The 72089-nt window shown below is 34.9% G+C and overlaps 3 protein-coding genes and 1 pseudogene across 4 annotated transcripts; 2 read left to right on the top strand and 2 right to left on the bottom strand.

Moving 5' to 3' along the window:
- The first annotated feature begins 14175 nt into the window (after positions 1–14175).
- On the top strand, positions 14176–22021 carry LOC109004342 (prohibitin-1, mitochondrial-like). Its single transcript, XM_035686153.1, has 6 exons — positions 14176–14420; positions 14523–14639; positions 19561–19731; positions 20032–20244; positions 20922–21125; positions 21704–22021. The coding sequence occupies exons 1-5, from the start codon at positions 14244–14246 to the stop codon at positions 21114–21116; spliced, it is 873 nt and encodes a 290-aa protein (XP_035542046.1). The 5' UTR covers positions 14176–14243; the 3' UTR covers positions 21117–21125; positions 21704–22021.
- An 11409-nt stretch (positions 22022–33430) lies between these two features.
- On the top strand, positions 33431–35763 carry LOC109004546. Its single transcript, XM_018983126.2, has 4 exons — positions 33431–33635; positions 33748–33957; positions 34214–34429; positions 35128–35763. Exons 1-4 carry the CDS (start codon positions 33633–33635, stop codon positions 35365–35367), a joined length of 669 nt encoding a protein of 222 aa, XP_018838671.1. The 5' UTR covers positions 33431–33632; the 3' UTR covers positions 35368–35763.
- Positions 35764–62266: 26503 nt separating this feature from the next.
- On the bottom strand, positions 62267–64476 carry LOC109004355 (annotated as a pseudogene).
- A 542-nt stretch (positions 64477–65018) lies between these two features.
- LOC109004557 (GDSL esterase/lipase At3g27950-like) lies at positions 65019–69861 on the bottom strand. Of its 2 annotated transcripts, none has more exons than XM_018983133.2 (7): positions 69729–69861; positions 69479–69649; positions 68813–69096; positions 68309–68518; positions 68001–68173; positions 66269–66539; positions 65019–65924 (listed from the first exon to the last, which is right to left on the bottom strand). In XM_018983133.2, the coding sequence occupies exons 3-7, from the start codon at positions 69075–69077 to the stop codon at positions 65674–65676; spliced, it is 1170 nt and encodes a 389-aa protein (XP_018838678.2). In that variant the 5' UTR covers positions 69078–69096; positions 69479–69649; positions 69729–69861; the 3' UTR covers positions 65019–65673. The 2 variants fall into 2 exon arrangements, with proteins under 2 accessions (XP_018838678.2, XP_035542729.1); XM_035686836.1 differs by having other exon boundaries at positions 69479–69645.
- Between the last annotated feature and the right edge of the window lie 2228 nt (positions 69862–72089).

Below are 72089 nucleotides of genomic sequence, written 5' to 3'. Positions count from 1 at the left end.
GAGGGAGACGGCTCAATACTAAAGAACGATGAGACAAAATTAATTTGCATGGTTGCCATTTGCTTTATTTTTCTCTTGAGATTTTTGTTGTCTATTATATTTATGGGTAAGTAAATTCTCAAGTAAGATTAGGGATGAACTTGCACATTAGATGATATTTTTAATTTATGTATTTGATTTTTAATTTTTAAAACTCTTTTGTTTTATCATTCTCAATTCATTGTTCTTTTTTTTCTCCGAATAATCATAGAATTTATTCTGTTTATGGATTCAGTCATGCTTTTTCTATTGAATGAATTAGTTCTTTGATTATGTTTGGATCAATTATTTATCTATATGGATTTAATTATTTGCTACAATATCGCTCCCTGAGTATATTGTCGTCGTTGAATTTTTTCAAAAGGGATAATAATTTACATATATTTAAAGTGGTGAGTGATTTTTTAAATGGTTACATTTGGTTTAATTTTGGTTTATAAATCTAAACATTATGATTGAGAATTTTGAAAATTGAGTTCCCAATTGTGTTATTCAATGAATTAAGAATAATTAAAATATCGGATTTGTGCAAGGGATTCCCGATGCTTTACTGTTCGTCAAATTAGAATACTTTTGCCGTTAGTCACTTTGCTTTATTTAAATTTGAATTTAAAATTAATTTTTATTCTCCATTAATCATTTAATATTTTTCTTTAGTTTTTTTTGTTCCTTCTGCTATTCTTTTAATTTATCTCTGTGGAATCGACACTCCAAAGATGTGCTACAACTACTATTTTATTCTTTGAGCATAATCAACCACAAATGTAGACTACATGTAAAATTTGAAGAAGCAAAGATGCACAACAATTATGTGACTCTTTGATGGTAATTCTAAATATTTTTTTAGTATTTTATATTTTTAAATAATATAAACTCTATCACTCGGCATATTACACTACATTTATGCTTGGTTTAGATAGTAAAGTCCTTCTAAGTCATCCCATAATCTCATCTCAATATTTAAACACAAAAATCATAAATATTTTTCAATTTCAAATCTTTAACTTTTTCATATAATCGTTACATAATTATTACAACTTTTCCAAATTTTCAAATAAAATACAAAAACCAATTCAAAATTTTCAAATCTTAAAAAAATAATCTTAAAAAATAATATTCTAATAATATTTTTACTTATAATATTTTTATTTAATTTTTTTTCTCTCATTTATGTTAATCCCATAAAATATATTAACTCATATATTTTACTACTATATATAAATTATTTTATTAGATCATATAATCTTATCTCATTATTCAAACAAAGCTTTGAAAAGCTAAAGGACAAAATTTAAAAAGTCATGCAATATTAAAAGAGTGGTAAAAGAATAAAGCAACTTTAAGAGATTAAGTTTCGTTCTTTATCTGTGCTTTTGAATTTTCCTAAAATATTTTCTAACAAATAATGCATAGTTAATTTTTTTCGTTCTTGTTATTGATTTTGTTTAGTCGGGTAGAACAAAGAGAGAGAGAGTTGAATATGGTCAAGGAAAGTGAGGTTTTGAGGCCAATCTTTCCTCTTCACATATCCCTTGACCCTGTTACTCTCTCAACACCCCAAACAATATCAATAACCCCGCCACTATTACTGATGGTGGTGGCATTATTAAAGGTGTTAAAGATCCAACTACTGATCCAAAGTTTTAAAACTGTTAGATATTAATTTGTTTAAACGTTTAATCTTGAGGATCATATCATTCTATCACGCTTTCGAATTCGACATCCATGGTGGCCTACTCTATCGATACTGATCCGGTGGTAGCTAGCTATCTTCCTTTTGGCGACTTCACTTATCTATTCAATAACTTAACACTATGTCCATACATGGTATCAAAACATTTTAATCCAATCTATAAGTCGCCCCCTCTATGACTTGAACCCGTGATGTGGTCCTTGCTCTGATATCAATTCTTAAAAACTTAATCATTGATCCAAAAATTTTAAAACTGTTGAATATTAATTTGGTTAAACTTTTAACCTTCAGAATTATAACAAAGGGCTAACCCTTTACATGATTGAGAGTCTCTCATAGTTGCCACATGCCTCCAATAAATAGTTGTCACTAAAAAAGAAAATTCAATATTTCGCGTGCCTATATATGTAAACAGTTGAACACTTAAATAATTCTTATAATTCATCTTTTTTTTTTAGAGATATTCATTGTTATGTTAGTTTTTGTTAATAATCCGTTAAAATAATGCTTGAGCGCCAATCACTATGTGCCATGTGTTAATTCAAAACTTAAAAAAAAGTTTAAAATATTTTAAAATATTAAAAAAGAAACAAACATAGACTACTGGGCTCAATCAAACCGCCCTAGGTCGTGCACCCAAATGGTGCTTGGGTGCGACCCAGGTGGTGGTTGAGTGCTAACCCAAGCATCGGCCTGCAACAACCTCCCAGTTGATGCAAGTGATAGGGTGTCGACCTAGACCCAACCTTGGTGCGATCTAGTAACACTTGTGTCTTCACCTAGGCACTATCTAGGAGATTAGGCACACCTCGATCGGCACACAAGCATTGCTTGGCCCCTCTCGAGTCATTGCATGAGTGACCCAAGAGGGGCTTGGGTCATTCTAGGCTATGTCAGGGTCATCGTAGTCTATCTCTAAGTTTCTAAATTCACACTTTTCAAATAATCTTTTATATTTGATTTTTTTATAAATGATACGTGGTAGTGAAAGCTTGGAGCTGATGTAACAACATATTAGATTATTAACGAAATATCAAAGGAATAAATGCTTTGATCAAAGTAAAAAAATACAACAAAATTAAATTTTAGGTACTAATCGCTTTAAGAGAAAAGTCACAGAAATTATTTTAAATACTAAACCATATAAAAGAGTAGAGTTTATTATGAAAAAAATAGTTTTATTTTTCTGTGAATCTTGTATTTATTCATTTTTAAAAAAAAAAATTGCGTGGTGCTTGTACACTCCTGCCACTCCACGACTGCAAATATCATTTCTAAAAAAAAAACTTCAAGCCTAATACGTGTTAAGTGGAGATTTACACCCTTCGATCAATGATATTATAACACGTATACTTTCTATCAAGAGAAAAATAGAATCGATTGCAGGTAATCACCGTTTCTCTCTTTCTCCTCTCTCCTCAAGCAAACTGAAGAAATTATCCCTCTTTCTCTCTCCTCAAGCCGCATGATTCTTGTCCCTCTATCTCTCTCTCTCTCTCTCTCTCTCTCCTTAGGTTGTCACGTTCTCTCACCCCTTAGGTTGTTGTGATTATCGATATCGTGTTATGAATCTGATGTAGTGATTGTGTTGTCGTGAATATGATGTTATTATTCTCATTTGCTATATCTCACGGTAACCAAATTGATTTTTTTTTTAAAAACATGATTTTGAAAATTTTGGATACTAAACTACCAATGATTCAAATACTAATTGGTCCAGAAGATAATTTTAAGGGAGTCATTGCTCTTGTGAAGATGAAAACTACAATTTGGTCAGGTGAAGAGTTGGGTGCTAAGTTTGTGTAGGAGGATATACCTGCAAATGTTTAGGAACTGGCACAAGAGTATCAGTCACATATGATAGAAACCATAGTTGAGTTAGATGATCAAGCTATGGAGAGCTACCTAGAAGCAGTTGAACCTGAAGAGGAAACTATTAAGAAATTAATTAGGAAAGGAACCATCTCAAGAAGTTTTGTCCCAGTATTATGTAGCTCAGCTTTTAAAAATAAGGGAGTTCAACCACTGCTTGATGTTGTTGTGGATTATTTGCCTTGTCCAATTAATGGACTGACCCAGAAAGAAGGCATATTTACGAAGGAATAGATTTTTCTGAGTGCTTGCAGGGGTGAGAGAAGGTGAGAGCTTGAGGGGGAGAGAGGGTGGGGCGAAAATCAAAACTTTCACATTTGGAAGAAGAGAGTGAGGTGGATGAAGAGAGAGAGAGAGGAGAAATGAAGAGAGAGAATGGGGGAGAAAGAGAGCACTAGGGAGGAGGTTACGAGATTTGATAATCTACACTCACTTCTATTTTTCACTAGTTAAAAATTATACCTATCACAAATTTATTGGAGGGTATAAATTCCCTTTTAGTGTGCCCGTTCTCTCTTCTAAAAAATGATAGTAGCATAGTACACTATTGGGCAACCGATTTTACTTTCTCATAGAGTCTCAAGTCTCTTAGGGTTTATACCTAAAACAACTATCATGCCTGTCCAAAACTGAGAATGACACTTTCGCTCTCTCGGGTCCATTGATTTTCTATCTTTGATTATTTATTTCATCCTTTGCATGTAGTTGTGCTTTCTTTATGGGTATATGTTTGGGTATATGTCAAAGGTAAGAAATGTTACCTGGGAGTTGGGTATTGTTTGAGAATTTTCTCCTCTATATTTTAGTGGCTTAAAATCTTGAACCACTATAACTGTTGAAGATTTATTTATTTTTCTTTAGTTTGAATCTTAAGATGAAGATGAATAGATGAAAAGGGGAGATATTGGTTGGTACGTCATGAGCTATTTTTCTTCCCCAATTTTTTTTTTCATAATCTACCCACCAATGAACAAATTGTGAAAAAGTAAAATACTATTTATATATTGTATAATTTATTTTCTCAGGTGTAATAGAAGCATAGTGGCCTTACATTCAGTTTGTGTTACTATATTCACTACTTGCATTTTGTTATTATTATTATTATTATTATGCTCTTCTATTCTCAAAATAATCACTTAATATGTTACAATATATTTTCTTGGGGAAGGCAAAGGGACTGTGAATCTTTTTTAGTAATGATATAAACTATACTCTCATCCCATTGTACAAGTTGATGGACAATGTCACCTCATCATAGTGGGATGAGAGTGTAGTATGTAGAATTTTTTTTTTCTTTTTTATGGGGTAAAAGGGAGAGAGAGTTGGATGGAAAAATAGGGGGATGCGAGCTTCTTGCTTGATCCTTCCCTCTTTCACATTCCAAAATATTGGAGGAAAACGAGAAAGAAAACTAGGGCATATGAAAATTGCAAAATCCTTTATGCATGAAAAATTTGTTAGTAGCTTTTATGGATGGTGTTTAACTTAATATTCAAAACCAAAGGCCAAAGCCCACCATCCACGAAAGGAATAAAAGAAAAAAAAGTTGTGGGCCTTTTTGTCAAAAGCCCAAAAAGCTATTATGAAAATGCTACACTTGGCCAAATATATTTCCATTTATCTCCTGAACTCTCTCTCACTCTCTCTCTCTCACTCTCTTGTCGAGATATTTTGCCTTTTCCATCACACCCTTTATTTTCTCAATGGAATATTTAGCTTTTGTCATCTGTTCTATTTGTTATTTGTTACTAGTTTTGTTTCCTAGAAATTTTGGGAAGATTGAACGAGTTTGGGTCTTGCATAAGAATACAATATGGTTTACTCGCATTGTATATATTCAAAATCAAAAGGACAACTGAGTTGATGATCAGAAAGAAATTTTTTGTTTTTATTGTGTTCAAGTAGAATTTCCATCCCAACAGTTCAAGTTGCATATCAGGCACCTGTGTCCCATTTTTGACTGCCTTGTTCTAATTCTTCTGTTTCGGTATGGGTTGTAGCGGCAAATTCTACTTCATGTGTATAATAGGCGGTTTGATGCTGTTGTGGATTATTTGCCTTCTCTAATTGACTTGCGGACAATGAAAGAGACTGACCCAGAAAGAAGGCATATTTGCGAAATAAGAGATTTTTCTTAGTGTTTATAGGGGTGAGAGAAGGTGAGAGCTTGAGGGGAGAGAGAAGGTGGGGGCGAAATCAGAACTTTCACCTTTGGTTGAAGAGAAAGAGGCGGATGAAGAGAGAGAAAGAGGGGAGAGAAGGAGAGAGAAGGGGGGAGAAAGAGAGCGCTGGGGAAGAGGTTATCAGATTTGATAATCTGCACTCACTTTTATTTTTTACTTGTTAAAAATCATACTTGTCACAATTCTTTTGGAGGTTGTAAATTCCGTTTTAACACCCCTTCCCTCTTCTAAAAAATTGACAGTAGCGTAGTAAACTATTGGGTCAACAATTTTACTTTCTCATATAGTCTCTTAGGGTTTATACCTCAAACAACTATCCCACATGCCTGAAACTGAGACAGACACTTTCGCTCTCACAAGTCCTTCGATTTTCTACCTTTAATTATTTATTTCATCCTTTGCATGTAGTTGTGCTTTCTTTAATGAGTTACTCAAGTGTTCTTCACTCAAGGGTTCTTCACCAGAACCATCAAAGTCAAATTTCCTAAAAACCATCATGTGCACTTTTATATGTCGAGAGAAAGAAATGTTAACTAGGAGTTGGGTGTAGTTCGAGAATTTTCTGCTTTACATTTTAGTGGCTTAAAATCTTGAACCACAATTACCGTTGAGGAGTTATTTATTTTTCTTTATTTTGAATCTTAATATGAAGATGAATAGATAAAAATATGAGATATTGGTTGGTACGTCAATAACTATTTTATTGGGGAAGACAAAGGGACTGTGGATCTTTTTTAATAATGCTATAAACTACACTCTCATCCCACTCTCATCCCAGTGTATAAAATGTGCATTCTTATGACTCTCAGATCATCCTTTATTTTTTAAAGAAAAAATTTACAAGTTGGTGGGAAATGTCACCTCATCATAGTGGGATGATGATGTAGTATGTAGATTTTTTTTTTTTCGTTTGTATATGGTAAAAGAGAGTGGGAGTTGGATGGAAAATGGGGGGACGTGAGCTTGAGTCTGCCTTCTTTCACATTCCAAAATATTAGAGAAAAACGAGATAGAAAACTAGGGCAAATGAAAATTGCAAAATCCTTTATCCATGAAAATTTTGATAGTAGCTTTTATGGATGGTGTTTAACTTAATGTTCAAAAGCCAAAGGCCAAAGCCCACCATCCAATAAAGGTGTAAAAGAAAACAAGTTGTTGGCCTTTCTATCAAAAACCCATAAAGCTATTCAAAAAAAGCTGCGCTCGGCCAAATATATTACACTCTTGATCTATTGAACTCTCTCTCTCTCTCTCTCTCTCTCTCTCACTTTCTTGCCATGCACTGTAAATGCTAAACCCTTCCCTATTGAGGACAATCTGGTATCGAGATACACTTCCGCCTTTTCCATCACACCCTTTATTTTCTCATTGCAATATTTAGCTTTTGTCATCTGTTCTATTTGTTATTTGGTACTAGTTTTGTTTCCTAGAAATTTGGGAAAGATTCAAAGGGTTTGGATCTTGCATAAGAATACGATATCGTTTACTTGCATTGTATATCTTCAAAATCCAAAGAACAGCTGAGTTGATGATTAGATAGAAATTTTTTGTTTTTATTGTGTTCAAGTAGATTTCCATCCCAGCAATTCAAGTTGCATATCAGGCATCGGCATCCCCATTTTTTACTGCCCTCTTTTGATCTTCTGTTTCGGTATGGTTTGTAAAGGCAAATTATGCTTCTTGTGTGTAATAGGCAGTTTGATGCTGTTGTGGATTATTTGCCTTCTTCAATTGACTTGCCATCAATGAAAGGAATGGCCCATAAAGAAGACATATTTGCGAAAGAAGAGATTTTTCTGAGCGCTTATAGGGGTGAGAGAAGGCGAGAGCTTGAGGGGAGAGAGATGGTGGGGCAAACTCAGACCTTTCACCTTTGGTTGAAGAGAGAGAGGTGGATCAAGAGAGAGAGAGGGGAGAGAAAGAGAGAGAAGGGGGGAGAAAGAGAGCACCGGAGGAGGTTACGAGATTTGATAATCTACACTCACTTCTATTTTTCACTTGCTAAAAATCATACCTGTCACAAATTTTTTGGAGTGAGTAAAATTCCATTTTAGCACCCATTCTCTCTTCTAAAAAAATGATAGTAGCATAGTACACTATTGGGCCAACAATTTTACTTTCTCAAAGAGTCTCTTAGAGTTTATACCTCAAACAACTATCTCGCCTGCCTGAAATTGAGACCAGACACTTTCGCTCTTACAGGTCTATTGATTTTCTTTTCTACCTTTGATTATTTATTTCATACTTTGCATGTAGTTGTCCTTTCTTTTTGGGTTAGTCAAGTTTTCTTCACTCAAAGGTTCTTCACCAGAACCATCAAAATCAAATTTCCTAAAACCATCATGTGCACTTTTATATGTCAAATGAAAGAAATGTTACCTAGGAGTTGGGTATTGTATGAGAATTTTCTGCTCTACATTTTAGTGGCTTAAAATCTTGAACCACTATTACGGTTAAGGATTTCTTTATTTTTCTTTATTTTGAATCTTAAGATGAAGATGAATAGATGAAAAGGGGACATATTGGTCGGTACGTCAAGATCTATTTTTCTTCCTCAATTTTTTTTTTTCTTCATAATCTACCCACCAATGACCAAATAAGTAAAATAAAATTTATATATTGTATACTTTCTTTTCTCAGGTGTAATAGAAGCACAATGGCCAAACATTCAAGTCGTGTTACTATATGCACTACTTGCATTTTGTTATTATTATTATTATTATTATTTTGTATTATGCTTTTCACTTCTCAAAATAATCACTTAATATATATGTTGCAATGTATTTTCTTGGGGAAGACAAAGGGACTGTGGATCTTTTTTATTAATGCTATAAACTACACTCATCCTACTCTCATCCCATTGTATAAAATGTGCATTCTTATGATCCTCAGATCATCCTTTATTTTTTAAATAAAAAATTTACAAGTTGATGGACAATGTCACCTCATCATAATGGGATGAGGGTGTAGTATGTATAATTTCATTTTTTTTCATTTTTATAGGGTAAAAGAGAGAGGGAGTTGGATGGAAAGAGGAGGGGGGGGGGGTGGACGTGAGCTTCTTGCTTGAGTCCGCCTTCTTTCACATTCCAAAATATTAGAGGAAAACGAGAAAGAAAACAAGGGCATATGAAAATTGCGAAATCCTTTATCCATGAAAAGTTTGTTAGTAGCTTTTATGGATGGTGTTGTGGGTCTTTCTATCCAAGTAAGATCCTTTCTATCATCCAAGAAAGGAATAAAAGAAAAAAAGTTGTGGACCTTTCTATCAAAAGCCCATAAAGCTATTGTGAAAATGCTACGCTAGGCCAAATATATTTTTCTTGATCTGCTGAACCCCCCTCTTGATCTGTGAGCTCTAAACGCTCTATCTCACTTTCTTGCCATGCGCTGTAAATGCTTAACCTTCCCTATTGGGAAGAATTAGTTATCGAGATACACTTTCGCCTTTTCCATCACACACTTTATTTTCTCAATGAAATATTTAGCTTTTGTCATCTATTATGTTTGTTATTCGTTACTAGTTTTGTTTCCTAGAAATTTTGGGATGATTCAAAGAGTTTGGGTCATGCATAAGAATACGGTATGGTTTACTCGCATTGTATATCTTCAAAATCAAAAGAACAACTCAATTGATGATCAGAAAGAAATTTTTTATTTTTTTGGTGTTCAAGTAAAATTTCCATCCCAGCCATTCAAGTTGCATATCAAGCACCTGCATCCCCATTTTTGACTGCCTTGTTTTGATTCTTCTATTTCGGTATGGTTTGTAGTGGCAAATTCTACTTCATGTATATAATAGGCGGTTTGATGTTGTTGTGGATTTTTTGCCTTCTCCAATTGACTTGCCATCAATGAAAGGGACTAACCCAGAAAGAAGGCATATTTGCAAAAGAAGAGCTTTTTCTGAGCGCTTATAGGGGTGAGAGAAGGTGAGAGCTTGAGGGGAGAGAGAAGGTGGGGAGAAACTAGACCTTTTACATTTGGTTGAAGAGAGAGAGGTGGATGAAGAGAGAGAGAGAATGGGGAGAAAGAGAGCACTGGGGAGGAGGTTACGGGATTTGATAATCTACACTCACTTCTATTTTTCACTTATTAAAAATCATACCTGTCACAAATTTTTTGGAAGGTGTAAATTTCGTTTTGGCACCCCTTATCTCTTCTAAAAAAATGATAGTAGCGTAGTACACTATTGGGCCAACGATTTTACTTTCTCATAGAGTCTCTTAGAGTTTATACCTCAAACAACTATCTTGCCTGCCTCAAACTGAGATCGGCACTTATACTCTCACAGGTCCATTGATTTTCTACCTTTGATTATTTATTTCATCATTTGCATGTAGTTGTGCTTTCTTTATGGGTTACTCAAGTGTTCTTCACTCCAAGTTCTTCACCAGAACCATCAAAATCAAATTTCCTAAAAACCATAATGTGCACTTTTATAAGTCGAAGGAAAGAAATGTTACCTAGGTGTTGGGTATTGTTCGAGAATTTTCTGCTCTACATTTTAGTGGCTTAAAATCTTGAACCATTATTACCGTTGGGGATTTATTTATTTTTCTTTTTTTTAAATCTTAAGATAAAGGCGAATAGATGAAAATGGAAGATATTGGTTGGTACGTCAAGAGCGATTTTTCTTCCCCAATTTTTTTTTTTCATAATCTGCCTACCAATGACCAAATTGTGAAAAAGTAAAATTTAATTTATATATTGTATAATTTTTTTTCTCAGGTGTAATAGAAGAGTGTCCTTACATTTAAGTCGTGTTACTATATGCACTACTTGTATTTTCTTATTATTATTATTATTATTATTATTATTATTTTGTATTATGATTTTCTATTCTCAAAGTAATCACTTAATATGTTACAATATATTTTCTTGGGGACGACAAAGGGGCTGTGGACCTTTTTTAGTAATGCTGTAAACCACATTCTCATCCTACTCTCATCCCAATGTATAAAATGTGCATTCTTATGACCCTCATATCATCCTTTATTTTTTAAAGAAGAAATTTACAAGTTGATGGACAATGTCACCTCATCATAGTGAGATGAGGGTGTAGTATGTAAAATTTCTTTTTTCTGTTTTTATTGGGTAAAAGAGAGAGGGAGTTGGATGGAAAAAAGGGGGACGTGATCTTCTTGCTTGAATCTATCTTCTTTCACATTCCAAAACATTAGGGGAAAATGAGAAAGAAAACTAGGGCATATGAAAATTGTAAAATCCTTTATCCATGAAAAATTTGTTAGTAGCTTTTATGGATGGTGTTGTGGGCCGACCCTTTCATCCAAGAAAGGAATAAAAGAAAAAAAAGTTGTGGGCCTTTCTATCAAAAGCTCATAAAAGCTGTTCTGAAAACGTTGCGCTCGGCCAAATATATTTCCTTTGATCTGCTGAACCCTCTCTCTCTCTCTCTCTCTCTCTCTCTCTCTTCTGAGTTCTAAACACTCTTTCTCACTTTCTTGTTGTGTGCTTTAAATGCCAAACCCTTTCCTATTGGGGACAATCAGGTATCGCGATACACTTTTGCCTTTTCCATCACACCCTTTATTTTCTCAATGGAATATTTAGCTTTTGTTGTTTGTTCTATTTCTTATTTGTTACTTTTGTTTTCTTGAAACTTTGGAAAGATTCAAAGAGTTGGGTCTTGCATAAGAATACGATATGGTTTACTCGCATTGTATATATTCCAAATCGAAAGAACAATTGAGTTGATGATTAGAAAGAAATTTTTTGTTTTTATTGTGTTCAGGTAGAATTTTCATCCTTGCAGTTCAAGTTGCATATCAGCCACCTACATCCCTATTTTTGACTGCCTTGTTTTGATTCTTCTGTTTCAGTATGTTTTGTAGCGGCAAATTCTACTTCATGAGTATGCTAGGCGGTTTGATGCTGTTGTGGATTATTTGCCTTCTCCAATTGACTTGCCATCAATGAAAGGGACTGACCCAGAAAAAAGATATATTTTCGAAAGAATATATTTTTTTGAGCACTTAAAAATGGTGAGAGAGGGTGAGAGCTTGAGAGGAGAGAGAAGGTGGGGCAAAATCAGACCTTTCACCTTTGGTTGAAGAGAGAGAGGTGGATGGAGAGAGAGAGAGAGAGAGTGAGGAGAGAAGTAGGGAGAAGGGGGGAGAGAGAGTACTGGGGAGGAGGTTATGGGATTTGATAATCTATGCTCACTTCTATTTTTCGCTTGTTAAAAATCATACCTGTCACAAATTTTTTGGAGGGTGTAAATTCCGTTTTAGTACCCCTTCTCTCTTCTAAAAAATGATAATAGCGTAGTACACTATTGGGCCAACAATTTTACTTTCTCATAGAGTCTCTTAGGGTTTATACCTCAAACAACTATCCCGCCTGCCTGAAATTGAGACCAACACTTTCGCTCTCACATGTCCATTGATTTTCTACTTTTGATTATTTATTTCATCTTTTGCATGTAGTTGTGCTTTCTTTATGGGTATATGCCAAAGGAAAGAAATGTTACCTCGGAGTTGGGTATTGTCCGAGAATTTTCTGATTTGCATTTTAGTGGCTTAAAATCTTGAGCCACTATTACCGTTGAAGATTTATTTATTTTTCTTTATTTTGAATCTTAAGATGAAGATGAATAGATGATAAGGGGAGATATTGGTTGGTACGGCAAGAGCTATTTTTCTTCCCCAATTTTGTTTCTTCATAACTTGCCCACCAATGACCAAATTGTGAAAAAGTAATATACAATTTATATATTGTATAATTTCTTTTCTCAGGTGCAATAGAAGCACAATGGCCTTACATTAAGTCGTGTTACTATATGCACTACTTGCATTTTGTTATTATTATTTTTTTTTTTGTATTATGCTTTTCTATTCTCTAAATAATCACTTAATATGTTACAATATATTTTCTTGGGGACGACAAAGGGACTGTGGTTCTTTTTTAGTAATGCAATAAGCCACACTCTCATCCTACCCTCATCCCAGTGTATAAAATGTGCATTATTATGACCCTCAGATCATCATTTATTTTTTAAAGAAAAAATTTATAAGTTGATAGACAATGTTACCTCATCATAGTGGGATGGGGGTGTAGTATGTATATTTTTTTTCTTTTTTATAGGGTAAAAGAGAGAGGGAGTTGGATGGAAAAAGGGAGGATGTGAGCTTCTTGCTTGAGTCTGCCTTCTTTCACATTCCAAAATATTAGAGGAAAACGAGATAGAAAACTAGGGCATATGAAAATTGCAAAATCCTTTATACATGAAAAATTTGTTAGTAGTTTTTATGGATGGTGTTTAAGTTAGGGCCTTTTTGGATGGTGAGATGAGTTGAGATGCATTGTAAATAGTAATGGAATTATCAGTTGAAATTAGATGAAATGGGATGAGATGAAATGTTCTGTATCCAAACGGGCCCTTAATGTTCAAAACCTAAAGGCCAAAGCCCACCATCCAAGAAAGAAATAAAAGAAAAAAAGTTGTTGGCCTTTCTATCAAAAGCCCATAAAGCTATTTTGAAAACGCTGCGCTTGACCAAATATATTTCCCTTGATTTGCTAAACCCTCTCTCTCTAGCTCTCTCTTGTGAGCTCTATGCTAAACCCTTCTCTATTGGTGACAATCAGGTATCGAGATACACTTTCACATTTTCCATCACACTCTTTATTTTCTTAAAGGAATATTTAGCTTTTTTCATCTGTTATGTTTGTTATTTGTTACTAGTTTTGTTACCTAGAAAAATTGGGAAGATTTAAAGAGTTTGGGTCTTGCATAAGAATACGGTATGATTTACTCGCATTATATATCTTCAAAATTGAAAGAACAATTGAGATGCTAATCAAAAAGAAATTTTTTGTTTTTATTGTGTTCAAGTAGAGTTTCCATTCCAGTAGTTCAAGTTGCATATCAGGTATCTGTATCCCCATTTTGACTGCCTTGTTCTGATTCTTCTGTTTCGGTATGGTTTGCATCGGCAAATTATACTTCATGTTTATAATAGGCGGTTTTAACGGAGCCAGCTTACATGAATTTTTTGTATCGCTTTCTAGCTCCTAACTTGTAACTAGGTGTTCTCTGTTGTATGCTTTTTGTGTATTTAGACTATGCCTATTTACTTGTTTCCATTAAGGTCTCTTTTGTTTTTTCAGATAAGATGAGATGAGTTGAGATAAAAGTTGAAAGTTAAATAAAATATTATTAGAATATATTTTTTTAATATTATTTTAGTTTTGAGATTTGAAAATGTTAAATTGTTTATTTTATTTTGTGTAAAAATTTTAAAAAAATTGTAATGATTAAATAAAATGAAATAAGAAATTTTGTGAAAATGAACATACCTAAATTTTCTTTTGCTTTGAAAAAAATGGGTATAATAGGCCTTGGGTTTTGATATCTTTTGTTTAATTTCTGTAATTGTGAGATAGACGGCTACACTGATACTCAGTTGCCCATTATCAACATTTACCAAAACATGAATTTGAAGAACGTCAAAGTTCCAAAGATGCCCGGCGGCGGTGCAGCTTCTGCTTTAATTAGGGTTGGAGTCATTGGTGCACTTGGTTTGTATGGTGCTGCTAACAGTCTCTACAATGTCGAGGGAGGCCATCGAGCCATCATGTTTAACCGTATAGTGGGTGTGAAAGACCAGGTTAGTATTTTGACAAAATTCTTGTACAGTTTGTAAAATACCTTATCCTTTGTTCCAAGTTCTGTACTTCACTATATCAGTATATTAATGTTGGATGCACAGGTTTATGCTGAAGGTACACACTTTATGATTCCATGGTTTGACAGGCCCGTAATTTATGATGTCCGTGCAAAACCCCATCTAGTGGAGAGTAATTCTGGGAGCCGCGACCTCCAGATGGTAAATTTCTTTCTTCTTGCTGTTGCTGAAAATTGGCATGATCATGTTGTTAAAAGGTGGTTTTCTTCAAAGTATTTCGAAAACCATTCATGTAATTTTGAGGATATGTTGTGTACTTTAGTTAGATTTGGAGTTGTTTTTCTTAGTACGCTACTCATCTAGAAACGTTAAAAATGATGAATAATTCTGCTTAGATTGCTACTAATCATATATGTGCGTTAAATTCCTCACTTTTTTTTTGCCCTTTTCGGTTTAAAATTGGTCCAAGTCATGTATAAGAAGGATCATTAGGGCACTCTTTCAGTCTATATACATGTGTGTGTGTCCATTGTATAAACACACGTGTGTATCTGTGTGTTGGATTTTCTTTTTCCTTTGTGTATGGATCATATTGTGGGTGCAAGTGTAGAATTGTGTTTGTGCACAATACTTTGATTCCAGAAATTGTATTTAAACTAGTATAGTTGGTCAGTTAGCTTCACTATAGTGCATGACAAGCCTTCTGAGTAGACAGTAGAGACTGGAAGTTGTGCCACAATAAGTGAGAAGAAATTTCTTTGGATATTTTTTTTGAACAAGGAAGAACTGCTTATAGGAAAGTACCACACATACATGTAAATTACAATGGTGAGCGATTTTCAGCAACTTGGATAATGGTCATTGGATGATACTGAGTCCTCCCATATATATCTCTCATATAATGTTTGCTATAAATATGGCTTTATACAGAAGTGTTGCTGCAATATTTTTTGCCTTTAAGAAGAATGAGTTCAAAGAACCAGTTTTAAAGATATTAATAGATTCTTCTCTTGGTTAGTTGAAAGCCCTTTCAGAAACTTGTAACTTGCAATTGAACTACATAACTGAAAAACTTGTGGAGGAGAAAGGTTCAATACTCGTGCAGTTTTAGCCTGCATTTGAGTTATTTTCTGAATATCATATCCATCCCCGCCTTTTGTGATTTTGATTTTTAGATAGTTTAATGATCAACAGTCCTTCATGTTAAATGTTGTTGTAAAAGGATCCATAATTTTGGATGCCAAGATAAATAAAATTTTGAAGCAGAAATAATACATGGCCTTATATTGAAGATTCACTTCTGCGCATGGACTTATGTATTAGAGTGCAGTTAGCCGTGTGTAAAATCATGCACCTTAAACGTTTGAAATCCTTGCTTCATCTAGTCTAGCATGTTTGGGACAATATGAATCATCAATAATATTAGTTTTTTCTCATGTTCTTTGTTCATGTTGTTTCTAGATCTAAATCTTAACTTCAGCAAAATCCATTGAGTCTAGTTGATATGAGACAATGGTGGCAGATGCTAACCCTCTGGTGCTGTTTAAACCCTGCACCCCAAGGTCAAAAGTTGCCCCAGCTCCTAGTGTACTTGACTGCCGGTCCTCGTGTGACTACACTATTGTTTGGCATCTAGTCCTCTAGGCAAAGAGGTGCTTTTTGAATCTGGTCCTCATTTTTATCTAGTCTCATTTGTTTGACATCTACTCCAAATGGCTCAAAATACGAAAGGCCTCTGTTTCTCTCTTCCTTTTTGCCCGTCCACCTGTTGTATTGTGGGGTTCTTTTGTGCTGTATTGGAGAAGTTGAAACAGTTCTTTCCCCATGCTTATGTGGCTCTTTTTTTTTTTAAACTTATAAAAAAATGATGTGTTTTTTTAAACAGCGTACTAATTGACATATAGAAGTACATAGTGTAACGCCTGGAAAGAAATTCAATGGAAATAATTTCTTTTATTTAGATATTGGATATGCCATGAAAACTTTGGAAAAATTCATGGATTAAAATCTAGTTAGGTTTTCAATTTGAAAGCATAGTCGAATTATGATCCGCTAAGGGAATGTAATGCCATTTGGATTTTTTTAGGCACTCAGGATCATAATGAGACAAAATGGATTGCACTGTTGGATTCATGAGAATTTTTAGGATTTTATTGTGCAATAAAAGTTTTCGTGAATTTCGGAGAGCCATGTTATCAACCAGCTGTCACCATGCCATGTAGGACGGCCAAGTCAGCCAAAAAATACTAGGGAACCTCATTGACACATGGCACCATCACCACCCTCCATTTGGACCTCATTGTCACATGTCAAGCTTAGTACACGTGTAAGAAGGATGAGTGTGAAACAAGGCAAGTTCAGGCCTTTCTCTCAAAGGTCTTACACCTTTTTGAAGCCCATACCCTGCCCTCTCCAGCGATGCACCCCCTGCCCAGCCCTCACTTTTGAATTTTAAACCCCAAAAGCAAGCAACATGCCACTCAGTTTTTGCCCTTCCCTTCACACAAGTTTGAGCTCTTTTGCAAGCAACTGAGACACCTTTCTTGTACCACCTGCTCAGCCCCATACCCTTTTATGTACCAGGCATTTCAGCCACCACCCCCTTCCCTCATGCCATCCGGTCACCTCAAGTCTCTCACACCAAGTCACTCATCCAACTCCACAGGCAAGAACACGTCAGCCCCATACCTCACCCTACCGAAATTCACTCTCTCTCATATCAATTCCTTTTGTCTCACACGTCCACCATAGCTCTTCCTCACTTGCACATCAACTCTTGCACAATAGAGAGAAACTGAGTGAATAAGAAAGTGAGTGGAAGAGAGCCAATCTTTGTCCAAGTGCTAGTCTTCATAAGTCCTCTTTCTTTATCCTTTCCTCTTCTATTTTTTATACTCAAAGTTAGGAACATGATAGAATGTTTTTCTTGAAGTGAAATGGTTGGTTCTTGGTGACGTTAGAGCATACTCAATTCGACAAGCATGATTGTGTATGGTTCTGGAATTTTGACTTGAAATGCCATTTAGTCTTAGGAGTTGCTTGATGATTTCGGTTGTGTTGGAGTTTGATAACTTGTATGGTGTATCAAATCTTGGTTTGAGCTTGAAACACAAGTTCTCTCATTCAAAAGTTTGCACGAATCACTTAGGGTTTGTGAAACTGAAAGTTAGTGTGAGCTTTCTTTGTGAGTTGATTCTTTTGAACTCTAAAGTTTTGGTTTGGTGAGTGGATCCGCTAAACCCTTTTAATGGGAGTTAGATCTATGTGTTAAGCTTTGATTTGAAACATGAAACTTGTGATTAAGTTGAATTAGTGATGTACTTTTATGGATGCATGATTTCTGTGCAAGCTTTGAAGTCCTTAGCTATTTGTTTGATTTAATCTTGAAGCTTGCTTATGACATTGTTAACATGGTGCTAAAACCTAGTTAAGGCTTGACTATGATAATCATGGGTGAGCTACTTCAAGAAAATCAACATGCTATATAAAGATTTAGTCAATTATTCGAGAGTAAAGGACGTGCATGTTTCGTTTTAGGGTTTGTAGTATGATTTATATTCTATCTCTTTGATATCGTGAACTAGTTGCTTAGTGTTGTGTAATACCATCTAAAAAATGAGTACTTAGCAGTTTAGAAATTAGGATGTGTGATTATTGAAGTTCTTACCATTAATTTGCAAAAGAAAAGCTAAGAACACCATTTTAAGTCTCGGGTTGTGTCTTGTGACTATGTTGTCTTTATTGTATGATGGAGATTCGGTTATAACTTGAATCTAGGGTGCCAACATGTTAATCTTTGATTGAGTCTATGTTTAACTGTTAAACATGCAAATCAAGGGATTTCAATTTGATCTTAGGCCTAAATCACACTTAGTGAAAATTTAGTGTATCATGTGTTTTGGCCTTGGTGGATTTCTCTTAGTAGTTGCATGACTCATTAAATTCTAAGTTAACAAATGAATTTAGAATAGAAAATAGATGAGGTTTGTGAAGTTTGGGGCTGGATTGCAATTATTGAAAGTTTAGGGGCTTATTTGCAAATTCTGAAAAGTTAAGGGACAAATTTGCAAATAGTGCTCAAAGAGTGTAGATTCTGAGAATTTTCTTTGATAAGGAGATTCCTAACCTTAGTATATTGGGAGCTTTGAAGATAGGGAGTGCACAATGGCGGAGCTGCAGAATTTTCTTTGATAATGAGATATACTAACCTTCTGAGAATTTTTTTTGATAACGCTGGTGGGTGTCGCCAAGATTCCTGGTAATGGTTAAATCGAACTATCATGAGGTTAGACTCTAATGACGTATTCACAGCTGGACTAAGGACCTGTGATGTAGTGCAGTAAGTAACTAGTATGAGCACACGGTCTATGGGGAACCATGAGGTGTCCACCCACTGTAAGAATAAGGATGAGAATGAAAGAAATCTTTTTATGAAAGCAAGCATGTTATGAAGTATGAAACTCTGATGCCGATGATGTTATTTTCTTGTAAAAGCAAGCTGATGCCAATCATGTGTAGACATCGTGTTTATTATTATGCATGCTTTGTAAACTAACGAACCAGCCTCGACGAGATCAATTAGTGAGAGGCTAAGTCTGGAGAACCTAATGGAGATATCCTCCAGTTTTTTATGTAATTTTATTTTTGGTAGCCGAGCTGTGTGAGCTACTCAACCTGTAGTTAAGAAACTATGTAGTCATCCGTAATTATGGAGTTCATACTCCAGCACTATGTCTCCTTTGAGTTAAGGTTATGTTTGTATGGATGATGAACCTATTTATGTATTAATGTTATGAAAGGTATTTTGGGATTTAGTATATTTTGGTGCAAGTATTGTTTGAACAAAAAAATAAATAAAAATGCCGCTGCGATTATTGCGTATTGCTTGAAGCATGCTAGGTGTATCGTATATTATCTGTCATGAACATGTCCTGACGCTTCAGTCTCATCAAATCCCAAGCGGAGATTGGGGACATCACACATTGTTTGGGAAACAATTATAGCTTTGTTTTAGAGTTCGATTTTCCTGCTTTTTGAGGTAGATTTATGGTCTCAAACATTTTGTACTTGGCACAATCTTCCTTCTGAATTTTTTTGTGTAAATATTGACTTTTCTGTACAGGTGAGAATTGGGCTTCGAGTTCTTACCCGCCCTGTGCCCGACCAGTTACCAACGATTTACAGAGCACTTGGTGAGAACTATAACGAAAGGGTCCTGCCTTCAATTATTCATGAAACTTTGAAAGCCGTTGTCGCCCAGTATAATGCTAGCCAGCTTATTACTCAGAGAGAGGTAAACACCAAGACATACTCAAACCTTCTTATATAGTTAAGAGCATTGGGTTAGGGGGACTGTTTGTCAAGATTTTCAACTATGCACGTTTTTGGTTATCTCTCGTTTCACTAAAATAATGATTTCCATTATCCAGTCGTATTAAGCAAGACCTATCATTTGATAGGTCCCTACTTATATTTTGTTTTTTTCCTAGTCTCTAGAAAATTCCAGTTTATATTAAATCAAGGTTGGGTTCTAAACGATTGATGTAAGCTTTCAGAATTCACTGATTGATGATTGGTCTTTTATTCTTTGTAGGCTGTCAGTAGGAATATTCGGGAAATTTTGACAGCGAGGGCAGCCAATTTCAATATTGCATTGGATGATGTGTCAATCACAAGCTTAACTTTTGGAAAGGAATTTACAGCTGCAATTGAATCCAAACAAGTGGCTGCACAAGAGGCTGAGAGGGCTAAATTTATTGTGGAAAAAGCTGAACAAGACAAGAAAAGTGCCATTATCAGAGCACAGGTGAGACGGAAGAGACCTCAGACATTTAATCTTCGTGTATAGATGCTGCCTTAAATTTGGTGTAGGTTTCAGCAAATGTTTGTTTTCTCTCAACTCTTCATCATCTGTTGGGGAGAGATCTGCTTAGCTTATTCTTTGGTCTACCACATTTCTGGTTGATGCTATGAGTGTGTCTTCATTTGGAATTAAGGATCTGGTCAGGGATTGACTTGATTGATATATTTCCACCTGAGGTCATGCTAGTGAGAAATAATTTAGAGTAGTGTAAGAAATGGAATCATGTTTGCACCATCGTTTCTTCATCAAATGCTAGTTATATTTAACAATTAGTGGCTTATTTTGTGGATTTAGTGGTTTGCTTTTGGTGACATCCTGGCCATTTTTATCAAGAACGTTGAGAAAGCTTTTTGTACCTTCAACAGTCAGTGAGATTCTATTGTTATTATAGTAGGTACTTGGCGGTCATCGAAGTCAGTAGGAAGTTCTTAAAACCTGTGGAGAATCTTTGCTAAAGCAACCTTTTCATACTGTTTTATTCTTAATAAAATGAACTAGCAGGACAATCTTCAAATGATTGTATTTTTTTTACGATTAGTTGATTCTAATTTGTTAAATCAAGGAGTTGATTCCCCATATGAAGGTCTCTCTTGTTTAACTTTTCCCACTCCGATTGCCAGGGTGAGGCCAAGAGTGCACAACTGATTGGTGAAGCTATTGCCAATAATCCTGCATTTATCACTCTCAGGAAGATTGAAGCTGCCAGAGAGATTGCACATACTGTCTCGAATTCATCCAACAAAGTTTTCCTGAGTTCAGATGATTTGTTGCTGAACCTTCAGGATATGGATTTGGAGCCTACTGGGAAGAAATAGACATAACAGGTTGAAATTGCCACCCCCCCTATTTTGGTTTTGTTTATCAACTTTCCAACTGTGGTGATATCCTCAAAAGTCGATCGGTGGTCAAATTAAATGGATAATTTTGATTGTAGTTTACTCATTGAGACAGAAATTAAGATGGCTTATCAAATTGCTGTCAATTGGAAAGCCATCATTGAGATTGCTTCAATCAGTTTTGTTTAGTAAAGTCTTCAATTGTAACAATATTGACTCAATGATGGCTTTTTAACTTTTTAACTAAATGCATGTAAAACCGAAAAAAAAAAACATTCCAATATTCATCATGTAAAATGCATGCCACATACACGATGCAATCCACTACATATTACATTGTTTGAACTAATTTGCTAAGAACATTACAAAACACATACATTGCTTTAATCAAACTCCAATACACAACCATAAACTACCATTTCACTGGATACTAATTACTTCATTAGAGCATACACTGCTAAGCATGGCATTTAATTAGTTTTGAAATTCTCATAATTTTTCCTCTGCTATTTTCTGAACTCTCAATTTGAAACTAAACTAACAGCTCTGTTTTGAACACTTGTCAGGGCTTGGATGAGCTGGAGCTGAAGTTTTTCTACACCAATCTTGAACTTGAATAATTGAAAATGGAAGCAACTGAGGAAATCAGAAAGAACAAGGAGTATGTGAAGAACAAGTCTAAATCTGTGTCACAACCGAAACAACAGTTCCTGGAAGTATCAAACTAAACTAAACTCAATCAGAAGTTTTGAAAGGTTTCTAAAATTTACTTTGTGAAGCAAGTATCTGCTTCCCTTCACACCTAAATTATGAGATCACTAGAGGCTTCAGAGGAAACTGACCTGAATTAAGAAAAAGAAACCCACCCATAGTATCTTCCTTTAGATCTTTGTTGTTTTCACAATCATTCTTATTTCATCTAATCTAATCATTATAATTTTTTCAAATTCTCAAACAAAATAAAATAAACAATTCAATTTTTTTAAATCTCAAAACAAAAATAATATTAAAAAAATATATTCTAACAATATTTTATTCAACTTTTCTTTCATCTCATCTCATCTCATCTACGAAAACAAACGAGACAATGTAACCACCCTTGTTCAAGCAGGTATACACTTAGCTCACAGCCTCAACAATATAGAAAGTATCCGATCGAGATCCGAACACTTCTCTGAAAATGCAGTTTGCTCATAAGAACTTTCTTATCCAACAAGAAGCAAAAGTCCTCAGTCTCAACTCCACAAAATAAATACCTCTTGAACACACAGGAACATACACAACTATATATCCACAGCTCTATAAGAGAGAGAGAGAGAGAGAGAGAGAGAGAGAGAGAGAGAGAGAGAGAGAGAGAGAGAGAGAGTCAATTACTGCTCACCGACTCACCGTGCGAGAAGATAGAGACACAGAGAGAGAGAGAGAGAGAGAGAGATCGATAGGGAGGCAGAGTTTAATGGTAAGAGTCTCCAAATAAACACAACTGTTCAGGAAGAATCTGAAACCAAAAGGCATAAATGTATTGGGTTTTAGGGCAACCTAAATAAACATGAAACCCCCAAAAAAAAAAAAACGTCACTAATCCGTAGCTTAATGTAGCTTTATGCAGGGATGTAGTCATACCTCAAATCTTGAAGGACCACTGCTTCTCTGAAGATGAAATATATAATGTTGTATAACAGAAAGAAAAATATTAAAAACAGTGGCATTTAGACTTTTGTTATAGCTTGCTGCTTGTTGATCCATCTCTAGAAGGTTAGCTTCATCAATATCAATATAGACAAGAAAACTACAAACAAGAAATATAATATTTAACCAAAAAGAATCCATAGGAACAAAAGCTAAATAAGGAGGATGGGATGAAGCTCTACTGCTAAATATTAAGGAGTCATGCTTCCAATATGTAAAGTAATGTTTGATTGATCTGGTGCATCATCAATGAAAAACCAAACTGAAAAATAAGGATAATAGCCAACAAACAAAACAAATAACTAAGTAGCACAATGAATTTCTCAAATAGAAAGTTAAATGAGACCAAGAAATCACAAATGTGCCAAAAAACTCACGCATATGAAGCTGTTTGAGCCAATTATTCTGTTGTTTGAGGCAGTCCTTCGAAGAAGTGCTTTGTGTAATTGGGTTGGATGCTTAAGGCTCAGTTGAAGATGAAGCTGGATGATCTTCTGAAAAAAATATTAAAAATTGAGTTAAATATTAAGAGAACATTACTTGCTCTATGAGTCTCTACGCAACATTGTGAAAGTGTAGAGATAGCGGAAACTAGGACGTTTAAGGGCTTCTTGGGGAAGTGAAATGATCTCATCTAAGGACAATGCTAGGGTGCACACCAAATATGCACACCAATGCAAATGACTTTGTTCTTTTAAACATTTTTTAAACATCCTTAATCATCAAGAAAAAATTAAAATATATGAGTGGGCACATTTGATGGGCATATTTGAGAGCCATACTATCATTTTCCCTCATCTAATATCATCTCAAAATTTCTCATAATTTCATTCTTAAATATCACTAAAACACAAACACTTTTTAATTTCAGATTTTCAAAATTTTCATCTAATCATTACAATTTTTCTAAACTTTCATACAAAACACAAAAAAAAATAAAAAATAAAACTACATTTTCAAATTTCAAAACAAAAATTATATTAAAAATTAAATTTTAAAAATATTTTAACTTTATAATATTTTTATTCAACTTTTTATCTCTCATTTCCTAAGACTTAGTAAAACATCTTAACTCAAACAATTTTACCACTATTTATAAACAATTTCACTACTATTCATAGAATTTGCATCTCATCTCACTTTCTAAATGAGCCCTAAATATATAAAAACCATTCCTGTTTAAGGATAATTAAGATAAAAGAAACATATTTAAGTATTATTGTACATGGAATAAGGTTTCAAATATTTAAATTAGTAATTAGACGTGGATGGCATATATAAAAGTAATGTAAGATAAAGTTTCTATAGTATGCAAATCCCACTGTACTCGCCTTGAAAAAATAGGAGACCACCATAAAAAAGTAAGGTTTTTTCATATTGATCCTAGATTTTTGTTATTTTTTTAAAATGGAGAGTACACGAGAATTGAACACTCTAGAACTGTATAAATCATTTTCTGATCCTTGCTAATTTTGGATCGAAATTCCTATGGCCATTTGTTTAATCAAGACAATAATATATAACATTGAGATGAAATCATTTGTTGTTGAAAGTAGTTTCCTCTCTTTTTCTAGAAAGAGAAAAAAACTCATATTTCCGTTCAGTTTGGCCAAAGGAAGGTGTGAGTCTTGGCTCCACCTTCCTCTCCATCTCCTTTTCCTTTACACTACCTATATGTGCATATGTAGTTTTTTTTTACGCCGGTTTAGATTTTCTCAGATCTGCTGCACTCCGACCATGGAAAGTCGACACGCACCCTACCATGACGTTCCCCTACTGCCGATCTACTGGGATGACGCGGATTGACCCAACCCCACCTCCATACCACTGACGTGTGGCTCTCACATACCACTCTAAAGGTGCGAGTTGACTGTCCCTCCGCCGCAAATATTGTTTTCCGATGCCAGTCTATTCGGATGATCGTTTTTCCTAACTGATGATGTTGTTAATGGGATTAAGGATCTCTCCAAAAAATATCTCAAGACAACGGGTTGCAGTGCACCCGCTTACACTGTCTCCAGCGGTGGCTTACATTCTGAACGTCTCTTAAGACAGTACCCTCTTTGTAGGGCTTGGGTAGTGACCAAAAAATTGGTCACAAAACCCATTTTTTTGTTTTTTCATTTTTATCATCACTTTTGCACTGCGGTTGTTATATCGGGGTATTTGTTGGGAACCCCACCCCCCTAACATGTATCATCTTTTATTTTAATAAAGTTTGCTTGCATAGGGGAAAAAAAAACATTGAGATGAAAGAGATAAGAGACATGAGGTTTAGCAGGGTGCACTTGTAACCAATAGCATAGGGTTTCACTGGATCTGGATCCATTGCCATTTTATTTAGACTGAAAAATGTCTTTTTATCATTAGTTTTACTATCATTTTTCATTTTTTCTTATTTCTTGATGTTGCAAACAAGTTAAATCAAAATTTTTTTGTTATATTAAGGGATGATAAAATTATAATTAATTAAAACATAAAAGATGATGATAATTAACATCTCCTTTTACTCTTATACTATAAAAAAAATAAGTATTTGTGACAGATTATTTGCATTGATAATGACTATTTGTGACAAAAATAGACTCATTTTGGTAGGAAATAATAATTTTCGCTAAAAATAACTAGTGAAAAATTAAATGATATCACCGGCTTGGTCTTTTTTCATATTTTAACAATTTTAACAATCTAGTGTTCCTTTTTTGTTAGTTGTAGTTGCTAGTATTAGGAACTTATATGCTGCCAAAATTTTTTAATACACACCATGTCAGAAACGTTTGTTATTTGAGAAGTTCATCTTAGTTGATTTGATTTTCATAGCTTTCTTTTGTGTCATAAGTTGTATAAATTTATGTTCTTATGCAGAGGATATTTATGTTACCCTACTTTTCAATATCATTTGAAGGGTACGATATCTATTGGAAAAGTCCCCTTAATCGAGTAAAGGTACTTTCCATTGGACTCTTTCTTTGTAGTTATTTTCTAACTTTCCAAGAAGAAGTTATTTTTTTTTTTATTTTCATTCTTTATAATTACCTAGAAGCTATTTGCTTGGTTAGCTTGCAAGAAGCGTCTATTTATAGGGATTTAAATTATCAACTCTTTCAGCAACAGAAGTACTTCACCAAACAAAGTTAATGATTTTTATGGGATTGACCTCTTTTGCTATTGTATGAATTTGCTTACAACACCAACAGCTGTAGCATCTATCACTACAACTTATGCTATTCAATCATTAGCTAAATTTATTCCAAAAACTTGCAGCGTACATATGTTGTTTGGGTAGGCGCGCGTAATGCACAAAGGAGGTTTCAATGTATGTTGGTTATGCTTTTGAGATTGAGAATGGACCAACTGTGCATATTCGTGATGGTAGAATCTATTTTTTTCAATTGGAGGTCACGCGTACCTTCCAAAGTGGCCTTTTTTGTGTGGACTGCAGTACTTGGAAAAATTCTAACTACAAAAAATTTAAGAAAGATGGGACTCATAGTGATGGACTAGTGTTATTTGTGCAAAAAACATGGAAAATCAGTGGACCATTTACTATTGCATTGTGAGGTGACGAGAGAGTTGTGGAATGAGATATTTAGTAGGATGAATGTTGCATGGGTTATGCTGACAAAGGTGGTTGACTTGCTTGCTTGTTGGAAGAGTCTACAAGGTTGTTCACAAGTAGCAGCAGCTTGGAAGATGATCCAGCTGTGCATTTGGATGAAAAGGAATGCACACTGCTTTGAAGATAGAGAGCGATCAATGGAGGAGCTTCAGAATTTTTTTCTACACACTTTACTTTTATGGTTCTCAGCCATTGTTCTTAATGGAAACAGTGTACATGAGTTCCTAGCTCTAATTTAGTTTTTTAAGAATGTATTTAGGTTTTCTATTGTATACTCTCTGTGTACATAGGTCATGCCTATTTTCATTCATATTAATGAAAATTACTTTTTACTGATAAAAAAAAAATATCTAATGTTTCTCATGATATCCAATTCTGCATGAATAATTGAACTCTAGTTAACATACTAGTATCTAATATTTCTTATATCAAATTCAACATCAATAATTGAAATATAGTACAACATGGCAAAGAGCATAACTACAAGTTATAACAAAGAGAGTTACAACTTATATTTAGCTGTTTGATTAACAAAACTTTGGAGCATTTTTAGGAAACTTGATTTTGGCTTTCTTTGCACAAGATGGATATGCTGATTAAGAATAACGACTATAAAGTATGCATGTTGCCTTTGTCTTTACTCCAAGTACTTCTTCTTCAATGACTCCATGTAAAAATTAAGTATGTCTCGATTTAGTAATTGCTACTCTTTGTTTGCTGGATTTTGGAGGTCATGTTTTGCCATGCAAAGTGAGTTTATGTTTGTGTTGAGGAGATGCCAACACAAACATAAACACAGGTTGAGGCAAGAGAATTACACCAAGGGAACATCACAAGATTATTGGCAGTTATAGACTTTTTTGAAGATCGTTCTCCTATCATGGTCTTTAATCTATGTAGTTAATTATGTTATTTTAGTTTCTTTCTTTTTTTTTTGGATCGATTAGAGTTGTTTTTATAATATTGAGTTGGTGAAATTGATAGCACAGTTTGTACATGTTTGTTTGAAATTGATATATGATGTTTTGCGGAATTTGAATCTCCATTGCGTTCATATTTATGCCACTCTTTTTCTAATCTGCATAGAGGAGCTGAAGAGGGGAAGAGAAATCGAGGGGAAGAGGGATCTGAGAGAGATAGAGAGAATAGAGATTTGAGGGGGGAACATAATTTTTTTATTATTATTATGATTAATTTGCGGTGATTTAAGGGTTAGTTTGGATAGAAAGTTTAGATGAAATGTTTTGTTGAAAGTCGAATAAAATACTGTTAAATATAATTTTTTAGTATTATTTTTATTTTAGAATTTGAAAAAGTTAAATTGTTTATTATATTTTTGTATAAGAATTTTAAAAAGTTGTAATAATGAGGTGAGATCATGAGATGAGATATATTTGTGTATCCAAACCCACCTAAGTTTTAGTTGGAAAAACCTATTATTTGCAAAGAGTTTTGACCCATTCCAAATAAGTTTGGAATTATCATTACTCATGTATCACTTTTGCAACGAAAGTATATATCACGTTGCAAATTTGTGACAAATATTTACTCTTTAGCAACGAATTATTAATATACTTTTTGCAACGAATCATTATATCATTGGTTAATATACATATACATATACATATACTTTTTTGTAACGAATCATTATATCATTGGTAATATACATATATATTTACTTTTTGCAACGAAATGAAAACCATTGCTAATTTGTGTAAGAATTATGTTTTGTGACGGAAGCTTGTAGTTGCTAATTGAGTGGGTATTTTTTGCAACGAAAAGAAGTCGTTAATAATTAAGGAATTGATGGGTGGGTATTTTTTTCGGTGAACATATTCGTTGGTAATGTAATTACGATTTTTGGAAAAGACTAAGTGCAATGATAATTTTGCAAGGAAAATATTTTGTTGCAATTGTAATTATTTGCAAAAAAAACTAAATAATTTACTCATTGTAAAAAGAGTATTATTAGCAAAGAAATATAAACCGTTGTAAATAGTTGTTGCAAAAACCTATTTCCGTTGTGGTGTGTGTATATATATATATATATATATATATTGAATGGAAAATATGAACTTCACTAACTTAAAGAAATAGCAAAAACCTACGTACAGTCTAGTTGAATAATCAACTCAACAGAGTCTGGTTCTAACTCTAAAGAACTCTTGGCAAGATTATGAGCAAATTCATTGCCACATCTTTTAACAAAAATAACTCTCCAATTACTAAGATTTGAAAGTTGAGCCTTGGTATCACTAAGTATCATTCCAACTCGATCAACTCTATCCTTTTGCTGTTGAAGACCAAGAACAACTTGTCGTGAATCACCTTCCAGGATAATTGATCTCAGCCCCATCTCAAGTGCCAAACCAGCAGCAAAAAAAGCTCCTTGAGATTCTGCCAATAGAGGATCAAATAAACTAGGCCTTGAAAACTTCTTAGTAGTAAGAACCCGACCCTCGTGGTCTCTAGCAACAATACCATACCCTGCTCTTCCCTTAGACTTAGATAAGGCAGCATCCCAATTAGTTTTGACTTGACCAAAAGGAGGTGGAGCCCAACTCATATTGTCTGCTGTTGACACACTAGATGTAGCTTTAGAACCAAGCTGGACATCTTGAAACTGAGCAACCAGCTCCCTAGCCTTGTTAGCAAGAGCAGAAAGATGATCAAAAGATCCCTAAAAAATGAATTGATTTCTTCTGTACCATATACTCCTAGCTGTAACTGCAAAAAAATCCATATCTTCCTGGTCACATATTGAAATTAGCCTCTCAACCAACTCTCTGAAGCTACCTGTTCTAATAGAACTTCTGTTGATCGCTCTTGGCCCTTGACTCCACACATCCATGGCGGAGGCACAACTCCACAAAGCATGAGACATTGTTTCTTCTTCCCTTAGGCAGGTGGGGCATAAAGGTGAGTCAATAACCTTTTTCTTGAAGAGATTTAAATTTGTTGGCAAGGATTCGAGGCATGCTCTTCATAGAAAAACTTTTGTAGCATTGGGAATCGTGAACTTCCAGCATGAGGTCCACTCTAATTGCAGATAATTCCCAGTAGAGGTCTGACCTTTATTCATGTTAACAATCTCCTTTTGCAGATGATAAGCACTCTTAACTGAAAATAATCCATCTTTGGTACCCAGCCATATCAATCTATCTCGAGAGCCAACTGAGCTGATAGGGATTTTGTGTACAACAACAGCTTCATCTTCCTTAAACACAGTAGCCACCAACTCCTTCTTCCATTGCTTGCCTTCAAGATCTATGAGATCTGCAACCCTGCAGATTCTGGTAGACAGATTTTGGGTGACTGAACCTTAAAACTGGTAGGGATAGGTAACCACCTATCCTTCCAGATTAAAATATCAGCTCCATTACCAATCCTCCAAAAAGATCCTCTCTCAACTAAATGCCTAACAGCACAGATACTCCTCCACATGAAAGAAGGCCTCGAGCCCATCTTAGCATTAAGGAAATCAATAGAAGGAAAATACTTCCTCTTCAGAACCTATGAAGCCAGAGAATTAGGATGTTGTAGGATCCTCCATCCTTGTTTAGCCAATAAAGCCAAGTTAAAGCTTTCCAATTCTCTAAATCCTAAGCCTCCAACAGCCATAGGTTTCCCCATTTGTTGCCATGAAACCCAGTGAACTTTATTCTCCTGTTGTTGCTGACCCCACCAAAATCTGTGCATGACCCTATTAAGCTCTCTAAGAAGGGCTTGAGGCAATTTAAAAGCCCACATACAGTATGTAGGAAGGGCTTGTATAACAACCTTTAAGAGAATCTCATTTCCTGCTTATGACAGTAGCTTAGTTTTCCAGTGGCTAATACGAGTTCTTACTCTATCCAATATTCCTTTGAAAGCTTGAAACCTTGACTTGCCAACAAGAGCAAGCAAGCCCAAGTATTTTTTCATAGCAAGAAGTGGATTTGAGACTAGCCATCCCCAATATATACTCCTTAGTCAACCTCTTAGTGTTTTTACTGAAAAAAAATAGAGGTTTTATGTGTGTTAAGTTTTTGTCCTAATGCCCTTTCATAGAGACTAAGCAATTCAAAAATCTTGGTCCACTCCATAGTATTTGCTCGACAAAACAACAAGCTATCATCAGCAAAAAAGAGGTGATTGATGCTGAAATTACCCCTACCTATAGGAAAACCATGTATCTGTTTGATTGACTCAGCATGATTCAAAAGGGAACTTAGTACCTCAGAAACCATAATGAAGAGATAAGGGGAGAGGGGATCCCATTGTCTTATGCCCCTTGTGGGTTGGAACCAGCCTTGTGGAGAACCATTAATGAGAAGAGAGTAAGAAACAGATTCAACACATTGCATCACCAACCTGATCCATCTAGCATTAAAGCCCAACTTGCTCATAACTTCAGCCAAAAAACTCCATTTCACTCTATCATAAGCCTTGCTCATATCCAACTTCAAAGCCATATAACCTTGTTGTCCCTTCCCCTTTGATTTCATAGAATGCAAGGTCTCAAAAGCCACAATAACATTGTCAAGAATCAACCTCCCAGGCACAAAAGCACTTTGTGTAGGGGATATGATTCGAGGCAAAATAAGTTTAAGCCTGTTGGCAAGGATCTTAGAAATCACTTTGTACAAAACATTACACAAAGAAATAGGCCTATAATCAGAAACAGTTTTTGGCTTTTTGATCTTAGGAATCATCACAATACAAGTCTCATTGATACTTTCCACATCACCTGAAGAGTTAAGGACCTCGAGCACAGCTTTAGTAAGATCATCACCCATTGTGTCCCAATGTTTTTTATAGAACACTGTTGAGAACCCATCTGGACCAGGAGACCCCAGGAGATTCATTTGGAACAAAGTTGCACTGACTTCTTCTTTTGTAAACTCTTTTGAGGATATATATATATATATATATATATATATATAAAATAAGCTCACATGCCAGCACATAAAGGGAACTTTATAAGCAACATATAAATATTATATTGCACAGTATAATCTGAGATCATATCCCTAGTTCATACCAGCATTAGTTTAATGTTTAGAAAGATCGTGCTAATTTACCAATCAAAACGTCCACATGATGTCTTTTAATAATTTTCTGAGGTATTAAAAAATTAAATGATCAATACAACTTAAATTTAAGGATAACATGATGTGTATTCCTTTAGCAACTAAATATATAATCGTAGTTAGATATAGAATTGTATTTTAAGGTACTACGTACGTTTGTCGACATGCGAAATGGATATTCTATTATTAAAAATTAGATATATATGCAATAATTAGTCCTATTTTTTTTTTTTAAGAACTTAATTATATCCACTTGTACTTGTACATTTGGAGTTTCATTTTCTTCTTCAAATTCAAACACTTTTGTACGTATAATTAATGGGAAACTTTTAGCCAATTACCCAATAACCATATATATATATATTAGATCATGGAGATCATGAGAACCATGGCCAGGTTTTGGCACCCATTTACAAGCTCCATGATCACTTCCCAAATATCGCTTTTATATAATTAATGTCTCCATTTCTTCCTAACTAATTATGACATGTTTATAATTACCTCCTCTCATCCAATGCCTTTGAGAATGTTATCATTATCCCTCAAGTAAATTATCATGTATAATGTTTAGGATCAAATTAGGCAACAGATCATCAGAGAAAGTTATCGTACGTACGTGCGTGCATGGTGCCAGGTGCATGGTGTATGGCTTCGATCTCTCCTTAAATATGTGTTATTTCAGAATCGCCACTAGTACCACTCGATCCCCGCATCTTTCGAGGGCAAGGAATCCCCTACGTAACAGTAGGCCGCCTATCTAATATTATCCCTAAAGCAGCATGGAATCATGGATATTGGATATGGAGATGAAGGAAATCAAGCAACAAAAGTCATAAGTACTCAGGATATTCGACTTTTTTACTCGTAAATCGGCTCTGGATTCTACCTGAAGGATGACCAATACGTAAGATCGAAAAAGAGGGATCGAAGTGGATGCAGGTTTGCTAGTGGGTTTGGTTTGCTTTGCTTTAGGGCCTTTAATTAATTTCTTTTCCGATGTCGATGTTTTCTTTTTAGCCATAGAAAATTGATCACAAGAAAATATCAAATTTAAGAAAGATGAGTACGTAGTAAGCTGAAGAATCAAGAAATGTCATGTACAATGTTGTTTAAAGTGGATTTCCTTTGGCCTCTGGCTCGACATTGATTTGATGGCACTTTCCTCCGTTCTTTATAGGAATGATAAGGTTCCTATACTTATAATTTGAGGTTCAATCCCGCACAACTTTTTTATAAAACTTATAATATACATGCACCCTAAAACAAATTTCCTTTTTTATTATAAAAAATTGTTGATTTACGACTAGTTAATTACAGTGAAATGACTATTTGTAACTAAAATTAGTTACGAATAGTCTTTTAATTGTAATAAATTGATCACAAAAATCTATTTTTCTTGTAGTAAATTTAAATATAAAAAAGACTTCTTTCTTTTATTTTTTTCTTTCTGTTTTTTTTTTTTTTTTAGAAAATTTCCTTTCTTTCTTCGGTAGACACGGTGAAAACTGAAAATGTAGCTAGTCTTGCGCATGAGGGCTATAGGAAATATTTCCCTTTATTATTATTAATTTTTTAAAAAAGATGATAGTACCTTAATTTTATTTATAATCCTTATTTTTTGTGGAAAAATCTTGTTTACAACTAAATACCTAGATCTTACATTAAATAAACATAAAAACCAAAATCTATGTATCAAAATCAAAAGACTCAATAAAAGTCAAAAAATAATATTTCCCTTAATTGATGTGAGAGAAAGGGTGAAGAAAATGTATAAAACAAATACTGTATATTTGAAGTAATTATTGCGAGAAAAAAAAAACACAAAAAGAAGGGAAAAAAATATAAAAATCAAATTTGGTTTTGGTTCGGAGGGAGGTTCGGTTGTGGACTTTTAAGCCCAAGATAATCAGCACTTCCTACTCCTCCATCCCCACCCCATCCACCACCCACCATTACAAAACTATCCCACCTCTCTTTTCTCTCCTCTGATCTCCTCTCTTTTTCTTTCTCTGAAGGAAAGTATACAGAGAAAAGCTCTCTTTTCTACCACCAAAACTGGCTGTCGATGACCAAGAACCCACCACAAGACATATCAAACCCAAAACCAGAAGAATCATGGTTAGCTCCCCATTATGAAAATTTATACTTGACTTCACTCATTAATATTCCTCTGATGATCTGTTGCGTATTTTCTTTTTATCTTTTGTGTTTGTTTGATCTTTTGGTGTAGGGAGGAGGAGGTTTAGATGGTGGTCATGATGATCAAGAAAACAAGTGGCCGCCATGGCTGAAGCCGCTTCTTCAAACAAGCTTCTTTGTTCAATGCAAGGTTCACACAGATTCTCACAAGAGTGAATGCAATATGTACTGCTTGGACTGCATGAATGGAGCCCTTTGTTCTCTTTGCCTCGCTTCTCATAGAGATCACCGGGCTATTCAGGTTTGTCATGTTTCCTAGATACATATATATATATATATATATATATATATAGTAGATTCTGCAACTTCTGGTTCTATTTCTTGGCTCAATCAAATCATATATTTAAAAGTTTTACAGATTTCAGTCATGGGGGTTTCAGTTATGAAGATTATTTATTTTATGGGGGGAGGTATTTTCCTTTTTGGTAAGAAAAAAGAAGCTGATGATCTTATGGTGCTGGTTCGGTGATGGATATTAATATTGCTGTGTTATGCAGATAAGAAGGTCGTCATATCATGATGTGATAAGGTTGTCTGAGATTCAGAAATATGTGGATGTAACAAGTGTGCAGACATACATAATAAACAGTGCGAGGATTGTGTTCTTGAATGAGAGGCCTCAGCCTAGGCCCGGCAAAGGTGTCACCAATACCTGCCAAGTCTGTGACCGTAGCCTCCTTGATTCCTTCAGTTTCTGCTCACTTGGCTGCAAGGTAATAATATCATTACACAATAACTGCCGCATGCTGATGATCTTATTTTTCCAAATATCTCCATTTCAGTTAAATATATATATATATATATATATATGAAAATTGCTAAGCGTCCCGTGCCCATAGAAGCTACCACTTGTATTAGTATATATATTTTTTATGTGTTTTTATTTAGTTTTTTTTTATATAGATTTTGTTAATAATTTTAAATATTTAAAAAAAATTAAAAAATTCATAATATTATAAAAAAATTACTTTCTTATTCATGAATTTTTTTTTATTTTACTTCATAAAATTTTTTATTTTACTTCATGATTAAGAAAATATTTTTTAATAATGTTTTAAATTTATTTTATTTTTTTTCAATATATAAAAGTATTAAAAAATCTATATAATAAATCACTTAAAAAAAAAACACTTGAAAGAACAATGTTAGACCAGGAGTCCTAGCGGGAGCTATAGCATTGTCCATATATATATATATATATATATAAATAAAGGGAAACATTCAAACTGAGTCTTATTGAAATTTAACAAACCAATAATATAAAAATACTTTATGTTGGGACTTTATTCATGAATTCTTGGTGCTTTTGTATGTGTTTGGTAGCTAGGAAAATGAATTTGAGAAAGACAATATGACAGACCCTTGATTAATTTCTCTCCTTTTTTTTTTTTTTTTTGAACTGCTATTTCAGATTGTTGGGACATCAAAGAATTTCAGGAAAAAGAAAATGTGCATGGACACTGATCATCAAGGGTATGACACTGAAGGATCACTGAATGGCATTAGCAATATTGGGTATATGAAAAGCAAAGCTCACAGTTTTACACCATCGACGCCACCTCCGACGGCCGGGAATTACAGAACTGCAAAGAGAAGGAAGGGGGTTCCCCATAGATCTCCAATGGGAGGCGGCCTTATTTTACAATACTAAGAAATAGTTGTCTTTTACTTAACAATTAGTATAGGCAAAAACATCACAATGCCACTGCTTTTAGCCTTAGGTGGCAACCTTATTACATATTCTTAAAATCAGTGTCTTATATGTGTGTGTGATATATATATATATATATATACATGTCACAAAGTTATAACATCTGAGCCTTAATTTGTCCATGGAGGCCGGTGTTACAAGTCATATCCGATCTATGTTGTATGCATAGCTATAAATTAAATGTTGTGGATGATATGGAAACCATGCATACATATATAGCAAGGAATATAGATGGTGTCCCATATTAAACATATATATACATACATGTTTGTAGTGCGAATTGTATTGTGAAAATCAATAAATAAAACGACAAATATTATAGGTGTTTGATATTAATTGGAATAGCATTCTGATCTCTTAGCTAGGAAGGTTTGCTCTTCTGTGATCCGTATACATTAACTAATATGATCTCGCAATGTTATCATAGATAAAGCATTTTTTATTTGCGGATATAAATTAAGATCGATATTGCACCCATTAGTTAATAGTTATATATAAGTGTGAGGAAAAACATATATTCATCATATATGATCATCAGTTAATTATATAATTAACTGATCGATCAGTAGAAGATATTGTTGAAGAAATTAACATAAATATCAATTGATGATTTAAAATTGACCACCTTTTATGTAATCGAACTGTACTATATATCACATGATCATATTGTTATCTTTTTTATTATTTAAAAGCGAAAACATTTTTGTTAATTATAAGAATTCTATGTGACAATTATCACATGAATGGATGTCTTTAACCACCATTGATTGGGTGAAAAATTAACATAAGTTATTTTTCATTATTTTTTTTATAATTATCACATTATTTCTAAAACAATATATAAATTCCTAAATTTATAGCATTAAGGTATTTAAAATCTTCAACAAATAATTCAAGGTATTGTGTTAATTAAAAAGACGATGAGATCAAACCAACATTTTTTTTTCCTATGATAATAATTTTTATCCTTTCAGGTCTTGTTTGGATATATAAATACTTTCAACACATCTCATCTCATCATATCATTATAATTTTTTTAAATTTTTATACAAAATATAATAAACAATTCAATTTTTTAAAATCTTAAAATAATAATAATATTAAAAAATATTATTTAATAATATTTTATTCAACTCATTGTAAATCATCTCATATCATCTTATCTCTTCTCATTATATACAAACAAGCCCTCAAATAATATACATTAATACAAATTTATTCTTATCTCCCATAATACATAAAAAAATATATATGCTGTTTTTATTATTATTTTTTTCGATAAAAAAATGTTGTTGAATAGAATCTTTTTATTAATATTATTAAAAAAGAGTACAGGTGAAGTCACACGGACTTTTTTTGTTGCAGTAAATGAGAAGTTCCGGATGATGTGACGTGTACTTTATATTATTCTGAGAATTCTACCGGTAATACCGGCAAACGATAACCATGGTCCATTGCAATTTGCACCCCCAAATAATTGTCCTTTTGGCTGCTCTCAGCCGTCCATTTTGTTGTGCATCAAAACGCATCTTTCGCGCCGTATTTTGTTGAAAATAAACACTTTTTAATCACTAAAAAATGGAAAACTAACAAAAATAAAAAATAAAAAATGGATTAATATGTATAATGTATTAGGTTTTTGTTGGTAGTTGGTGTGGCAAAACGACAAGGGGGCATCGATTTGATTCAATTTTAATGGTGTGAATTGTAATCATTTATATTTATTTTACATTCCATATCTTATAAAAAAAAATTATCAACTATAGAATATATGAGAGTAAATAATAATTAATGTACAACAAAATTCATTATATTTATGCAATAAGAATGAAAATTTGTGTATTTTGAACTCTAATTTTAAGAGTAATATAGTATTATATATATAATAGTTAAGCTATATTTGGTATATAAAACATTTTTGTAAAAAAAAATGTTAGAGAGTTAATGAAAAATAATGCCGCATCAATATATACAACTTTTTTTATTATATATATTTTCTAAATTTCAATTCTTTAAAAAAAAAGAAAAAATTTCTTTCACGAATTCTAGAGACTTTAGAGTGAGATTAAGCTATGTTTAGATGTTGAACTGAACTCAGTTAAGTTGAATTCTTTATGAATAATAATGAGTTGAGTAGTAAAGAGAATTATGTGGGACACATCTAAACTGAGTTTCAAGTGTATTTAGATGTTAAGATGAGTTTAATACTTTTTTATGAAAAATTGAAAAAGGTTATGGTTCCCACGTATAAAAATATTTTAAGTTGAAAAAGGTTGTGGGTCCCATATATATAAATGTTTTGAATTGGGATGAATTTAGTAATTTGAGAGTTGAGTATTTGGATATTAGACTCAACTTAAAATTAAACTGAACTCAAGTAACCAAACGAAGCTGGATAGACAGATGGAGCAAAAATATAAGTATCCTAAATTCACTTCAAATGGATAATATCTATTAAGTACAAAACATTAATTATCTATTTTAATATAAATGTTACCCTTCAGAATATTAATATTGAACCGATTTTCTAGAAGGCATGATCAATACTCAATGAATATTATAAAAAAAATTTTATATTTCTATCTTATATATAGAAGAAAGAAATGAAGAAACATTAAAATAATTATTTTATTATTTTTAATGGGAAACTTATAATTACTTTCAATATATATATGGAAACTCGAATTAACTTATTAATTTATTAATATTGCCAACATTAAAAAAATTGAATATCTTATGACATGATCACTTAGTTTTGACAATATATCTCCATGATATTCAAATGATCAAAGTCAATTTTAGTAGTACTGATCTTGCATTCATTTATGTTATCAGATTCCTGATATTAATTTGTGTAGATTGCAATTAAATTCCTTGTCATACCAATTAATGAATGTTTATTAGAATATAAATCATGTCAAGATTAATCTAAAGATCAGCACTGCCTCAATTAAATAACCGATCCATGAAACACAAAAAATACTGGTTGCTTATAGATCAGAGATTAGTTAATACTTATAAGTCCAAACATGAGGCCAAGTTGCTTCTCGATCCCTATCCTTAGCTTATAGCCAAATACAATATTTTTATGTACCCATCAATCACTATATATCGTGGGATCCTCAGCATTACCCTGACATATATATATATATATATATAATTTTATGTGCAGTTACTTTTATGTATTTTTTATACATTTTATTAATGTGATTAGTTGCGTCACTTTTTTTTTTAATATAAAACAACTATTTTAATCAATCACATTAGTAGAATACAGAAAAAATATGTAAAAATGACTGTATATAACATAATTATATATATATATAGTAATACTACATACAGTCGTGGAATGCGTAAATGTGCAGTCGTTTTGAAAAAGAGTGTGATCCACTATTAAAAAATTAATTTCTTTTCATGTGGATCCCATATTTATTTATTTATTTTTCAAAGCGACTACACATCACTTACACACTCACAATTATAAATATCATTTCTCATATATATATATATATATATATATATATATATGTGTGTGTGTGTGTGTCATCTTAGAGCATTAGCATTGGTTTATGCATATGCATATGTAAAATTACCTCTTTTACATATCTACTTTGCCATTCAAGTAAAATTTCCACATTGGTTTATGCATATTTGAGACAAAATAATAATAAAATATTATTATTTTATTATTATTACTTTTTTGCTAAAATCAATTTTTTATATATATTTTACAATTAACATTCATTACATACATTTGACATTAATAATACAAATGTAATAATAAAAAATATAATTTTTTAATAATAATATATTAAAAATATAATAAAATGAAAAAAATATATATAATATATTATAATAATAAAGTGAATGTGCAAGTGAATGTTTGTTTTGTTGTTGAAAGAGGGAGAAAATTAAAGGATTGTGTGAGAGAGAGTGGGAGGAGAGAGAAATAATTATTTAAATATGATTTGTAGGGTGAATAGTGGTTATCCAAATTTGGATAAGCACTATTCATAAGTAGCTAAATATTTGGATATGCATAAGCCAATATGAAAAACTTTAAGGTCATATTATACAAATATGACTTTGCATATGCATATGCATAGATCAATGCTAATGCTCTTATGGATTTTTGAGCTATCTAGCAACCGTATTTTGTTCTATCTCCTTCTCTTATTTATGGTCCACTTGCTCCACCATAGAAACTCTACATCATCTAGGGCCATAGAGGATAGGATGGAGAGGGAGGGCCCCACCTTTGATGCAACTTGCCTAACCCATGATGCCCCAAATTAGTTCACACTCTCTCAGCATATATATGATGATGTGTCTAGTAATTTAATGCAAAGAGGTTGCACATAGCAAGTCAGTTCACCAATTATTACTTGGCTTACATTAATTGGCTAACCTTCTCCGTTAGGTTATCCACATCACCAACTATTATATATATATATATATATATATATATGGTGCATGTAATGGTATTTTACATATGCATCACCAAAAATTATATGATTAACTATTACTGGAAGAACCTCTTTAAAAAAATTGCAGCTGAAACATTGAGATTCAACGTGACAGCTTTAATTATGCTTGTTTCAGTGACATAAAATGAAACCTAATCCACCCTGAAAAAAATAAATAAAGTGAAATCCCAAACCCATGCGCGCAGTTTATATTTTTCTTTAATTGAAAGCTCAATCCTAATCAATGCATGGTCGGATGATCAATGGGTAGTACTTTAGTTAATTATAACGAATGTTTTATAGGTGAACACTAAAGATTTTCTTTTTCTTTTTTTTTTTTAAAAAATAAAGGAAGATTTCACAAGAAATATTGAAAATCATGCCAGGATATTATAATTATAGAATTATGCTTTATACAGTCACGTTTGCATATTTTTTTTGCATAATCACGTACAACATCAGAATGTATAAAAAATATGTAAAAGTGATTGTATATAGATTTTTTTATAATTATAACCCTAACTTGCATGCATGGGAACATGAGGAACTGCACGCATGTTTGGATTCACGTGGAAAATCAGTCCAAAATATCAAACAAACTAAGTAACGGCCAAAATCCAGGAGGCTGAAGTTTTTGAGGGTTCAATCGAGCTAGATATCCAAACTGGCTCGAGTATGAATTACTAATATTATAACCTTCTATTGTTATAAGAGAGGAGGTAATACTCCTTGAACTAACTTGGGGAACAACCTTTTCCTAGCATGTCTAAACAGCTGAATAACCTTGATCTATATTGTTAAGTAGGATGAAATATTACAAAACATGGATGGTATCTCAGGACAACAAGTCAAAGAAGTAAATACTCCAACCAAGCAAAGAACTTCATAATTGGGGGGCATGTAAAGATAATGAAGATTTTAGGTTGAAACAACATTTTCAAATTCATAGGATAACTTTGAAAATAACAAGCTACGATTTTTAAACACAATTGAAGAACAACCAACTATAAGAAGCTTTTAGGTTTGAAGAAGATGAAATGATGTTTAACATAGATATCTCACATCAAAACTAGTGAAATAAGAAACTAATAAAAGGAAAAAAATTTGAATATCACAGCCCAATCACAACTGAACAACAATAATACTAAAGTAATCACATCACTAAATTGTTAAGCCAGATGAAATATCACAACATAGATATATCACAGCTGTGATATTTCAAAGTAAATAATCCAACCAAGCAAAAAACTTCACAACTCGGGGGCTTATAAAAGTAATCAAGACTTTAGGTTGAAACAACATGGATAAATCACAGTATAAGAATGAAAAAAACAAGCTTTCAAGTTTAAACACAACTGAATAACAAAGAGATGAAAGTAATCCATCCAACAGAACTAAATAGCAGACCAACAAAAATGGCAAAGTAATCCAACCAACAGAACTAAACTGTATGCCTAAATTACAACAGAACAGTTGAAATTACAGAACAATGGAAAAGAAATTTTGGGAGGAAGCTCAGAATGGTTTTTTTTTTTTTTTCCAGGTATAGGTAAGCACATAACACAAGCTCGAATGGCTGCAAAACGGTTGTCTTTGTGAAACTTTCACAAAAAATGATCATCCGGGTTACCCTGCCATATCGAGCTTACCCATACACAGAAGTTATGATTTTACACATTTATCATATTTAACTTAACCATCATCACAGCCTAATTACAGCCTAACCATCATCACAACCTAATTACACATATAGCCCCAATGACAGCCTCTACTAAGTCAATAATTAAAGCTGCAAAGAACAAAGCAACGACAATGAGAAAAAACAAATAAGGAATCAATAACAAGAACCAGAAAGCCAACATCTGGTGAAGCCAATCAACACAACAATAGAAGAGTCAAACGAAGTGTCAACTTGCCCAAACAGAAAAAAAGAAGCATATATAAGTAAAATTTTAGATCATATTGTTTCCTTATTGAATTTAGAAAAAGTTACCAAAGTTCACAATTCACAAAAGTTACGATTTTTAACTCTAAAAATAGAAAAACTTACCAAACATAGAAAAAAATGGCAACCTCACTTGAATATATTACAGAACATTTATCCAAATAGAAAACACTTTCATGTGAAAATCCAAGCACATTAGCATATGAAAATCTTGATAGAATCATACATGTAGAGCTAGATTGAATAAATCCAAGAAAGTACACAAAACATGAAGTTCACAAGCAATTCTTCGAAAACGATAAACTCATTGATTTTAACTACTAGATCAGCATCTTAAATTACACATAGAGTGAAATGACAATCTAGATTGAATAAATTACACATCAATTACACAAAGCAGTAATCAAACAAGTAGTACAATGTCAATGGCAAGGTAACTGACAGTGAAACAAAGCACATTAGAGTTGTATATGAAATTCTTCATAAAAATCAAATGGCAAGCTAGATTCAATAAATTATATAAATTTCACAAAACAGAAAAGAAAGGAAGCAATGAATTTGTATGGGTTGGTCACTGACAGTGAAACAAAGCATCTGCTATGTCAAATTCCAGGCACATTGAAATGACAAAGCTAGATTGAATGCTCACCGAAACAAATTTCACGAAATAGAAATCAAACAAGCAATGGAGGTTGTTGGAATGCTCACTAACAGTGAAACAAAGTAGCATGTCAAATTCCTAGCACACTGAAGTGACAAAGCCAGATTGAATAGTAGAACACATCAATTTCACAAAATAGAAATCAAACAAATAACATTTCGTGATGGGTTGGTAACTAATTTTACAGTTTTTTTTCCAAAACATGTACAAAAATCACCATTATAGAAACCTTAGAGAAGCATACACAAAAACCATTTTGGTCTAGTGGGCTAGGGTTTTTGAGATCTACCTTAACATTCAACAATGGAGTTACAGAGACCCAAAATGGTAGAGAACAAATGAAATCGAGCATTAAATTTCTCTCAGAGCTGACGTACGGTATGAGAGATAGAGACTGTGTATGTGAGTTTGTGAGAGTTGAAATGATTATTGTGAGGTTTTTGTGTGAATTTGTGAGATGAGAATTTTACCTATCGTGAAAAATGTCGGAGGGGCTGCCATCGATGGACGAGTGCTAGAAAAAGCCGATAACAACTAGGGCGCAAGGGGCATCAAAGACACGGGAGGGGAAGAGAGAAAGGGACAGGGGAAAATAATTAAAAATGGGAAAGGGGATGTACAATGGTTCCAACAATCGTAGCAAGCATAAACATCAACCCTAAAATAAGGAATCAGATAGTAGGACAAAATGCAAGTTTCCCCCAAATCGCATCTCAAAATTTAGAGAAGAAGAACGTATAGGGAGCCAGATGTCAGTGCTCTAATAGTTAATACCCCATCTTATAATTCTTAACATTTAATAATTTATATAATCTAAGCATGAATAATTAGATTAAAAGAAAAATACATAATTACTTGCTTTTAATATATATAAATAATTTAAAAAGTTATGAAATGTCATATAAAAGTTATTTAAAAATATATACAGTAAATTCGGTCGGTCAAGTCTAGTCTGAGGTAAAATCTTTTCACCTTGACTAGACTCGAATTTTCCAAATTTCTTGATTTGGACCAATTAGTTCGTACCAAAATTCTTACACCCCTAATTCAAAGTGAATCCCACATTATCTATAATTGTTTGAGTGAATCTATTGAACAATATTAAATGTTCAATACATATTATGAGATTCATTTTGTGTCTATTTCTCTTCTACTCTAGAACTTAGAGTTTGATTAAGAACTCGAGAATCTAAACCCATCCAAACTCCAAGGAATCCAAATTCATCTAACAAGGGAGTTAAGACAAAGCAATTCCATCGTTAAAGGATGTTAACAGTGTCTCTGTCACCAAATCCATTTTGACCAGAGTAGTGAGTGTTATGAACCTAAATTAGGTATTAAATAATAGAATATCTCTAATGAGATATCCACGATAGCAGTATTTTAATTACTTTTCTACAATTTCCTTTTGAATAAAAAATGTGGCTATCAAGTCAAAATAATTGTCGTATATGGTATTTCAGGGTTTTTGTCACGAGCAACCCTAGGAATTGAAGAGAAAATGGGGAATGTGGAGGGAAGCATTGTGGGTTACATGGACTAGGGTCATACACTTATGTCAAGTGGGTCTAGGCTTGAAGTGGAAGTTGGGCTTAGGTGAAGAGCTGAAGATGAAGTGTTACTTAGGTTAAAATAAGAGATGGGCCTTGGCCCCGTCCAATAGGAGTCCATCTAGTATTTATCTATTATGCACATGTTATATCTTTTGTATTGTATTATGTTATACTGAGGTGTTAGATCAGTATTGTGTGAGAATATTCCTACAGAATTGCAGAGTTTATTCATATACTTTGTAATTCTGTTTGAAGGAAATCATTGATGAATGCATAACTTTTCTACAACTTCTCCTTCCCGAGAGGATGTTCCTCCTCTAAGTGAGTGTATAAGCTCAAATACTCGAAAGAGTGTTACAAATATGGTATCAAAGATACTCCTATCCCCTTCATACAAAAACATGTTGATGGCTGAAGGAACTAGGTTTTCTCAGCTGTAGGAGGACTTCAATTCCTTGAAGAATACCTCTAAGTCATAGTTCAAGAGCTGGAGAATGAGATGCTAGCTCTGATGAGACAGATAATGATTCTAACAATGCAGTTGAAAAACCAGGAATAGGCTGAAGCATCCTCTAAGCCAATGGGACAACAAGATCTTCAGCAAGTGCAGATGGGTGAGCTGCAGACCCGCTTGGTAAGGCTCTATTTTCCTGTGTTCAATGGTGGTGACCCCAATGGGTTGGCTGTGCAAGGTGCAACAGTTCTTCACTTTCCACAATATACTACCACAACACAAATTAAGGTTAGCTACCTTCCATATGGAAGGTAAAGCTTTAGTTGGTTCCAGGAGTTGGATGAAACTAGACAAATAATGAATTGGGAGCACTTTGTAAGGGCTTTACTCATTAGGTTTGGCCCAAGCTATTATGATGACCGCATGGAGGCCTTAACGAGGTTAAGATAAACAGGGTCTGTAAAGGACTATAAATCCACTTTGAGTCATTAGTCATTTAGAGCCGCTTCTAAGCGGTCTGTCTGTTTTTCTAAGAGTAACAACCCTCCAATAACAGGGCGCCATCTCAGAAATTACACCATAATCAGGCTAGACTCATGCGCACGGGATTGAATTGCAAAACACTGAAAAACAGATCACTTCATCTATGAATGACTTGAAGTCTTCATCTTAAGCCCGCGTGCGTCGCCAAGCAAAGCACCACCACCAACATCTGCCTCCAGCATCCGTTGCCGCCAGTCCACCACCTTTAGGCCACAAAAAAAAAACTACTCACTCAATCACACGCAAAAAGAAAGAAGGAGAAACGAAGACAAAAAAAAGAAAAGAAATGACATGTAGAACCCACCCACCCACAATCCATGTCTTTACAATTTTGTAATTCAAGTTCATCGTCATCCATTATTAACCTACTTTTGAAATAGAATACGATAGCAACTGGTTGTGTCGTTGTCGGTGCGTTATGGTTCAAGCTTGGACGCAAATCCCATGAAGAAAAATACAAAATACTCTATCACTACCCATGCCCCGATAACGCTTTTGTTGCTTTGGCCGTGCACCTTTACTTCTCCGCTGCGTCTCTTCTGGTCCTCTTCTTTCCCAACACCATATACAATCCCATCACACCACCACAGCTTCCTCTCCATGAAATCGATGACTTTTACGGAGTTCTCAGGTGGAAATTTGGGCACATCGTTTATCTACCAAATGAGCAATGAGAAAGCACAAAGCAAAGGGGCAAATGGGTTTTGTTAATGGTGACGGCTGCATAAAGAAATGTTGGTGAGGATGGTTGAAAATCTTTCTGGAGATGGGTTTAATGATGTCAGGAAAGATGGAAGATGATAGTGGTGGTGGTGATGTGGGTATTGTCAACTGAAAATAATGTCGGTCTTCTATTTGGGTATTTTTCTCAAATGGGTTTTCTCTGGAAATCGATTTTCCTCCATGCCACCTTCTGGGTCGAGCTCCCCGGGGGGTCGAGTTGCCAATGAGATGAGTGTGGGGTCGAGATTCGAGTTCCGCCGTCTAGTCGAGTTACCTTTGGGATGAGTGTCGAGATCGTTTGGGAATGGGATGGAGGGGAAGACGAAGAAGTGAGGGATGGCTATATGGGGTCTCATCGAGTGTAGGCAAACCCAAACTAAGTAAAATAAAATACATACGTGGCGCCCAACTATTGGAAGGCTATTTATGGAAGAAGAGCAAATTAACTGATCTGCATGTATTCTCTTAGTCATTATCTAATAGGCAGAGGAGATTGTCAAATCTCTATAAGCTAAGCTATTTTTTGACTTGCCTCAGAGATGACATTTGTCTCCCTGTGAGGATATTCAACCCTCGAAACCTTATCTCAACCTACAACCTAGCTAAGATATAAGAAGAAAATTTAACCCTTACCAAGAAAACCCAGAAAGGAACCTCCCATTACCCAACTGAACCAACCATGCCCAGAAATTTCCAAACTGAGACCCAAAAACCTAACCAAAAACAAACCCTACCAGTATAGAAAATTAGCCAAACCCAAATGCAAGATCGTAGGGAAAAAAGCCTATTCTACTATTGTGAAGCTAGTGGTCACAAATGTTAGAAACTATAGTTGTATCTAATTGAGGAGATCTATGATATTTCAGAAGAAGAAAGGGTTGTGATGGGGGACTTAAGTGGGAAGGAGTTTGAAGAACAACTGCTAGAACTGACCACTATGAAAGGGGGACTTGCAATCTCCTTACATGCTATCACTGGTTCTGGAAACCCTACAACCATGAAAGTCAAATGGAAGATTGGAGACTGATGGATACTCATATTTAATGACTCAGGCAGCACCCATAATTTAATTGACCCTGCAGTAGTTAAGGATGCTACTTGCCCCCTACGGGGCGGGGTAGCCCCGTCCCTGCCCCGCATGGGCAGGGGTTGAGGGTTTTCCCCCCAAAACCCACCTAGGTACTAGGGTGTGGGAGCTAACCACCCCCCCCCCCCCTCCCCCGCCCCGGGCCGCATAAATGAGCCATTGGCCTAGAGCACACTTCTAGTCCCAAAATGGCCCAGAAGCGCATGTAATGGGCCAAAACTCGTCCAGAACCTGTTTTTGGGACATTTTGGGCACAAAATTTAATAAAAAAAATAAAATAACAAAACATAATTTACAATAATAGAAATTATTAATTATATATTACTAAGTTGCAACTATTAGCTAATAATCATAACTAAGCTATTACAATGATACAAATTAAGATAAAATTATTACGAATTCATTTAAAAATATTACAAATTGTACTATTGTATCAACATTACAATTAACTAATTAAGTAAATTAACAAAAGAATAACATTTCAATGGAATTTTGGGTGGCCATGGTGGTAGAAAAGTCAGTGAGCTATGCTAACTGCTGTGAGACTGTGAGAATCAAGATCATAAAATCTGAAACATTAATAATTTAAAAGGAAAACAAATTAGAATTATAAACATGAAACAAAAATAAAAAAATATATTAGAAATGTAAAAATTACAAACATTAAAAGTACTAACTAAGATGAGATTGGGTCATTGGGATCAAGATGAGAATAGATCATTGGGTCCTTAGGATTAGGATTCAGCATATGACATTGAGATTATAAAAGCTAAAAAAAATATAAGCAAAATAATTAGATACTAAAAATTATATAAATACAAGAAAAAATTAAGAAAAAATTTGTGCAAACTAATGACAAATGGTAATGGTGGGTCCAATACACACGAAGTTATACTACAATATAGGTAGTCATAGATGTCATCTCATGTATCGCTATAACAATTAAATTTGAAATTAATATCGATTAAATGAATATAAATAAATCAAAATAATAAAACGAAATTAACGATTACCAAATCCAGGCTGATTACCACCTTCCTCCCCGTCAGTCTCCTTAAAATCAAGAACAATTGAAACATAAATTCCCATTCCGTTGATCCAATTCTACGTGCAAATCAATGCATCCACAGTGGTAGTAGACAATAAATTCTGGAATGGATCCAATATGCGCCCTCCGGTAGTAAAGGCCAATTCTGAGGCAACGATGCTAATAGGGATTGTCAAAATATTGTGGGATCTCTCTCCAAGGACGTGATATTTCACGGCATTGGTATTCCACCATGCTAATATATCAAATTCTCGTGTATATGGGAGAAGACCCCCTGTCAAATACCTATCTACCTCCGACTTCGCCTCCATAGATTGATGGACTAGTAGGGATTCTGTGAGAGGCTCTCACCCTATGCTAACCTACACTTTTTTCCTGTCTCGGCTTCTGGAAAAGGTGGTGGGATAGGTGTAGGTATAGGTGCATTACTACCCCTAATCACGATAAACTCATCAAACAATTTGCCAAGGATTTCTCTAACCATTGTCCCAATAAGCTCAGCCCATGCGTTCTTGTGCATAAGTCTCAAACCATATATCATGCCATCAATCTTGATCTGGGGGTCAAGAGCAACAACCACATATAACAAAATATTTGGCCTACTAAAATCTTCCTAATACTTGTCATATTTGACCATCATCATCAATGTCATTTCCCACATCCTAATATGGTCACCCCTACACATTTAATCTAATTCTTCTTTTACCTTACATATTTGTTGACTGAAATCATTGGATGTAGGGTACAAAGAACCAGATAGCCTCAATGTGACCTCGTAGAAAAACATAAAAAATCTACAAAAGTACCAACAACCTCCCAATCATCATTAACAAGCTTTCCTAATCCTCCGTGCTATCAAAATATTTGACATATTGAATGTCTTCATCACCCAATAATTCAAAAGATGCTTTATATTCTTGGGTCGCCTTCAACATCAAGAAGGTTGAGTTCCATCTTGTAGGAACATCAATACAAAGGCCTTTCTTGGATGTTATGCCCCCATTCCTTACAACAATATTGAATTTCTCCAATTTAGCAGGAGAATATCTCACAAATCTCACAGCTATTCTGACTCATGCAATTGAGTCATCAACATCTTTCAAACCATCAGTCACAATTAAATTCAAAATATGTGCAGCACATCTAACATGCAAACAGTCACCACCCAAGATTGCCTTACTTGCCTCTCTAAGGTAGGTCTTAAGATATCCTAAAACGACATCATTAGACGAGGAATTATTAATTGTAACTGTCAAAACTCGTGCCAACCCCTACTCCTCTATTGTTGCCTCCAAGGTCTTCCCAATTGTCTCACCATTGTGATTGAAAATATGACAAAACTTCACAATTTTTTTGGGTAGCGTCCAATCACAATCAATGAAATGTATAGTCAAAGACATGTAGTTATAATTTTGGACGGATGTCCAAGTATCGATAGTGAGGCAAACTACTTGCCCGCTAATTGGCCACTCAACAAATTTTTCTCTTTCTTGTAATATTTTTTAATATCCTTTGCCACTGTGTGGCGAGAAGTATGATTAATTCTAGGTTCCAAGCAATTAGAATATTCTTGGAACCATCTCCCCTCCATAAACTGAAATGGTAGCTCATCCATGATAACCATGCGAGCTAACTTTCTTTTACACTCATTGAAATCAGACAGTGTACCCCTTCAACGTTAAACCTCCACAACTCTCATCCAACATTTTTTTTAGTCCAATCTCTAGTCCCGATCGACTCTTCTCTTGTAAGGATTTTAATATTGGACTCTTCTTGCATTTTTCTTCTAAGTGAACCTTTAATTGTGATGTACCATGTTTCGTATATGACATCCATAGAGTTTTCCACAGTGGTTCCACTTCGCTTGGGATTATTGGGGCCACCACTCTCTAGTTTGGTAAAGTGAGACCAAACTATGAAAAAAGATTTCTTACTTTGTGTGGACTTGGGGGCAGGGCAAGGTTCCATCTATGTAGGGTTAGGATTAGGGCCCTGTGGGATTAATGCTGGTTAGGTGTTGAGGTAGGGGTAGGGAGCTATCACTTAAATCTCCTAAACTAGACATTTCTGATTCCCCAAAACAATAAAAAATCTAAAATAAAAACATGCCACTAACATCAATAGTCAACATCATAGCTTCACAACAACACCAAAGATTCATATAATGACATAAACGACACAGATGCATAGCAACACCACAGATTCTTAGCCACTAACATCAATGCTCCATAATATAATAGTTCCACAAATCCATCCCATTGGAAGCCATAATTTGGAGTAGGAAAATTCGGGAGTGCAAAATGTAGTTACCCTAGTTTTCTTTTTAAACTATAGCTTGTTATATGCATGGATCATTACATGCTTCTATTAAACGACAACTTTCAGATTATGAATGTAAACTATAAAGTTTCATACCCAGAAGAATACTAGTTTGTATGCAATTTTAGAGTCAGATTTTCAGGATCGACACTGAAATTATTTATTTGGAAATTTTGTTATGTCAAATCTACGATGCATACTTGTCTATTCTCAATTGTTGCATTAGTTACATTGCATCTATATTTGACAATGAAAGTTCAAAAACCTTATTAATTTGTTGTGGATACTCTTTGTAATTGAGTCTAAGAAGGTGAAAAAGTTCTCATGGAGCTGGTGATTGTGTTGTGTTTTGGTTTAGCAAAAAATTAACTTAAAAATAAAACTGACTAACACGTGAGCGTGTAAAACTTCCTTTGTAAGATTCTTGTGTAGGCCAAATAATTTCGTATCGATGCTTGCTTTGTATGGAAAAAAATCTCTTTCAGTGAAGATGTGGATTCTGAATATTACAATCATTTGAAGGGCAGCAATCAAATTTTATATGCATTTTCTTTCGCATGCAGCCAAATAACTTAAATTATGGTTTCAGATTGGAATTCTAAATTAGTTTCAGATTGGAACCCTAAACTAATTTAGGGTTCTGATCTGAAACCGTAAAATCACAAAATCAAAACACATGCATCGAATCTCCACAGCACACATTTCACAAAGACACAATCCCCTCCTCCAACTCCTCCATTTAATCCAATCCTTCCTCCAATCTCCATAACTTACCTTCAACGATAGAGATGTAGACAGACGACGATAGAGTAGACGAAGATAAGTAAGATAGAGAGAGAGAGAGAGAGAGAGAGAGAGAGAGAGAGAGAGAGAGAGAGAGAGATTTTAGAGTCTAAGAAACAGAGAAGGGGCCAAAGGAGGGGGAGTTGGGGGGGGGGGGGGGGAACTCTTAACATCCCATACCAGGACGATGCCATTTTTTCTATGACAAAACGGTGTCATTTTATTATGGGTGAGTTGTATTATAAAAAATCCCAAGCCATAAAACGATGTCATTTTATGACTAGGAGTTTTTTTTTTTATATATAAATACATATATATATATATGTATTATATGCGGGGTCAGGGGAAAACCGGGGCTGGGCTGGGCTCCCTCCATCCCCTGCCTTCGCTGAAGGGCTAGATGCGGGCAGGGCCACCAGCCCATTACATTTGGCGGCATAGAGACCCACCCCTCCCATGCAGGGGCGGGGTAGTAGAGTGTGGGGCCTCGCTGCCCACCTCTAGCTATAGTTACTAAAGTCAGGGTGAGGGTGCATAAGGATGAAAAAGTTAAAGTTAAGGTGGCTAATGGGGATCTGGCTTCTAGTGTTGGAAGAGTGAAGGAATTACCCTTAGTTATACAAAATACCCCATTCTATTGTGAAGCTTATGTACTTTTACTGGCTGGGTGTGATATGGTTCTCGGAGTAGTTTGGCTTCAAACATTGGGGTCTATTTTACGGAATTTCCAAGAACTAACTATGTAGTTTGCTATGGAAGGACAACCTGTGATGTTTAAAGGGTTACCCAGCTCGAAGTTAGTGGAGGTGGGAAGGATACCTAAGAACCACAACATGGGGAACAAGGGAGTACTGTTACACTACCTGGACCCTGAATGAAAAATACCAGAAATCCCAGCAACTCTCCAAAAACTCCTAAATCAATATCCTGACATATTTGCTGAACCCACAGGGTTACCACCCCAAAGATCCCATGACTATGCCATCCCCTTACAACTTGAAACTAGCCCTATTTCTGTGAGACCCTATAGGTACCCTTACTATAAAAAAAGATGAGATAGAGGAAATTTTGAGGGAGCTGCTAACTTCAGGAGTTATTCAACCAAGTCAAAACTCCTATTCCTCACTAGTGTTGTTGGTAGGAAAAGCTTATGGCTCCTAGCGCCTCTGTGTATACTATAGAGCCTTAAACAAAGTTACTATTAAGAACAAATATCTCATACCAGTGGTGGGGGAGCTGTTGGATGAATTTAATGGCTCGATTATATTCTCTAAGCTGGATCTCAGATCTGGTTATCACTATATTAGAGTCAAAACATCAGATATTCCCAAGACAGCCTTCCGCACCCATGAAGGCTATTACGAATTTCTAGTCATGCCATTTGACTTGACTAATGCCCCCATCGACTTTTCAAAGTCTAATGAGTCTAATTTTTAAACCCTTCCTAAGAAGATTCATACTTGTTTTTGTTTTTTTATGACATTTTGATTTATAGCCACAGTGAAGAACATGGAAGACACCTGAAAATTGCACTAGACACTCTAAGACAGCATCAACTAGATGCAAAAAGATCCAAATTTACATTTGGATGTGCTGAGGTGGCTTGCCTAAGGCATTTGATCTCTGTCCAGGGGGTTAAAAATGACCCTGAAAAGCTTCGAGCTATGTGTGAATGGCCTATTCCTACCACGGTGAAATCCTTGAAGGGCTTCCTGGGACTGACTGGCTACTACATGAGGTTTATCAAGGGTTATGGTGGGGTGGCTACTCCCCTCACTGACTTACACAGAAAGGAATGATTCAAATGGTCTGCTGTAGCAAAAAATGCCTTATATGACCTTGAGGAGGCAGTAAGTAACCCTCTAGTTTTAGCCCTGCCAAATTTCTCCCTCCCCTTTGAAGTAGATTGTGATGCATTGGGGAAGGCTATGGGTGTTGTCCTCATGCAAAAAGGGCACCCCATTGCCTTCTTTAGTCAGGCTTTGAGTATGTCAACTTACGAAAATGAACTTTTTGCACTAGTCTCATCAATGCAAAAGTGGAGACCTTACCTCTTGGGTAGGTCATTCATTGTTTAAATAGACCATCAAAGTCTGAAATTTCTACTAGATCAAAAGGTGGGATCTACCATGCAGCAGAAATGGATTAGCAAGCTCATAGGCTATGATATTTTGGTGGAGTATAGAAAATGATCTGAAAATAAAGCAGCAGATGCTCTCTCCAGAAAGGGTGAAGATGATGCCAAGTGGCACTCTCAATGATTTCTATCCCTACTTGGGACTTATTAGAAGAGGTGCAGCTCTATTGTAAAGATGACCTTGAGGTACAGAAACTCTTGCAGAAGGTAGGTAAGGGAGAAGCAAGTTCTCAACTATCAGTAAGGGAGGGATGCCTATACTATAAAAACAAACTCCACATTCCTAATAATTCTAATCTGAAGACTAAATTGCTCTACCTATTACACAACAGTCACTCAGGTGGGCACTCTAAGCTGGACAAGACCCTACACAGGGTTAAAAGGGAGGCTTACTAGCCAGGCCTAAGATTTGAAGTTGGTGACTATGTGAAGAGCTGTGATGTATGTCAGTGGGTTAAACCTAAGAACTCCCTTCCTGGAGGCCTTCTGAACCCTCTACCCATACCCTCTAAACCCTGGACCCATATCATCATGGACTTCATTGAAGGCCTCCCCACCTTATAAACCTTCAATTGCTTATGGGTGGTTGTAGATCGCCTCAATAAATGCTCTCATTTCTCACCCCCACACTGCCTCTACCCTAGCTTTCTCAAAAATATTTTTAGACTAAATGGAATACCCAATTCGATTATTTCTAACAGGGATAAGAGTTTCACCAGCAGGTTTTAGAGGAAACTATTCAAACAACAGGGTGTGAAACTGGCCTTTAGTACGGCCTACAATCCTCAGACAGATAGTCAGTTTGAGGCAGTCAACAAAACTCTTGAAAATCACCTACATTTTTTTGTAGGTGAAAGACCCAAAGATTGGGCCTTGTGGATTTCGTTGGCAGAGTGGTGGTATAATACCACAAGAGACTCCTCAACACAAATAAATCCCTTTGGAGCCTTATACAGCTACGCCCCACCCCGCCTACTAAGTTACTTACTGAGATCATCACCAGTGGAAGCAGTCACTTCGTTCCAGGGAATAGATCAAGTCATTATTGAGGCAAAATCTTAAAGAAAACACAAGAAAGAATGAGAAAGTATGCATATTTGAAAAGGAAGGAAAGGGAATTCATGTGGGGGACATGGTTTACCTAAGAATGCAGCCGTATCGCCAACTTTCAGTGGCCCAACAGAGAAATGCCAAGCTAGCCCAAGATTCTATGGACCATTTCCCGTGGCTGAGCATATCGAATATGTGGCCTACCGTTTGAAGCTTCCCAAGTTTTCCATCATCCATTCGGTGTTCCACATTTTTCTGCTGAAGAAGAAGTTGGGCATCTCAATAGTTCCTATGGCCCAACTGCCTCCTGTTGATGCCATGGGGGTGTGTAAACCCAAGCCCAAAGAGATTTTGGAGTGGCGTCTCTGTCAAGTCAAACGACAGCCAGTTGTGGAAGTTTTGACTTGACATCAAGGGCTGACAACGGAGGACGCCACCTGGGAGCCATATCACTGTCTAAAGGACGCCTACCCACACCTTGTGGACAAGGTGTTCAAAACAGCAGGGCATTGTCACGAGCAACCCTAGGAATTGAAGAAAAATTGGGCAAGGAGGAATGAAGCATCATGGGTTACATGGACTAGGGTCATACTCTTATGTTAAGTGGGCCAAGGCTTAAAGTGGAAGTTAGGCTTAAGTGAAGAGTTGAAAATGAAGTGTTACTTAGATTAAAATAAGAGATGGGCCTTGGCCCGGTCCAATAGGAGTCAATCTAGTATTTTTCTATTACGCACATGTTATATCTTTTGTATTGCATTCTATTATGCTGAGGTGTCAAGTCAGTATTGTGTTAGAGAATATTCGTACAAAATTGCAGAGTTTGTTATCTGTGTCTGTTCATATACTCTGTAATTCATTTTGAAGGAAATCATTGATGATTGCATAACTTTTTTACAACTTCTCCTTCCCAAGAGGATGTTCCTCCTTTAAGTGAGTGTATAAGCCCAAATACCCTAAAGAGTGTTACAATTTCTCTTACTCAAAGCCTTATGTATAGCGAACAAAATAGTCAAGAAAATATTCCACAAAATGTTTTAATCTTTTTGAAAATATGGAGCCCAAAACCTCTAATGCCACCTGGTCCATAATAGTGGGGTTTGGCACAATCATGGATCAGTGCTTTCAGTCATTGATGGAATTTGAGAAGTCTAAGACTCCAAGTGTCCATCAGTGCTAATCGCCACACCAATTGTCTTTGGCTGGTTTTATTTCTTCCATACAATGCTTACAGGTTTGAGAATAGAACGATTTGAAATAGCACACTCATGCAGCTGGACACCCCCCCCCAAAAAAAAAAATAAAAATAAAAATAAAACTTTGATCCCAAATCAGTACCAAGGTGTCTTTGTAATATCTTGATTGTGTTTTTCTTCAGTGGGGCCTTGTTATGCCCATAAGTCACTCCCTTAGCCAAGTTCCACTAGACGACCCAAAACTCTTACTCCTTGTATTGGACCTGTCAATCCTTTCCTACGTTAGAGCCCACTGGCTACCTGTGGATTGTCCCAATAGAAAAAAGACGAGTTGCCAACATGGAACAAGCCTCTCTTCCCTTGCTAGCTCTTCTCTATCTGAGCGGCCTTGTGACATGCTTTGCTTTGGTGATTAATATTGGAGGGTGTTAGAGGGAGCTGTCTGATATTTGGTTGGTTGTCCAATGGTTTGCAGCGTGGAATATAATGCAGCACCCAACTGATGTACTCCTAAGAATTTCTACAAAGAGCCTCATCAATTTTAGTCCCCATACATGGTCACTATCATCCTGCATTAGATAGTCATATACATGGTAAGTAATAACTATGATATCCATAATGTCCACAACAACAACCGAAAACAATTTCATAAGACCTGTAGTATTCATTGTTAGATTCACAAGATGTGATAATTTTTTCCCATAATCAAAGCATGTGTTTAATAAAAATGAGAGTTCATACCTCAAATAACTTGTGATGGATTTTCCATAGAGCTTTAGGCTTCCTGCAAAAAAGGAAATTTTCCAGCTATGGAGAGAACTACTCTCTGCCCATCTTTGTCTGATTTTTGGTTGTTGCCCTAAGAGAGAGAAGAAGAAGAGCAAAAGACCTATATAGAACTCAATGGGCTAGATCTATTTTTGAAGTGGGGTGAGAGTAAGGGACTCCATATATGTCTATTAAAATGGCACATCCCATTATGAGCTTAATGACTAAATGTTAATGCTAGTCCACTATTTATAAAAACAAATACAACAATCTTTCACTTGGACAACATTACATTTAATCACAATATAAACACAAACAAGCATCACAAAATCAAGGGCCTTGTTCAAACCTTCAAGTACTAGCTAGTGAACAGTATACCGACAGGGCATACAACACATGACCAATACTTGAAATCACGTAATTTAGGTCGATGAGATGCAAGTGCAATATGTAAATAATCAAAAGAGTGACAAACACCCGTTTTCATAAGAAGCCCTAGAGACAAATCTAAATGTCTTTAAAGTAATAGACTTTGTCCAAAATGCAGTTGTAACACCTAGTTTAGTGACTATACCAATAGGATATATGAAATCAAACTTATACTCACAACCACCTGACTCAGGCATAGACTAAAATAGATTGTCTCTTGTAGGTAATATGCCTTGTCCATAATGCGAGTGACTTAGGCACGAGACTAATCAATATGTCTCAGTACATAAAGTAAGCCATGTCCAAAATGCGCGCGACTCAGGCATGAGACTAAACATAATGTCTCATTATATAAACAATCGTCTTGTCTAAAATGCGCGTAACCCAGGCACGAGACTAGTCAATATGTCTCAATACATAAAATACGCCATGTCCCAAATGTGCATGACTTAGGCTCCCGAAACAGTTTTGGAGCTAAACCTTTAGTTAGTGGGTCAACTAACATATGCTCTGTGGAAATATGCTCAATATAAATATAAGACTTAGCTATTTTCTCTCTAACAAACAAATACTTAATATCAATATGCTTGGAGCTAGAAGAGCTCTTAGTGTTTCGAGATAAAGCGACTGCTACAGAATTATCACAAAATATCTTCAGTGGCCTCAAAATGGTGTTCACAATACTTATCCTCAAGATAAAGTTCCGCAACCATATAGCCTGACATATAGCCTCATAACAAGCTACATACTCTGCCTCCATTGTAGAGGAAGCTGTAAGTGTCTATTTGACACTTCTCTAAGAAACAGCTCCTCATGCCATCATAAAAACATAACAGAATTGGATCTTCAGTCATCTGAACAACCTACAAAATCGGCATCAAAATATCTAACTACATCAAGAGTGTCAAATCGCCGATATGTAAGTACTAGATCTTTAGTGCATTGCAAATACCTAAGTACTATCTTTGCAGCTTTCCTGTGAGCCAAACCAGGATCACTCAAGTGTCTCCCAAGTACACCAACAACATAAGCAATATCAGGTCGTGTACATACTTGAGCATACATCAAACTACCCACAACCGATGAATAGAGAACCGTTTGCATTTAAGTCCTTTCACTATCATCCTGAGGGTATTGAGACTTAGAAAATTTATCACCTTTCACAATAAGTGATTTTCCAAGAGAACAAGATGCATATTAAACCTATTTAAAACTTGATCGATGTAGGTTTTCTGAGACAATCCAAGAACGCCTCTAGATATCTCACGAAAAATCTGGATGCCCAAAATATAAGAGGCCTCACCAAGATCCTTCATATCAAAATGAGATGACAACATGCGTTTTGTCTTAAACATAAGCTCGATGTTATTTGTTGCGAGCAATATATCATCAACATAAAGAATAAGAAAGATATACTTACTCCCACTGACCCTCAAATATATGCATTGATCAACAAGATTCTCCTTAAAACCACAAGAGGTAACAATCTCATCAAACTTTAGGTACCATTGTCTTGATGTCTGCTTAAGCTCATAAATGGACTTATTAAGTTTACACACAATGTATTCCTTTCTTTTCACTTGGAAACCATCTGGTTGCATTATGTACACATCCTCAAATAGATGTCCATTAAGGAAAGTTGTTTAGACATCCATTTGATGCAGCTCAAGATCAAAATGAGTCACTAATGCCATAATAATCTGAAAAGAATCCTTGGTAGAAACAGATGAGAAAGTGTCCTTATAATCCATGCCTTGTTTTTGGTTAAAATCCTTAGCAACAAGCCTGGCTTTATACTTTTCTACCTAGCATTTAGAATATACTTGGTTTTAAAAAACTCATTTGCAATCAATTGGCCTATGGCCACATTGTAGTTCTACTAAGTCTTATACTCTATTTTGATACATCAATGTCATCTCATCATGCATAGAATCCATCCAACATGAAGATTGAGGACTATCAATGACCTCCTTAAAAGAGGTTGGATCAAGAGACATACCAATATTAAACTCATACTCTTGTAAATAGACAATATAATCATTAGAAATTGTTTGTCTACGAATTCTCTATGGCCTCCTCAAAACAATATCATCAGTCTCCACATCAACATCAACTATAGTGTCAACAATAGGGTCTTGGACAACAGTACTGGTTCCCTCTGTCAATGGTGGTGCAGCCACTGATGGAGGATTAACCTGAACAGGTATAACAGCACACTCCTCCGTAAATACAACTTCACTTGGCACAGAACTCCCACTGTCACTAACATGCTCAAAGAAAATGACTCGATTAGATTCAATAACTGTAGTAACATTAGAAGGGCAATAGAATCTAGAGCCTCTTGATCCCACACAATAGTCAACAAAATAATCAGTAATTGTCTTAGGATCAACTTTTTTCTGCTAAGAATTATAAGGCCTTATTTCCGTTTTACAGCCCCAAACATGGAAGTAATGTAAACTAGGCCTCTTACCTGACCATAACTCATAAGGAGTTTTAAGAACCGACTTACTTGGTACTTGATTCAAAATATATGCAACGGTTTTCAAAACCTCACCCCCACAAAAATTCAGGAAAAGTGGAATGACTAAGCATACACTACTCCATATCCATAAGAGTACGATTTTTTCTTTTTGAAATATATTCTGTTCAGGAGTTCCAGGCATTGTGTATTGAGTCTCGATACCATATGCCTCGAGAAATCTAGCAAAAGGTCCAGGATTTATACCAGTATCATTATATCTCTCATAAAACTCACATCCTCTATCTGATCTTACCGCTTTGATTTTCTTATTTTTCTGGAGCTCCACAACAGCCTTGAAAGCCTTAAAAGCCTTAAAAGCCTTAAAAGCTTCCAATCAATTTGATTTTTCTCTAATGAGCTCAATACAATCATAGTGAGAATAATCATCAATAAAGGTAATGAAGTATCTATAATTTCCCAAAGCGGCAGGTGAAATAGGACCACAAATATCAGTATGGATTAAATCTAGAATATTTAGACTTCTGCTAATCTTTTGCTTTCTAGTTTTTGCTGGAAGCTTTCCTTTGATACAAGTAGCACAAGTTTCAAAATCAGAAAAATCCAAGTCAACTAGAATGACATCTTTAATCAACCTCTCCATTATTTCTCTAGAGATATCACCCAACTTTTTGTGCCACAACATGAAAGAGTTTTCATTGGATCTAGTACGTTTAAAACCAACTGCAACATTCACAATAGAGACACTAGAAGAAACAGGATCTAAAGTACGAAACAAGTCAATTTTATACAAACCATCATATAAAGTAGTAGTACCAACCACAACAGAGTCATAAAAGATTGTAGCATTTTCATTTCCAAAATGAAAAACATAACCACATTTGTCCAAAATAGAAACAGAGATAAGATTTCTTCTGATGGAAGGTATAAAAACAATATCAGGCAAGTTCAAAACATGCTTAGAAGCCAAAACAAGTCTTACAGCACCAATAAGTTCAACTTTAACCTTCACACCATTGCTCATATTTACTACCAACTCTGTATCAATTGGACTTCTATAGTTCCTTAATTCCTAGAAAGAATTTGTAGTGTGAATGTTGCACCAGTATCTAGCCACAAAGTATTAGAAGGCACATTGACTAAATTAGAGTCAAAACACACTAGTAGCGAACGTGTACCTTTATTGTCTAACCAAGCCTTAAATTTCCTACAATCAACCCTCTTGTGTCTAAATAAATGACAGAAGTTGCACATTCCCTTAAAAACTTCCCTTTTAGGCCTATTTGGAACACTTACACTAGCTTGTTGAGGAGAATATAACAAAATTTAATATGCATGTGGAAGAAGAAACATGCACCTATAAATGTCTCAATTAGGCAATCTTACATCCATGATAGTCTTATTCAAAATAGACTCTTATGCACTATGCTAGAGCCCAAGATACATAAAAGTCACTTACGCATGATAAAGCAAAATAATTAAATATAAGGACTTAAAATGACCCACTACCGAAAGGATAGGACTTGGCCACTAAATGCTAAGCACTTAACTATTATATTTATTGTCCTAAGCATTCTATCAAATAATGGTTTGCCGACAGGGCAAAAATTTACTATCCGTATAGATCTTAGTATAATGTCATTAAGTGGAAGTATGATCAATATAACAACTCCGATAATTTATCATGACTAGTCCCATAAGATGTGGGTATATAGCCACCCCAAACCATCGATATTACAACAAAAATGATAAAAAAAAAATCGAAAGTATCTCCATACAAGATTCTTTATTGCCATAAAAAAATATATAAAACAGCACAACAAATAATACTATTATACTCTACTTTATTTGAACAAAAAAAAAATATCCTTATTCTTCCATTTTTTTTATGGCATCTGAACAAAAATAAAAATAAAAATAAGAATTTTTAGCATTTGCAGATAAGAAACAAGAGGAATCTTTTACAAAATGAAAAAGAAAAAGCATGAAGAACTATCGCCCCCACCCCATTTTAAATATCTAATGAATACATGGAATGAAGAGATAAAGCTGCTACAGAAAAGAAAAAAAAAAAAAAATTCACTCCACCCAGTTGCTTTAGTATATGGTTTGCCAATTACAAATAAAACTCAAGGAAATAGAAAATCTTCCTAACAGCTAGCAAGATTTGTTGAACATTTCATATGGTGGAGCCTAACAGCTAGCAAGCCACCGAAAATCAGGCCCACCGAAAATGTTTTAGAGTCAAGTCACCGCAACGAAAAATAAAATAACACAACCATGAAAAATAAGAAGGTAAGCTCTGATACCCACTGTTAGATTTACAAGATGTGATCATTTTTTTCCATAATCAAAACATGTGTTCAATAAAATTGAGAGTTCATACCTCCAATAACTTGTGATGGATTTTTCATAGAGCTTTATGGTTCCTATAAAAAAGGAAATTTTACAGCTACGGAGAGAACTCTCTCTACCCCTTTGTCTGATTTTTGGTTCTTGTCCTAAGAGAGAGAAGAAGAAGAGCAAAAAGCCTATATATAACTCAATGGGCTAGTTCTATTTTTAAAGTGGGGTGAGAGTAGGGACCTCCATATGTGTCTATTAAAATGGTCCATCTCATTATAGGCTTAATGACTAAATGTTAATGCTAGTACACTATTTATAAAAATAAATACAACATTCAATACCAACAATACTTGAGAAAAAAGTATTCAATACCAACAAAAGAGAGAATCGGGCAAACCAAAGAGAGCACAGAAGTGCAAGCTACCACCTCATCACTTTGAATCATAGGGATGAAGATCAGAATTTAGCTTACCATGCCGCTTTGCTACGCTAATTAGGGTGAATTTAGAAGAATATAGACTACATGGCTACACCGAGTTAAAACAGAAGTCAGAATACCAATTTGGCCCATATGAGATCACCATACTCTCTATAATGGGCAACTTCTGCCTAGAATACATGTTGAGGTAACAAAATCGCAACACAGAACTGTTATGCTTTTTTTTTTTTTTTTCTGTTTAATCTTAGATTCCAATGCTGAATTGCCGACTACTAGCTGCAATGTTGTAGAATACTAGCGCTAACTTTGAAGCACAGATTCTAAGAAAACCCAGAGTACAAACAGAGCAACTCTTCCTCTCTGTTGATCATAATGCTTGTAAACAAAAATCTCGTTTAAAATAGAAACTAATATTTATCCAATTTCAATGAAGACCCATAAGAAGTTTTCAAATGGCCCCAACTTCAATTAATATAACTACATCATCTCAATCTGTGTAAGTCTCAGTTTGAAATGAAATTCAAAATTCTTCTTTATGGTGGAAAAAGAGAACTTATCAACACAAACACAAACCATAATTACGCAGTCAATAGTTCAAACTGCACTCTTTGGGCTCATGGTCACAAATGAGCAGGCTTGCGACAGGCCTCAGTAATGGGGCTAGGAGGGTCAGAGAGTTTGCCATCAAGAATTCGGTTGGCGATCCATCTATTGGCGGCATGATCCCAGCTAATGTAAACTGAAAGGTTGCTACATGAAACCCAAAAACTTCAGTTCCATTTAGTGCCTTTTCCCCACATCGAACATTGTAATCGCCAAAATGCCCACAACAGTATCCTAGTGGATTAGCAAAACCTGCAAACCCCCAACACCAAAAACTAGAAAATGAATGATTTTACAGGATAAAATGAACATGATATTGGCCAAGCTAAATTAGTCTTTTCTTCTTTCATATATTCGTAATGAAACTAAACCAAAGATCATATTTAAAGCTTACCAAGCCTCTTTGCTTCAGAAATCAAAGTGTACTTGGCTGAGAAAACGTCGGTATAAGTAAGTATTGTTGCAACACCTTCTCCCGGAGCTGCCTGTTAAATTCTTGGGCTATCTTATTGTAGGAAAGCACACAACCACTTTCGTCCATATTTTCTGGCTTTGGAGTATAATATGTAACAGAAGAAGGCAAGCAGCCAATAGGACCTGTATATGTATCCAGAATGCTCTTGCTCCAAGTTGGTATAGTTTCTGAAACAGCATATCAGAAGAACATCACAAGGTTTAAACGACACAAATCATTGCTGATAACAAAATTGAGTGAGTTAAAACATTGCAAGGAATCATAGAGAAGGTTTGCAGAATAGAGAAGTCCAAAATCAATATGATCAATTGTGCTCTCAATGGCATGCTCCATATAAGTCACAGCTAGCATTTGGATTATCTAAATGATTGATCAATGATGCGTACTTTGGATCCTAAAATAAGGTATGATTTATTAAGGAGCTATATAAAAATCAATTTTGTTACCTCCACTGCCTGAGAAAATTTATTGATAATATTTGGTATTGATTCCAGCAGTTGTTTCTCTGTCATTGACGAGAACCCAAAATGAAGATCGTTCTGTCCAATATCCAACGTGTATAGTGCCTTGGAAAAGTCCTCTAGTCTTGGGAGGCTGTTTTTGGTGTATGAGTTTCTACCTGATAACCATAAACTAGTAACCAGTTCTGATCAAGCAAAAGCATAAAGACATATCCCAACTTCATAATAACTATATATCTAACCTTCCCCCTGTATAGCTCAAATGTGCGAGCTCTGAATTGTTCAAACTGCAAAAGCTGTATGTCAAGAGAGATGGGGCTAAAACCCATCTCATAGATTCTCATATCCACTGGCTGAATTGTAGACCCTCCTGTAGCAAAATTTGCTCCATGTCGAAAATCTGTCCCCATAGAATCCAGATATGCACTCAAGAATGGTAATTTCAGCTTCTCAGCTGCAAACATAGTGTACCAGTCAAAATACATGTGGAGAATGCAACCATTGGATTTAGTCTTCTGCCTAGGTCCAGATTCACTAGGTTTGATATTTTATAAGCCAGCACGAAGTAATTGGGATCATGATCTATTTTGAATTCATCATTTTTTATCTTGCCATGCTGCACAACGAGAAGACTAGCAAAAACGAGGCTTTTAATGCATTACATGGATTAAAAGCATATCAATCAATCAGAAACGGAACGTGCATTGAATAAACAAACGATGTTTCACAGCAAACATACAAATTCATCAAATTATTTAGCGTTTTTTTGCTGCACAAACTCAATCCTCGAGCATAATCGTCCTAAACCCTCAAATGGGTTATTGTTCCAACGCATCGCTCCTCTAATTTTCAGATTTACACTACAAAGATCCTTTTTGTTTCCCGAAGGAATTGGTAAAATGGGAAATCAGGAGAAGTCACCTATAAAATTGACGACGACTAGTCCATCCGAGTACCTCCGCGCGGGTTTACCAAAGAAGGTGTCGCCTTTAGGAGAGAGGAGCCGACGAAACGCCGCAGATTTGCCTCCTGTATCGGAGTTCGAATCACCAAAGTTGAATATCGCCGGAAAATCACGATGACTTCAATTAGCCAATGGGATTTGACCGAGACTTTTACGGCGCCCAATTGCCATGAAAATTGAGAACCCAACCACCAGAGAACTTAAAACCGCAACTACTTCCACACTCTTTCTTGCCCCGGTCAATGGGTCTCACCCAAAAGTCCATCGAGCCCCGCAACAAGTCGTTTAGATCTTGTATCTGTTGTGAAAATGGAGTCTTGACTCTTTAAGCTGACGATCTTAAACAAATTTACTAATAAAAAAAAAATCACTCAAACCCAAAGTTTCAATACACTCAACTCTCGCAATCTCGTTACAAGGTTATTTACACTTTGCATATATATATATATATATATATATATATATATATATATATATATATATCTTGTGCTATATACTATCTGCTGTCTGATCTCTGAACTTTCAGAACCATGTTTTTATAGACGAAAACTTTTTATTCGTGAAGATCGACAAAACCTGACAAACTATGAAGTTGACGCAAGTCTTGCACCTGGAGCTATGAAGTAGCGACTAGAAGAAGTCGACATAAAGTGCTCAACTAATTGATAGCTTACACGTAGCAAGGAAACGACGACAAGTCACAGAAGTTTCAAGTTGTCGGGGACGACATAAAAAGTTCCAACTTCAAGTTGGTCGTTACAGCAAAACCTGTTTCATGGCCTCCTCTCCTCCGGTCCATAATTAAACTGTCTACTACAATGTCATGTTTCATGCACGATCCGAAAATTTTTTAGTCAGAGTACAAAACTACAAGATTGACATTTGACACCAAGTTGTATTACCATAAATTTCACCAATGTTAAGTAACATTGACATTTGACACCAAGTGCACTCACATTGTTGCGCAGACCTAACTGGAATTACAATTCAAACGTAGCACCATAGCAGTGCCATTAATAAGACCTTTAAATGCAGGAAAAAAAAAAAGTAAACATATTCATCATCTTTTTTCTTATCATTCTCTTATCATTTCATGATATAGCATTAGATGATAGGTTCACAAGTGAAATATAATAAATAGTCTTCAATCATCTAATGATTCAATCATCTAATGCTTCAATCATGAAATGATGAGAATTGTGATGATGAGTAGCATTACTTAAAAAAAAAGTACCCTTTAATTCCCCAAAAAAATCGAATATTCAATGTCACCAATTGTGAACTCAAACAAAAGGACGAACTTGATGGTTGCATGCTTCAGTTAGGAGAATCAGTCTTGTGACATGCTTTTGCAAGGGGAATTGGGGGATCTGAGAGTGAGCCATCCAAAATGTGGTTAGCTACCCATTTGTTGGCAGCTTCAGTATAATGTGTGCCATCCCAACTAATGTATTTTGAAGTATCATTACAAGAATCTGCAAAAACTTCAGCTCCATTCACTATCGATGTTTCCCAACATTCACCACCACCTACATGCCCACAACAGTACGCAAGAGGACCAACAAAACCTGCAATTCACAAATGCTGAGTGAAACCAGTTTTCCATTTAGGCATACTGAACAAGAAGCAAACTTTATTCTCTTGTAGTCCCAAAAAGAAAAAATTGAATAAAACCACTGCTGTCGCATGGAAGAGACAGTCAAGTAGTACAAAGGCATCATAGGTCATTTATCTTTAACTTTTGAAGAAACTTACAAGATTTTATACCAATCTGGGTCGCTCCAATTGTGGAAGGCATGATTCAAGAACCTAATGCATGGTTCTAGCAGGTGAAATTGTGCATCCAAGATTTTTGTAGGCCCTCGAATCATGGGTCCTCGTAATCAAAAGGACTAAAAAACTCAAAAGTTACCTTGTTTCTTTGCCTCACTGATGAGAGTGTATTTAGCAGTGTAGATATCAACATAGATGAGCAATGAATGTTGGAGTTGGGTCCTCAATTGGAACACCTTATCTTTAAGCTGCTTGTTAAACTCTTGAGCCAACAAATTGTAGGATTTTATGCAGCCATTCTGGTCAGCATTAACAGGCTTTGGAGGATTCTTTACAGAAAACGCAGGCAAGCAGCCAATGGGACCCGTATTATGTATCCAAAATGTTCTTGCTCCATCTTGGTAGAGTTTCTAAAATATTTTTCCATGTACAAAACAAGGAAAACAGTTCACTGGTCAAGTTGTGGGCTTCAACTTACATTAAAATAGTGATAAAGATATTGGTACTCTACCCCACCTTTTGCTCTTAATTCATGGAAAGATATTATGTGCAGAATATTTATTAAAGTTGATAGGAATTTAGGTTTAAACAATTATAGTAAGAATGATATCATTGATATGTAAGCAACACTTTGATTTAAAGTTCACAGGAAACTGATTGCTTTTGTTCTATGAACAAGATTAGAGCTAGTGATACATAACGGATCTGTATAATTTCCACATGCACATGCTTTAAAAAAAGAAGGGACAATTACATGTTTTTCACTTTGCACTCCTAACTAGCAAAATTTTTTACTTTCACCACTTATATTTTTCAATTGTCACCCTTAGTTGTTAAGATGTAACCTTTGAGATGAACGGAAAATTAGTCGTGGTCAGTTCTTAAGTTGGGGTGACAATGAAAGAAAATAGGTAGTTTTAGGATGAAAATAAAAACCTTTGGTTGTTTGGAGTGCAAATTGAGAAACAAGTAGTAGTTTGTGTGTAAAATGCTTAATTCCCAAAAAATAATGCATTCAAGCACAGCATTAAGGGTAAGAATTCTGCTCTCAAGAGGGATGGATATAAGAGAATTGGTGTTGTTAATGATTTCTTTACACACGCTTAATGTTTATTGGGATATAAAGAAGCATGGTGAGTAAAATCTTAATCAGGATTTTAATATCTTAAGACTAGATTTTAGACCTAAGTCAAAACAGATCCAAACTAGAATCTTACAATATAATGATATTATTAGGGATCCAGTACTGATTGTATGATCCAGTAGCACCTTGATCTATTTACGATCCCACTGATCATAGAACTATTAGATCTTAAACCACTTTCTATTTTTGTCTAATCCATACACATACATATATAAGAGTTGGATGTACAACGATGGTTTAAAAGTTTTAAATCTAGTTTGAGCCAGATAGCAAGAAGAGTTGAGAGGAACATATTCATTAATATCAATAGGAATGAGTAAGAACCCCAATCTTTTTTTGACAAGTAAGAACCCCAATATTTAAGCTGCACTCCCAAAATTTATGGTTAAAACCTAATCCTTGTATATTAATAGTTCGTAAAATCTTTTGATCCATGCTTTTAACTTACAATTTTATGCTAAAGAGCCTCAACTTATACTAAATAGCATCCTTACTTTAAAAACCATGTCCAGAAATTCATACTTCTATGGTAGCCATTGGACTAGAACTCTCTTTTTGGCTGAAACTTAAGTCAACGAAGAAGTGGCCTGTTATCAACGAGATAAATAATCATTTGAGTCATGTTCAGTTCAGTTTACATGCTTCTTGGTCAACTCTCCCACCCCCCTTCCCAAAAAGAAAGGCTGGGCTCCCTTACAAAATATGTAAACGTAATAGGTTAAGTTACCTCGATGGCCAGGGCAAACTGATTGATTATATTGGGGATGGATACCCGCACTTGCTCCTCTGTTGTTGTTAATATTGCAAAATGAAGATCATTCTGCCCACTGTCCAATGTGTAAATGGATTTTGAGAATTCCTCTGGTTTTGGGAGGCTGCTTTTGACCCAAGAGCTTTCAGCTGAAATACCAAAAAGCATATATAGACTAATGTTAAATAAAAATCCAAAAATGGGAAAAGCTTCTCTCTAAATGACAGGACCAGATGGTAAAAAATCTCTTACACCAAGAACAATCAGCAATAAGTATTCCTAACCTTGGTTATATAGGTCCTTTGTACGCTCCTTAAATTGTTCAAACTGTGAAAGCTGTATATCCAGAGACAAGGGGTTAAAACCAGCCCCAAATAATTTGGCATCAGCCGGCTGGATTGTAGACCCACTTGCAGCAAAGTTTGTTCCATGTCTAAAATTTGGTCCTATAGAGTCGAGATATGCCCCCAAGAACGGAAATCCCAACTTCTCAGCTGCAGAAAATGGCTAACAAGTTAAGTATTGTATTTAACTGTTAATGACACTGCATTAGATCGGAAATTAGCACAGACAATCATCACTCCAGGTATAATCATCAGAGATAAAATAATAATAATAATAATAATAATAATAATAATAATAATAATAATAATAATCCCATTACAGCAGCATTATCTATTCCTTTATCCTCCTTCCTCCAACCAAAACAAAACAAAACACACAACCTTTCCATATCTTCTAAATTAGAAGATAAATGAGCAGCAGAGAAAAGCGCGCCACCTGCATACCTATAAAGTCGATGATTAGACGCCCATCAGAATAGCGACCAGAAGGTTTACCGAAGAAAGTCCGACCATAGGGAGAGGGGACTCGACCAAAAGTTGCCGAGACACTGCCTGTATCAGAGTTGGAATCTCCAAAGTTATAAATTGCTGGAATGTGACAACCCCATGATGAACCAAGTAATGAAGCAACCAAAATTCCGATTGCTGCTGTCTTCACACCCCACCAAGAACCCTCCAATCTCCTACCGAAAAGTCTCAACCAGCGCATTGAATCCCCTTACTTCTATCTGACATTTTTATCATGCGAAGAAATATTACACATTGAAATGGGATCTTGAGCATCGAACTGCTTAATGCAGCAAAATGCCAAATATATGAGATTGGAACCATGTACAAGTAAGAAAAGTTGAGGAAAGAATGCAAAGAAAAAGCCAATTTTTCAGTTTACAGTTTCTGATTCTATTCCATCTTTTTTCTTTTTTTTGAAGGGAAAACTCTAATCACATTCCATTATAATAAAGATGAAATACAAGGAGGGGATTCCTCCATCGTTACGATTACATCTGAAATGGAAAGAGCCTTTTTTGCCAACAAGTGAGCCATTTTGTTACGATTTCTCCTAACATGAAAAACATCCCACTTGGCAAAGTTTTTTAGTAGAAATCTTGCCTCATTCACATACATACTTGCACTGCTCCATCGCTCAGAATTCTACTCAATAGCATTTGTCACCTGCAAGGAGTCTCCCTCAACAATGATCTGCCTAATACCCAGGTCAATGCCAAACTTGATTGCTTGTAAAGCTCCAGAGGCCTCAGCTAGTAAAGGATTCTATTCTATCTAGGAACGAAGATAAAGCTAAAAATCAAATAAGTTGATTCTAAATCGAGTAATTTCTGCAAAGAAATCGAAACTATACCTCGGTGTTGATGAGAATCTTGAGAGTTGTCACGATATGCTTGCCTGATTGTCCCTGGAATCTAACACTAGCCATTTTCGGAGACTCGTGGGATTTTAAACCGAGAAAAGGTTGACCATGCCTGCTGCCCCGAACCTGGCATGGTTGACAATTTTATTAAATTTTCATCCCATCTCTCCTATTATTACAAATTGATTAAATCCTTATATAAAATAAAATAAATAATTTTAATTTTTTTAAATTTTAAAATAAAAATAATATTAAATAAATATATTTTATTCAATTTTAAATTTTTATCTTAATTTATCTCATTTTATCTATAAAAATAAACGAGACCACGCATTACAACGTTTATTTATTGTCAGCATCACATTTTTAATTTTTAGAAAATGATTTGACATAAAATATTTTTTTATAATTTTGAAAAATAAATGATAGTAAATTAAATAAAAATATTATATAATTAAAATATTATTTTTATTTTAAAATTTTTAAAAAAATTGTAGTCTTTCATGTTTTATTTAAAAATTTGAAAAAGTTATACAAGATTTTGTTTTTGGATAATAATTAAGTAATTATTAGATAAAAATTTTAAAAATTTGAAATTGACAAATATTTTGTACTTAAATAATATTTAAAAATAAAATTGTGAAAACTTTTAACATGAGATGAGAAGATTTCCATTGCCGAACAAGACCTTAACGAATAAAAAATAAGGATTAAAAAGTTATATTATAAAATAATCCTTATATCTTTAAATATTGTAAGTAACATATGTTATAAGGATTAAATACTAAAATTAAACTTTTTGATACCCAGCTGTAATACCCAGGCTCTAGGCCCAGTCCTTTTGGAAGTCAGCCGGTTGCATGAAGCCTAGCCCACGAACACTTGATGAGGGACTAGGACGTCGTCTTTTTGGTGAGTCCCCTTTTCTGCTGCACTGTTTTTCTTCTCCACGTTTTCTTCCCACTGCACTGCATTTCCGCACATCGCTCAAACCGTGCGCACCAACCCATAATCCTTACAGTTGATTTTTACCTCTTACCACGCTCAAGAAACGGACTCGCACACTTCTGCAGGCATTTCAATCGGTTCCTCTCTCTTTTTTTTTCTCCATTCCTTCACCGTGCGTTCGACTCAAGGTGTTTGAACTTCAAATTGTGTTTCCACTGCAGTTTTGTTCAGTATCTTGAACAAAAATTGGTAACTTCTTCCCTCAATCCGGCATCCCTCTCTTTCATTTTATTTTTTTTTTAATTATTTCTTCTTCTTCCTTTTCTTCCGGTTTTACTCGCGCATGCCTCTCTTCTATTTTGGGTTTTACTCTGTTTTAATTACACACACACACTCTGTTTTGCTTGCCGTACGCACACACTCAACTTCTCAAGCCTTCCTTGCGCAGGTTACTTTCTCTTTCACTAGAGATTGCTTTGAAATTTTCTAAGCGTAGACTACGGTGGGTTGTGTTGGTTTGAAGTGGTTTGAAGTTTTCGTGACTCTGTTAGGTAAGTCACTTCCGAAGCATTTGATAGAGTTTGGATATTGTGGTTGATTGTGAAATGCAGTGATGTTGCTGAATTGTTTGTGGCGTGGGTAAGATTTTTGCACTACTGCAGTGACTTTTGGCAATCTGTTATAGTTATAAATTTATATTGTGTTGATATTTTATATGTTGGATTGTGGTGGAGTGTGATGGAATTTTTGAAGTTGAGGAGTATGATTTTTGGACTGCGTTGTGAGACTGTTTTGGGCTATTAATTAAGACTATTTGGTGTAATTTATGGAAATTTTGAGCTAGTGGTATTGGATATTTTTTTTATGTAAATATTGAATTGTTGAATGACTAAAATATTGGTGCGGGCACTGAATTTTTTATTTGAAGGTTGGAGGTAAAATTTGGTTTAGATTATGTTTTAATCATTGGAGTTGTTGTTGTTGGTTTTGGAAGTAATTATGGTTGGTTCGGCGTTAATAAAATGTGGCTATTTTGGGTTTTAAATGCGAATGGTTTGAAGAGAGAGTTATTCGGATTTAATTGTTATAATAGTTATTGAGTTGTGAAGGGACTGTTTTGATTTATTACTCAATAAATATTAGCTTACTAGATTGGTTACTAAATATTGGGTATATGTTTTGTTTAGGTGGTGTTATTACTAGAGTTTTGACTCAAAGTGTTGATAATACGAGGAAGTCAGGTAAGCGGGGTTCATATACTAGTTTTGTATAAAAGAAATGAAATGATGTTGACTTTGAAAATAAGCACGTTTGGTTTTGAAAAGAAATGATCTGAAAACAACCTCAGATGTTTATTCTGCATATGTATAAATTCAATATAAGAGAAAGTATTTTCTGTCATGA

Source organism: Juglans regia, chromosome 16 (genome assembly GCF_001411555.2).
Source record: "Juglans regia cultivar Chandler chromosome 16, Walnut 2.0, whole genome shotgun sequence".
Classification (NCBI taxonomy): Eukaryota; Viridiplantae; Streptophyta; class Magnoliopsida; order Fagales; family Juglandaceae; genus Juglans; species Juglans regia.
This window is presented reverse-complemented; position numbering and strand designations above follow the sequence as displayed.

Coding starts and splice junctions, on each gene's coding strand:
- LOC109004342 (XM_035686153.1), top strand. CDS start 14,244: ATGAATTTGAAGAACGTCAAAGTTCCAAAGATGCCCGGCGGCGGTGCA. Junction 14,421..14,522: donor TAGTGGGTGTGAAAGACCAG/GTTAGTATTTTG, acceptor TTGGATGCACAG/GTTTATGCTGAAGGTACACA. Junction 20,245..20,921: donor GTGCCATTATCAGAGCACAG/GTGAGACGGAAG, acceptor TCCGATTGCCAG/GGTGAGGCCAAGAGTGCACA.
- LOC109004546 (XM_018983126.2), top strand. Junction 33,958..34,213: donor GAGATCACCGGGCTATTCAG/GTTTGTCATGTT, acceptor TGTGTTATGCAG/ATAAGAAGGTCGTCATATCA. Junction 34,430..35,127: donor TCTGCTCACTTGGCTGCAAG/GTAATAATATCA, acceptor CTGCTATTTCAG/ATTGTTGGGACATCAAAGAA.
- LOC109004557 (XM_018983133.2), bottom strand. CDS start 69,077: ATGCGCTGGTTGAGACTTTTCGGTAGGAGATTGGAGGGTTCTTGGTGG. Junction 68,519..68,812: donor TCTAATCATCGACTTTATAG/GTATGCAGGTGG, acceptor CATTTTCTGCAG/CTGAGAAGTTGGGATTTCCG. Junction 68,174..68,308: donor AAAGGACCTATATAACCAAG/GTTAGGAATACT, acceptor TTGGTATTTCAG/CTGAAAGCTCTTGGGTCAAA.